Source organism: Cibotium barometz, chromosome 40 (genome assembly GCF_041138505.1).
Source record: "Cibotium barometz isolate CiBa-2024 chromosome 40, ASM4113850v1, whole genome shotgun sequence".
Lineage (NCBI taxonomy): Eukaryota > Viridiplantae > Streptophyta > Polypodiopsida > Cyatheales > Cibotiaceae > Cibotium > Cibotium barometz.
Window position 1 is genome coordinate 9833013 of NC_141085.1, and position 60948 is coordinate 9893960.

Consider the following 60948-nt stretch of genomic DNA (forward strand, 5'->3'; position numbering starts at 1 on the left):
AATCTTTCATGTCTTGGTAGCTCTTATCCATTTTTTTGTAAAGAAATCATTCGTATATAATAAAGATTGCCAAGAAAGGCTAGACAAAGGCATAGACATGTGAAAAGCAACAAAAAAAAAACTTGGATCTTGAAATTTCTTCAGAACACAATGAAGGGCTTGTCAAGAAACAATGTAGATTACATATTTCCTATGCAGATTGGTAAAGAAGTGTGCAGATTGATACTGAAGTGTGCAGAGTTCAAAACTTGCTATAGAAATGTAAACTTGTACAATTCTTGGTATAGTTTTAAACAAATCCTAGTGCAAAGTGCAGATTAGTGAAATCTTGATGTAGATTTATAAAGTTTACAAAGAAAAGTGTGCAAAAGTGAAGATATTGGTGCTATGAGTAAGATTCATCATAGATTTATACAAGCCTACAACAACGGACTTCTATGCTTTACAAAAGATTAACATTCAATTGATTCACAGCCTTGCTTGAAGTCGAGCCGAGTCTTTCGATGTGCTCCCCAATACTATAAGACTCTTACCTACATACAGAAGTCAGTAACAAGCTTATTGATGAATGAAAACAAAACTTGAAAGAGATTCACAACATTCATCAGATGACAAGAACTATTACAGGTTTACTACAACAAGTAGGAACAAATACAACATCATTTCTCATGTACAATGGAGGCTGTCAAACTAACAACAAGCACTTAGAATAGGCTACTGGAGATGACAAAGATTTTTGACTTTCAACATCTACATATTTGCATCCATGGATGGTGTAGAGATGCCACTACTTACATTAGGACTGATTGTTTCGCTCACTCTTGGGCACCAAGTTCAAAATTGAAGATAATGGTGCGGAATCCGAGCAATCGAAGGGCTGAGCCTAAAAATCCCCATCTCCGGAAAGTAAAAATAACACTTCAAGCTTTTACTAAGAGACTAGAAGACACACTCCAAGCATATGAGGAAGAGCCTAAACCTGCTTTATTGTTTACCTTCTGATGAGAGGTAGGCTCTAAATAGAAGCAAACCTGACTTGGCGAAACTTTCCCTGAAAAAATGGCCATTGTTGCATACATTGGCAATTTCAAGGGATTAATTATATGTGGACCGATTGCTTAAGCAAAATGCTGATGTGAATGCATTAGACAAGGATGGATATAGTGAACTATAAAGGGTAGTGCTGGCTAGAAAAGAGACAATTGTGAATCAACTTATTAGAGCACAAGTAGATTTCATTATCTGTGACAATGGAGGGCATGGTCACCATGAAACTCATTTCGGTGGCCTTGAAACTCGTTTCACGTTTCGGTGTTGAAATGTTTCATACGCATCACTATAACCATTTCATTTCATGTGGAACAAAAAGTCATGAATTTTTCTATGGTTTAGCCTCTCTATATTTTTAAGCCTCTCACTTCCCTTCTTTTATGTCTCTTTTGCTCTCCATTCTTCAATATATTTTCATATTGTCACGCATATATCGTTTCGATCTACCGTTTCATTGTGCACCTATCCACATTTGAAATGTTTCATTCCAAAATATATCGTTTCGACAAAGAAACATTTCAGCAATGAAATGTTTCGTGGTGACCTTGATGGAGGGGCAATATTATTTCATTACAGTGTTCAAATGGGATCTATGAACTTGGTGAGATCATTCTTGTGATAATGGAGGGGAGAACATTATAACATTACAGTGTTCAAAGGAGATCTATGAACTTTGTGGGGTTGCTAGGGAGGGAAGCCCTTCTTCCTCATCATCTGTGTCCTCATCATTTGTCCCCCATCAGCTATGTAGCAAGCCCTTCTTCCTCATCAACACAGTTAGCTGTGTATAGAAAACACAATGGCTAAGACAACCTATAGTGCAGATCAGAGCCTTCCTATTATGTAGCTCAGAGCCTTCCTGTTCTGGTAATATCATAGCAGTGTTGGCCATGGCATTGTACTCATGCAAGCAAGCCTTGGCAGTGCATCACAAGCTCAACAAGCAAACATAGAAAAAAAAATGTTTCCTTCGTTTCCCAGAGCTCTTCTCTCTAAGCTAACCACCCTTATCACCTAGCCATCACAAAGCTTTTTGAACCTCTAAGCTCAACAATAAAAGGGGTATTCACGATCATTGAGCTCAAGGAGCTCTTAGGGGAAGATTGGTCATCTCGCCACAGCATCGTCGGAAGGAGAAGAAGAAGGAGAAAAAAAATGCTTTAGTAAAAGGGTGCATTCTTTCATTAGATTATAGGGTTTATTTTGACCTTTTCACACTTCTCTTTAGCCCTAACCTAGTTTAGTAAAAGGGGTGCATTCTTTCATTAGATTATAGGGTTTATTTTGACCTTTATACACTTCTCTTTAGCCCTAACCTACTGGCCTTTCACACTTTACTTGACCATGAGGGTTGCTCACATGTTTTAGAACATTACGGTGTTGTTCACATGCTTTGGGTGTTTTATGAGGTGTGTTTTCACACTATGTTTTGTGGTGATTTTTACTTGGGTTTGGCACACTCTCTTGTACATATGCCTGATTACTTCGGAATACATGTCACATGCACAAGAACCTCAATGGGCTAGCTTAGAATTACATTTTACAAGTTTCACAAATGAAATGGGAGGTACTCTCCACCTCTATCTCTTTTTGCAAATCATCTCCTAGTGTCTCTAGGGTTTGATTAGCCAAACATTGTCCAAGATATATGGATCAATTTTGGAGTCTCAAATCAAAATCTTCAATACGTCACACTAGCTAGCAACCCAGTTGATATTATTATTCCATACATTTACTTAGATGTTACTTTTATCATATCAATCTTTACCATACAATCAGGCACTCACACTTGCTATAGAAAGGGGGTATGCGACTATTGCACACATTGAGATAGTGTTTCCAGGCACGTTTTCCAAGAAACCAGTACCAAGAGACTGCTTCAATTTCTCCTATGGAGAAATTGAAGTCTGTGAGACTATTTCAATTTCTCCATTTCCTATGGAAAAATTGAAGTCCTTGAGACTACTCATGGAGCAAGGAAACTAGGCTTGGTACTCTCACATTTCCCAATTCTTATCCTCATAGGGCCTCTATGCTAAAGTCAAGACGACCAACAAAAATATATTTATGCCTTTATATTTTAGAGATGTGTTGTTGCACAATATAGAAATCTTTGTGTTCGCTTGTGGGGACTGAGAGAAGAAGCAACATGGCCTGATTTGGACTTTGACCACAAATTTCCTTATTCTTCAAATAACAAGATGATAGATAGGCACACACATTCTAGACGGAATTAAAGGGACCATGAATGGCTAGGTATCGATTCCGGGTCAAACAAAAGACCAAAATGCCAAAAGATGAGCCATGCCAAAGACGCAAGATCCCCAGGATCAAATGGAAAGGATAATGCAATGCGGTCAAGAATGAAGTTAACCATGCTCACACCTAAGATCAAAGGGAAATCCGATCCATGCAAACTCCCATGCAATGGCTCTCCAAACACCTAAATCAAATGGTAGATATCGGGAACCAATGTCGATGATGAAGCTAGTTGTATATATCTTCTAGGATCAAATGGAAAGACATGGTATACATCATGGACCCCTAAAATCAATATACTAGTAGCTCTTGTGTTGAAAGGAAAGCTTGCAAGCCCATCCTCGCAACTATATTTACAATCCGATAGCATCCAAGGTATCCCATAACTCTTAAGTAGCTCTTGGGTCAAAGGGAAAGTTTGCAAGCCCGTCAACGCAACCATAGTGTGAATCTAGCAGCATCCAAGGTATCCAATAACCCGTGGCTGGAATGTTAGGTAGTCTTAGAAAACGAAAGGATCACCATATGGGCCAAAACCAAGATGTGCATTTGCAAGATAAGTCACATAATCAAGTACCATACATCCCAAGTGGCATATAATACATCCAAAGATAAATTTCTCAACTCCAAAGAACATAGGGGATCCTGTTGACGTCCATGGGAGCCAAAAGAACATGACTCATATTAAGAATTATCATGCAAGAACCAATGTGAACTAATGTCGTCGGCCCATGTAACATCACTTGCCCCATCCAAGATATGGTCACTCTATTAATACATGGTCCTATACCCTCTCAAGGTCTCTAAGGTCATCCCCATAGGCATAGTCTATATCCTTCAATAGTGCCCCTATATGACCTATATCCCATGATAAATCAATCTCCATCAACACTGAATCTAATAAGGTTCCTAGCTCAAATACAATCTCTCAAGATCAACATCATATGATCTAATAAGAATATGATCCATGTGCATAATCTCACCTGTCCTACGAGGCCTCACCTCAAGAAAGTCATCACTACACTCACGTACTATGCTTGACTGCTCAAACATATGAACTATATCCTATGATGATCCAATATGTGAAGTATCATCAACCCCATGTGTAACAATGGATGCATCACTAGCTCTCAATCCTCAAGTAGACCCTCATGAACATCTAATGCATCTGAATGAAGATGAGATGAAGACCCTCATGATCCATTAACACTAAATCTAAGACGATGCCTAGCTCAAATATAAATCTCTCAAGGTCAACATCATATGATCTAATAAGAATATGATCCATGTGCATAATATCGCCTGACCTTTGAGGCCTCACCTCACGAAAGTCATCACTACACTCACATACTATGCCTGACTACTCAAACATTTGAACTATATCCACATAAACGCTCCCAAAAAGTCTGTGATTGAGAACTAGGAGTAGTGGTCAAATCAAGAATGCCTCCACATGTGAAAACTCTAGAGGAGTAGCCTAACACATCTAACATAAGAAACTCAAGCCTATGCTCCTCCTCATGGTCCATCGTATGCTCATAGGTATCCCATGATCCAATATGTAAAGTATCATAACCTCGTGTAACAATGGATGCATCACTAGCTCTGAATCCTCTAATAGACCCTCATGAACGTCTAATGCATTTGAATGAAGACCCGCATGATAGTCTAATGTATTCAAGCCCTCATGATCATCTAATGCATCCCAATGATCCCTAGGAAGGTAGGTAGGCATAATGCTCGATGTCAGTATCATCACCCACAATGCTTGATGCTATGACGCGACCGTCAAGATCCACATGATCTAGAGCACACATGTCAATATCACATACGTCACCATGATGTGTATCATGTTTCAATATCATCACCATGTGATATCATCATGTGCACGTGTATCAATATCATGTGTGTATGATGATAGATACATCATCATCATCTACATCATAATACAATGAATGAATCGGTCTAGGTTAATGGGAAGCAATAGGTGGCTAGATGTCATAGACGAGTCATAGAAGCTATCGAGATCCATGCGACACTATTGCGATAGCAACATGTGTAAGCATGCTTAACACATGTCCTCCAAGGATCCAATCCTATCACACCATGACTCATTGAATGCTCCAATCATGATCATCATCTACCATGTAGCCATATGTACCAACAACACCAAAATCATGACTGTGTTATCCATCCCAAAACTCATGATAGGTTATGCCCGTGGTGAATTAGTCACCCACATCCTGAGACAACTCCACGGTGCCCCAAAATCTTGGGTCTAGGTCAAATATCTCAGCACACTATTGAAATCTCTAATAATGGGAATTGATGCCAACAATGCCTCCATGTCCACATGCATGGGCGCCATGGTTATTCTCAGTCACTCTGAGGAAATGGTTATGCTGAATAATGAAGTGATTGTAGAAGGGAGCATCTTCGATTCCATCCATGTATTGTGGGTATATATCTTCCAAATGTCTCCTATCTGTTGCATTCTCAATATGTGTGTGACAAATTGAATGAGGCATCTCTATGAAGGGGATAAGGTAAATTTTTTGCTAGAGTGATTTGGTGTGGGATCAATGTTTAAAGCATGTGAGTCATGAGAGGATCGTGACTTGCAATCTCTCTTCTCTCTTCAATGTATTTCCTTGAAGTTTTAGGAAGCAACTCACTTTTAAAGAATAGACAACTATATTAATGAAGGCTTATCCAAATTCAACTAGAAGAGAGGAAGAGGCTAAATTAGGAAAGGGGTATGGATCCCTTACACAATTAAATATAGAGTTTTTCCACACCCATTTTTAAGATTCACAAATAAATATTTATCCATTTCCTTATAGTTCTTAGAAGCATAAGGGCTGGCTAAAGTATCAAGATCCAGGTCCATATAAGGTAAAACACATCACCAACTTGGTCAAAGTGGAATTATAAACTATTAACAATCAGTAATCATTTAGGGTATAAGGGTTGAGAATAAATGTTTAAGGATGTTATCAACAAGGAAAAATTGTTGGTAAGCTTTGTATAAATGCATGAGCCTTTATGGTGATGTAGCTTATGCTTGTTTTATGTTGTGAAAGGAAATCTAATGCGACCCTACTATTATTGAGTGTAGATAATTGTTTATTACTTTTTACAATATGATTATCTCCATATCTTGATGTATTCTAAATGAATACTTGAATTTAGGTTTGTCCCCTTGGATCTATTTCCTATTATGGTATTAGATCCCCTTTCCATATGAATTCATATGTTCATCCCTTTGGTCAATTTCTTCGGTCAATTTCTTATCATGGTATTAGAGCCCCTTTCCACATAAAGTCTAGTTTATTCTTCCCCTTGGGTCAATTTCTTATCATAGTATTAGAGCCCCTTTTCCATATGAAATCTAGTATGCTGGAAATTATTAACACTTAGCATCTTACAGATAGCCAACAGCCTTTGAGCGGACAAGTATTAACTATGTGAATAAACCACATGTGCCTTGATCATATGGAGTGTGCCACGTGGTGGGTGGCTGAGGTTGTAGTTGAAGTGTCACATTCTGGATAATTCTCCTAGCAAAATCACTTACTTGAGAGCTCACATTTGTGAGAAAATCTACAATAAAAATTAGTTTTTTTTGTTTAAATCCTTCAAAATCTCTTTGTAATTTGAAACTATATCCTTGGTACCTAGAAAATTAAGTAAGTATCAAAGTTGGGTTTGTAGGTTGGCTAACTACTATCTCTAGCTTAGAAAGAAATTAGAGAGGAGCATAAACACACTAACATAACGAGTCATTCTAATTGTGCACCATGTATAGGCCTTAAATCAACATAAGCATAAGGGTCATGTGCAAGCTTAACTTCATTGCAACTAGCACCAAATGCATGTGTATAAATAGGTCATTATTCAATTAACTTCAAGGCTAGGAATGAATGTATGTTAGTGCAATGGTTAGGACGACAGACTTTAGTGAAAGAGGTACAAGGTTCGAAACCCATCACAATGGTCCACTATGATATGCCGCCAATGTGCACTTGCCCATTAGCCACTCCACCAATAATTAGGAACATCCAAATTAGATCAATACAATAATGTAGCATCTTTGGTATTTACTTTGAATTAATGGGGTGATCATGATGTACTCATGAGAAAATTTATTTAGATCAGCAAAGATGAAAGCAAGATTAATTAATTGGACATAGTGACTTGAGATTGGATTGATTTGATTGGTGTGCTTATCAGTGTTGGCGATGGTGTGCTTATCGTTGATTTGATTTGTAGGTAGTGTGCTTATCATTTTTTGAACACTTTGCACATCTAACTCTCAAAAACCAAAATAGGAAATCTTCACCTTAAAGTTTGAACATCTAACGAAATCTTCACAATTGTATAGCATAAAAAAGCAAGATTTGGTTGTTGATGCAATCTCATCTCAAGGATATGAACACGGCACATGGCTCATTCTTATAACAAGGATTTCACATTGATTCTCTGCTCCCCACATAAAAATGGCATGGTTAACTTCAAGATGGATTTATGCTTTCATGGTGTGACATTCATACCTGAACACTCTAAGAAGACATGGATGTACTTTCAACAAGAAAAGTGTGAATTGTTTGAACATTTCAAGGAATTTGAGGCCATGGTGGAGACGCGCAGACACATAAAGATTCCAAGATTTAATAGGGGTGGTGAATTTATATCAAAGAAGGTTAATGACTTTTTGGAGTTGTATAGCATGCTGAGAGAAAAAAATAGGATCATTGTAGAGGGTGCAAGGACAGTGATGAATGTAAAATGCATGACTCCCTTCAATTGGACAAAGTAAAGTGTGCATGCATGGCAGGAGTTCTAAGCAAGTAATTAGTGGGCAAAAGTCACACCTCATCCAAAGATTTTTGTCTATATTTATCATGTACACAATAAGGACAAAACAAATGAGTGCATTTTTTGCTTGGATACTCTAATGAAAGCTGCAAGGGCTCCATATGCTACAATCCATCTAACAAGCAAACAAGGATGTAGTGTTTGATGAGCTCAACACTTGGTACATGCTAATGGCAGTGTGATGTGAATATCAAATCACACGTACATGTATGGTCAAAGATGCTACAATTAGTCGAACGACTAGCCAAATGATAGTTGAAAGACAGCTACTAGCTCTAGCTCATCTAAGGAGGTCTGAGAGACTTAGATACCCTATAGGAAGGCTCACATACGATGACTAAATGGTGGAAAATAATGTATACATGGCCCAACATTGGGAAACACACGAGCTAGCCTCAAGACACGCTTGTTATGGGATAAACAATAGGAAATGATTGTGCTCCTAAAATTGACACTTTTTTGCCGTCAAACTACAAAAGTATAACAAAGGGTGGTTAGTAAAATAGGAAGACTAAAATCGGGTTGTCAATGGTGATGATGAACATTTCCCAACATTAAAGTAAACTAAAAAAATCACTAAACTACGGATGATAAACGAGGGGAGATGAATCTGTTTCAAATATTTGAAAAAAAAAAACAATGCTAGCAACATGGGTTAGGAGAAATGGTTAGTTGAAAGCTTAAATGCTAGGTCCTATGTTTAAGTCTTAGCTCATGCACTCTTTTTGTCAAAAAGAGTGTTCGACAAGAAGCGTGTCAGCTCACTTTTTGTCAAAGAGTTACCAAAATGTCATATGCTCTCTCTCTCTCTCTCTCTCTCAAACCCTATACACCGGGGGTGAGGTGGCATGCTATTCCTCTCAAAGATTCCCCTTATATCATGTGTTTGTCATGCTCTTCTATAATTCATCAATCATGAGTCATGTTGTGGTGTATCATGTGTCATGTAACTTCTGATATCATATAATTTCTCCCTCTCTATGAGTTTTGCCTTTAAGTCCTATTATGTGGTTGTCATCCGTCTATGTCATTCCTATGAGGCATGCATCACATCAGTGTGAGTTCACCTTTGAGTGATTTATCCCTCAAAAGGAATTTCACAAATGTTTCGATGAAGTTTCAATACTACTACAGCCCTGTCAAGATTGGACATGGGAGAAGAGGTGAGTGTCTGGTGACCAGAGAGATGCTTTTAATTACAAGCTTATTTTTGGCTCCTCAAAAGAAATACCCAGAGATTTCTGAAGTGACCAGAATTTAGCAAGATATCGACAACAGATATCATCCACAATTAGCAAGGGCTAAAACAACCATTCAAATTGAAGCAAAGGCAGATCTCCTCGCTCCATTCCTGACTTGCAAAAAGCAACATTGAGGCTAGCTCTGTAGCCTTTCTCAGAAAAGTTTATTTGAAATTATTGAGCTTAGTACTTTTTCAATAATCCATTATTATGAGCTGGTTTGCAGAGTTACAATTGAAAAATGTCCCCTCAAATGCTCTGATGAAAAAAACACTGGAAACTTTTGTGAGGTGAGTAGGTGGGTAAGTAGGAACATTAAGAAAACTTGTAGATGGGCAGTTCTAAGAAGACACTTATCAGTCATAGACAAAATTGTGTGCCACTTACCTTCCCCATGTTCTTTGATGCAAACGGTTTGTTTAGAATAATGAATTGTTAAGCATGTGTCTCAAGGAATTCGGAGAGACTGAATTCACTTCCTCGTCCTCTTCCATGCTCACAATCTATTTAGACCCGGGTGTCTTTCCATTCCTCAAGCTTCTGTAGCAGAAGCAACGACTGACTTTCTACATCTGAGCTGCTGGAGGATCCCTTGACAAGGGACTTGAGTAAAACTTCTGCCCCTGTTGCGTGCAATGCCTCCAATGCCACATCTTTTGCATGGAGTCAACAGAAGAAAGTCAGTTGTAAGAGCCATAAAAGCCTCCACTTATAATGAATACATGTTTGTGGTGTCAAAAGAAGAAGAGAAAAAGGCATACCACATTGACACAGTGACACAAGGGCTTTGACAGCTTCAAAGCGAGTTTTGTCGTCAGGGGCAAATTCTAGCATCTTTGCAAGCTCTGTGACTCCCCCTGCTTCCACAAAACTCTTTCTTCTCCTGTCTGTTAAAATAATAGTCTAGAAATTAAAAATTGAGAAAGGAGCTCAAAACTAATCATAAACAAGATGGTATAACGACAGGAAACAACCATTAGTTGCAATCAAAGATATCCTTGAAGCACCACTTCGTTTCATGAAGGGGTCTTCCAGTCGCACTAAGGCAACAGACTGCCAAATCAAGCTATCACCTGCAAACCAAGGGTTTTAACAAGACTCCCACATCCACAGGGCCGGCAGCCTACAAACTTCTCAATTATTGAAAACTAAAAATGAGAATTTTATTTGAAACAACATGCATCAAAAAAGCAGACCTCAGATCTCAGCAGCATTCATTGGAAAGGTTTCCTACCCTACCCATGATGGGAAACATGTTAAAGCTGACATAAGTTATTGTCACTGCTGCCAATAGCTTGACCAACCAGCCGACCTTTTTCACCACTTCCGACTCATCTGGCATGTTTTCTGCAGCTTCCAAAATCAATGAATCTCTGTTAAAACAATAATAATGCATTTTTTGAAGCAGTAGCTACCAAAAGAACGATTTGCTGCACAAACAAACGATTTGCTGCTTTTCTATGTGGAAGTGATGGCATGACCATTTTATTATAATCTTGGGGATCCAACCTGCATCCACAAATCAACACAAGTACGCGTATGCACACAGAAACGCACGAACACACGTACACACATGAGCACTAAACAATATACATAAATAGATATACTTATGGAAAGTTACTCACAATGCTTCAAATCATCAGCTCCATCATGCATAGCATAGAATACTTGCTATGGCATCCCCACTCACGCCATCAACTCCCAAGAGTACTTCATGTTAGTAATACATGGTAGATTAGGTCTCTCTCTCGCGACCGTGTATTGAGCATGAAGAGGAAGTAGTTTGTGCATGGGTTTAAGTCTTTGATTAGGCACTAATCACAATCAACGCTTCCAAAAAGTGGTCAAATAGGAAGTGAACTCCATGAAATGATCTTCACATCTCCTAACAAAGACTGAAAAGCAATCCTAATACTGACTCCAAAGCTCAATCGCTTCGAGAACTGCTAAATGATCTTGGTCTTTCCATCACCATAGATCGGTTGTGATAACTAGTCATACATTGCATTGGCAAAGATCGCAAAAAACCTGGTGGATCGCTAGAGGGAATAAGCAGGTAAAGAAAATCTAGAGGAAATAACCGACCAGGCAATTTCTTTTAGCTAATTCACCAAGTGCAAGCATTTTTGGAACCACTAGACAATTTAATCCTTACGAAGGGGATTCGTGCAGCAGCTACAATAAACTGTAAGGATTAAGTAGCACCATTTTTTAAGATATTGCAACCATTCAAAGTTAAAACCATGGATAAAACCTTCTATGGTTGTAGTAACTCGCTTCTGTGGCTCACTTACAGATTGGACACCTGCTAAACGAGAAGCTTATTTTTAATCCAGTAGTCTGAATGCCTGGCCTTGAAATCAGATTATGCTGTCAATATTACGTGTGCATGGTAAACTCCATTATGTAACAGAGTGTGTGATTCTCTCTCTAGCTCTCCCTTCTGCCCCAAGGGCTGAATTGCATACGATATATAATCGAAGGCAATTACCTGATACTGTTGGAGAACAAAAATTAGATATCTGTCCTATGATCAATAACTTCTTGCCCGCTCTTCATAAGCATTCGATTCTAAAGAGACAAAGCTAGTCTTTTACAATAAGGAGAAGAAAAATGCTGATTTTTTAGCAGGGGGAAGAAGTTAAAACACTATGAACATGTTTAGAAAACATGTGAACAAGTATTAAATGCAAGAAATACAAGACCAATTATCCATCTGAAGTAAGTCTTTGGAGGAGAAAAACTACTCTACATAATAGATTAAGTTATGAGTACAAAACATGCTGAATGCACTTCCAAACCTCAAGCTGTAACAAAAACTCACCATCCTTGGCTGTTGAACCTGCAGAATGCAGCCTTTGCATGGCAAACATTTGACTTTTTCCATGACAAACCTGCAGAAATTTACCGATTATAAACTTTTTTTCTGATGGTACTCACAAACATTAACCTATTTTGCGATGCTTAATTTCCTTGCTAAGTAAAACAAGACTGCCTTTCTTGGGGGGAGAGAGAAAGAAAGAAAGATATGTTAAAGTTTCCAAAAGACCCATACGGTCTATGAGACCAAAAAGGTAGTAGTACAATGTATCGACAATGAATACTGAACCATGGAAAAGAAAGAACTGTAAGAAACTACATAAGCTTAAGTATCCATGTGACGCTACATGATAAAAATGTGTGGTCACCACGTGATACCATCCTTCTCCGCAGTAGAACACAAAGCAGCCATAGCATCTCCCCTGAGTGATGGGAGCTCGCCATGTAGTTGAAGGTTATCCTGAATCTGCAGCTGTCGGGTCGAGGGATGAGGCCTCTCAAATCTTGGGCATTTGTCTCTCCGAGGGGATCGTGCATGCTCACTACTGACACTCCATGTACATGTGACGATATCACACATCTGTGTAGGCTGTCAGGGGGCTGTCAGGGACCTGGCTGGTCCTGCTGTTGCTCCTGTCAGGCCACTATAGTCGAAGACTGACCCAAAGAAATCTGTGATGCAGGTCTTCAAGGCACCATGCTAGCTCCGTCTCTCAGAGTGCTGCCTAAGCATGACCTCTCTCTCAAGCTACGATAAATACATGCCTGAACAGATTGGCAGTGCATAGAGCGTCCTCAAATCATGATATTATCACTGATGATACACAGCAAGCCATCTGTTCCCCACTAGATCCAGATCATCCAGGGAGAGATTGCTGCAGCTCCTATGATGATGGAGGCCTTGTTCTAGGCAATCACTTGTATACATAGGGTGAGGGAGATGGATCCACTTCAACTCCCCTGACTTGCACTATAGTCATCACAGCAGATAGCAGCCAGAGGAGAGCATTCTGGCGGTCATAAGGACATCAAGGTAGTTTTATTGGCCCAAAATGAGGGGAGACATGTTCACTCATGTGCAGCACTGTTTGGTTTGTCAAAAAGTGAAACCTCCTCACGAGAAGAAGACAAGGTTGTTACAACCTTTACCTATTCCCGAAGAGACTTTTCAAGATATCTCGATGGATTTTGTGATGAACCTATGTCCCAATCCAGGTAAGTGTAATATGCAATGTTTGACGATTGTTAATCATTTTAGCAAGTTTGTTCTGCTTATTCCTTGCAAGGCTAAGGTTAGTGCTGGAGATGTTGCTAGGTTATTTATCAAGCATTGGTACCCCATAGATGGCATACCTAGGACCATAGAGTCAGATTGAGATGCCAAGTTTACCGGTCATTTCTCGAGATAAGTGGATAAGATAAGTGTGCCATGTGGCATCCACTTATTAGAAGTGACATTTGTATGGGTGAAAAGATAAGGCTACAAGCCTACAAAAGCATTGTACTTGGTGAGTATCAAACACATCTATCAATCAATCTAATCATCATTGAGTAGGACTTATAGTCATAAACATCATGAGAACTTATACTAACTCTTTCTAAGCGGGAATTATGACGAGGCTTGGCGTAGGATCCGGGAACGATGTTTACCCACCCTCATCACAAACCCACACATCAAGCACTCATGCACACACATTATACCACATACCCCACCAATCCTAGCTCCCACATCCACCTCACGCACGTCCCACCACATCCACCTTCAGAGGATACATGGTGATGAAGGTTATACGTAGACTTGAGAACAGCCGATCACGGGATCACGAGGGGCTTATGGCTGAGCACCTCTCTTATGCACGCGACACCGTGGCACCCCTCCTAGCCCATATGTTCAATAGGGCCCTCTCTGAGGGCTTTCCCCCTACCTAGCCATCGCGCATGACTGCGCCTGTCCATAAGGCGCGAGACCAATTCGCTTCGAATGTTTTCGTCAGATTTTGTGCAGATCATGGCATCAAGAGGGAACTGGCCAATACATGATCGGCTTCAGAGAATGGAGTTGTAGAACGCAGAAACAGGACTGTGGTGGAGATGGCGAGGACCATGCTGGAGCATCATGATCTTCCTCATCCACTTTAGGGAGAGGCTGTGGCAACGGCTGTCCATACCCTCAACCAGTCTCCAACGACTTCAGTACCTAATATGACTCCGCTTGAGGCATACTTTGGCAGGAAACCTGATGTCTCCCACTTCCGTGTTTTTGGGAGCAATGCGTATATACATATTCCGAAGAAGCAGAGGGGGAAGCTTGACTCCAAATCCCGTAAGCTTATATTTGTGGGGTATAATTCTCTTTCCAAGGGATACAGATTGTATGATCCAGAGGGGAATGAGATTGTTCTCAGCCGAGATGTGGTCTTTGATGAGCATGTTCCAGTATCCACTGTCGAGGAGCCACCACTTCTTGGAGATCCATAGGAGTCTGATGATGATTCCCAGACCATTGTTCCAGTTGGTCAACCACAATCAATACACGAGGTTTAGCCCGCAGCTGGAGTAGAGCCCCCGCAAGAGCAGGAGGCTCCACGATCTGCTCGAGTACCCAGGTGGTTGATGGACACCCTTCGGGAGTCAGATGTCACGGAGCTACCCTCCGAGTGGACCACAGAGGACGGCCCTCAAAGATCGCACAGAGTCCGCAACAAAAGCAATACAGCGGAGCTTCTTCAGGTAAACTATGCTTTGATGTCTCCTATTATGCAGGAGAAGGAGCCCACTTCCGTTAAGGAAGCCCTTTCACAGGATACTTGGAGGAAAGCCATGCAGGTGGAACTTGATGCCATCGAGAAGAACAACACATGGGAGTTGGTACCCAGGCCATCGAAACGGTCAGTCATTGTGGTGTCAAATGGGTCTTTAAGACCAAATATGCATCAGATGGGTCGGTGGACAAACACAAAGCCAAACTCGTGGCTAAAGGTTATGCTCAGCAGCCAGGCATCGACTACGAGGATACCTTTGCACCGACAGCAAGGATGACCACGATTCGGACCGTTCTTCCCCTTGCTTCTTCTCAGAGGTGGCCTGGGTATCAAATGGATGTAAAATCTGCGTTCCTTAATGGTGACCTGTAGGAGGAGGTGTATGTTGAGCAGCCTCCACGCTTTGTTGTTCCAAGATCAGAAGGAATGGTTTACAGGTTACGTAAGGCCTTGTATGGTGTTAAACAGGCTCCCAGGGCTTGGAATCAGAAGATTGATTCCTTCTTTGTCCGGACTGGTTTTCAGAGATCGGTTGCAGATCCCAACCTATATCTCTTTCGGGAACGCGGCATGGTTACGATTATCATCCTTTATGTGGATGATCTCATCCTCACCGGCAGTCATGTGGAGCACATTGGTGTGAAGAAGGCTGCCTTGTCAAAGGAGTTTGAGATGACCCACCTAGGCTTACTCCACTTCTTTTTGGGATTGGAGATCTGGCTCTATTTTCTGCAATCTACTTGCTCTTGTGGTCTCAGATTTGGTTATCATCTCCGCTGCATATTTTGACACAGGCGTTATCTTGTGAAGTTTAAGAACTATCTTCCCATTGATGCTAAATGGGTAGATTAAGAGTTCTTTAGAGATTGCCCGCATGTGCTTCAGACATATTTGGATGCTTTTAAGGTGCGGACTACTGGTTAGAAGCCGGGGGGGATGTCACCATTTGGCCACCCAATTGGTCCACCCGTGCTTTCTTATCATGTATGTACATTGGATCGGTGTCCATGGCAGTTGTTTATGCGGCGGATTGATGCCGATACTCTGGACTTGGCTTTCCGTTGGGACTTGTGCCTTTGTGTACATGCCCGAAAATGCTTGGTGGATTGGTGTTCCATTGGGTTTGGTACCTTGTGTACTTGTCTGGAGCACGTCTATTTTGGTATAGTCTCATGAACAGGGATTATCCATACCAATGCTGCATTGCATAGCATCTTTATGTGCTCGCTTGCAATTGAAATTGCATGCTATTTTCATGCTTGCTTGACCAATGTGTAGTTCCGGGTAAGGGGACGCCCGCCCGCGAACCGTGCATGTGAAACTGTTTGCTAACATGGTTATGTGGCATGTGACAGGTGGTAAGTATTGGTCATAAACCTAGCCTTGGGAGTTAGCACTAATTTATAAGTGAGTGTGTACACACTTCATTAAGTTTTGGACGACCAAAACTCACTTATAAATTATGACCAGCCCGGTGTTCACACACACTGATGTCCCGAGGTGGACATAACCCAATGTCCACCGCCCAGACCTTATCCCCTTTGTACAAAGGGAGTAACCAGCCATGTGTCCATTCTAGCTTGCTCCACAAAGCACCTGCCTACCACCTACACTGGACAACTCACCACCTCACTCCTCTCTCTAAAGATTGGCGTCTCCTTCATGAGGGCTGTTGGGCTGCATTTTTTGCACTTTCTCCTTCCCAACTCCATTTCCAAGCTTGCTAAGGTGTTTCTCCAGCTTCCGAGAGTGTTTCTGAATGCTAATCACTCTCCTACACACTCCCAATGACTGAAATTCAGCAAAACAACTCTCTTTATTGCTGTAATTTCTGGTCTTTTTGCTGAAAACCCTAATTTCAGCCCTCCTTTCTCAAGTTGAACCATAGGGGAAGCTTTCCCAAGGTTCCCTTCATCCTCTTGAAGATTTTTGTCGCGAAGAAATGCGACAAATCGAAGATCTCATCACTCCAAGGACTTCCATCGCGAAGAGCGGATCTAGACTTATGGTATCTTCTTGAACATGGTTAGCTCCAATGCCCGGATTATGAATATATTGGATTTTAGACTTGAGCCCAACTCTTCCTCTGCAGTAAGGGAAGGATATTCAACTACGAGAGTAACTCGTAGAGTCGCCCACTTCATGGAAATTGGGAAACGATTATGGATCTATGGAGACTCTCCTAGTCTCACCCATTTATTTCGGGTCGGCCTTATTGATGTAAGGGCAATTTTACTCAATTGCAGTCAACTGTTTATAAGAAGGGGGAATGTCACCATTTGGTCATCTCTTCAGTTGGAGAACAACGTTTGTAGACATCAGAGGGGAGAGATGAGAACGGGGGATTTCCAAGAATCACAAGGTGATGAACACCTATAAAAAGCCAAGATTTGATAAAGTACTGCCAGAGGAGTACTCAGAAAGTTTCTGCGTGAGATTTGGACACCGGATGTGTGTTGCGGGACTTTTTCTCTTATGAATAATTTATAAGGCTATCTTTTCACACTTATTTAAGTGGGTGGACATTTTATGGGCTTTGTAATTGAGAGCATACATATTGGGTGGACCAGAATTTTAATCCTTATGGACACACAAAAAAAGGCACCCATATGTCATGGACTATTTATGCTTTTATATATATTCATGGCGGCTGTCCTTGCTCTTCACATTTGGGGAATCGTGAGCATAAAAAAAAGGGGTGCTTTTGATATTTATGCCTCAACCCTATGCTATACATAGAGGAGTAGGCCTCTTATGGACTGGTTTCATGCACAAGTGATGGGATCTATCTCTCTCTCATATGCTCGTTAATCTGCAGAAAACAGGACGGTTCTCTCTCTCTCTCTCTCTCTCTCTCTCTCTCTCTCTCTCTCTCAGTCAGCAGGTCAATGCTACTGTTCTGGTTTGCTTTAGCTGGTCGCCCTCAGGCTGGCCGACAGCTATTGTAGAGTCTCCTCCTTTTGGTTGCACCAGAGCTGGCCGTACTGCTGCTGTGCAGTTCTGTCCCTATTGGCTAACAGCAGTGATTGTCTTTTTCTTCCGCACCTAGTTGGTGCAGAGAACAGGCCGTACAGCAGCACAACAGTTGTAGATTCTTTACTCTTGCTCGTCTAGCTGCTGCAGAAGCTGGCCGTACAACAGCACCCTTGCAAAGGACTGGCCGTACAGCAGCTATTTCTCTCTCTATCGCTTGCTCGACTGGTTGCTGCAGAGGTGTATGCTGTACAGCCGGCTGTATATGGAGTTCCTGGCTCTACAAGCTTGTGATGGTCTTGGAAATCTGGTGTTGAAAAACATCCTCATCGCTCATATTTGTAACTCTCTGAAATGAAATATTGTTCCGAAAGAGGGGTCAGCCCGTTCTGGCCTCAGTGCAGTGTAGTGTTTATTCATCTCCTTCTGTTCGGTGTTTGCTCTGCTGTGGATTTAAAAATGTGTTTTGGAGTGCCGGATCGGTTACAGCTGAGCAAATACCCAAAGAGGACAGGACATGTGGACTCTGTCAAACGGAAGTTAAGTCAAAGGAGCACTATGTTTGCCAATGCCAAGTCTGTTAGAAGTTCATCTCCTGTCTTAATCAGACACCAGGGCCTCTGTTGTGGGTGTGCCCGCCCTGTATAGGTGTTTTATCGTTTTTCCTCACTCCCCGTATTTTTTCCCCATTTTTCCTTGGTGTGGGTGGATGCCACAAGCTGGCAGGAGCCTCTGATGCTGGCCGACTACACTCGTGTTCCTGAAGACTGGCCGACTTGATCAGAGGAGGTCGTGGTGTTTTTCTGCTGGCCGACTGGCTTTGGCCAGTCGTAGAGGGCTGGTGGCACTTCATGCGCTGGCCGACTACATCCATGGGGCCATATAAATAGGCCCCATGATCCCCACTTTGTATTCATTCAGTTTTTCTCGGGATCTTGTGTATAGAGAAGAGTTTACACCCCTATCTCTCTGTCTTTCTTGTGCTGTCTATTTTCTGCACTCTACTTGCTCTTGTGGTCTCAAGTTTGGTTATCATTTCCGCTGCGTATTTTGACATGGTATCATAGCCCTAGGCTCTTGATAGATCTTGGGAGTTTTCTGAGCAAGAAGGGGATAATTGAGTTGCTGATTGGTGGACTGTTTTGGACTGTTTGGGAAGAGAAGTTGCAAGAGGAAGGCGGGCTAAGGTGCTGGACAGCCACTTGCAGGCTTAGGGTTTTTTTCCCCACGCACCCACCCTTTTCAGTTACATCGCCGGGATGGCAGATTTGTTAGAGATGGCTGAGAAGCACGTGAAGATCTCAACTCTCCCCACGTTCCTTGTGGACCGTCAGTTGGGCGGGAACAATTACGGCATCCGCAAGGTTATGATGGAGTCTGTGCTGGAGTCACATGACCTTGCTGATTTCATCGTCATTGGGGTTCCACTGCCGGAAGTAGAGAAAGGGGAGTTACTATCGATGAAGAAGGACCGAGAGGCACAGGCACAGATGTGGGATCGTGTCAACGCTAGGGTCCGGTCATTTATTTTCCTCAATATCAATCACGTAAAGCACATGACGCTGGCCAAAGGCATATGGCAGCACTTGGCTTCTCGTTATAACAGGGTATCACCCATGAAGAGGATCTCCTTGGAAGTGCAGATGCGGGTTATGAACCCTGCAAAGTCATCGACGATGCGGGAGCACATTAACAAGCTGCACGCCCTTCAGCAGGAAGTCCTCCAGGCTAGGAAGGTGATATCATCAGAAGATATGGCCATTACTTTGCTGTCCCACTTGCCTGCTCAGTATTCCGCTTTCTACTCCTCTTATTACCTGGGAGGAGCTTGCGCCCATGGTCTTGGACCAGGAGGAACGTTTCACGAACCCTCCTCACAGCGGAGGTTCGGAGGCCTTAACTGGCCAACAGTCGAAAGGCTAGAATAACAACAAGGGCAAAGGGAAGGCTTCACCGGAAAAGTCTTATGAGAAGAAGCCTGACACAGATCGAGAGAAACTGAAGGCCGAACGATCCTGCAATGATTGTGGCGAGAAAGGCCACTATTGGAGGAAGTGTCCTAAGCGGACTGGGAAGAGTGCTGATTCTTTAGCCTCAGCTGCAAAGACTCCTGCATTTGTGCACTTAGAGATGATGGACTCCGATGCTTCATCGTCTTCGAGCGAGAAGGCAGTTGGCTTCACCGCAAAGGATACCCGGGAATGGATTCTTGACAGTGGTGCTTCCAGGCTCATGACTCCGTCCCGTGATTTCTTTTTGGATCTGGAACGGCAGTCAGGTCGCATTTTTATTGGCGACAACTCCACTATTCCGATACACACTGAGAGCCGGATGGAGATTATTCCCGATGACAAGGGGGACAAGCATGCTTCCCGTGTTCTTTATGTCCTTGCTCTGGGCTTTCATCTTCTGTCAGTGCATGAAGTATGCAAGACTGGCTTTCGAGTGGAATTTGAGGAGCATTCAGTTGCTCTACGGGACCGTGAGACTGGCCAGGTTGTTTGGGAAGGCGGTGTGGAGAATGGTATCTACAAGCTCTCTGTACTCTCCTTATTGACAGGTTCTCAGGTCGGAGACCTGTGGCACTTCAGTTTTGGCCACTTAAATGTGGATGCACTGCGGCGAGCTTTTCGGGACCAGATGGTGGTTGGCTTGCCAGATGTTGGCAACAGGCAAGGACGTTGCAGTTCTTGCATACGTGATAAGCAGCACAGGGAATCTTTCCGAAGCAGGCTTCCACGCGGGCTTCAAAACCATTGGAGTTGTATCACACTGACTTGTGTGGACCTCAGCAAACACCATCATTGGGAGGATCTCTCTATTTTATGCTGCTTGTTGATGACTGTACCAGATTCACGTGGGTCTACTTTCTTTCACAGAAGGACCAAGCTTTTGCACGGTTCAAGGATTGGCACGTGAGGGTGGAGAAAGAGTCTGGGTTACAGGTAAAGACTCTCGGGGCTGACAAAGAGGGTGAATTCTCCTCAACCATGGCATCAAGAGGGAACTAGCCAATACCGGATCGCCTTCAGAGAATGGAGTTGTAGAACGCAAAAACAGGACTGTGGTGGAGATGGCGAGAACCATGCTAGAGCATCGTGATCTTCCTCGTCCACTTTGGGGGGAGGCTATGGCAACGGCTGTCCATACCCTCAACCGATCTCCAACGACTTCAGTACCTAATATGACTCCGTTTGAGGCATACTTTGGCAGGAAACCTGATGTCTCGCACTTCCGTGTTTTTGGGAGTGATGCGTATGTTCATATTCCAAAGAAGCAGAGGGGGAAGCTTGACTCCAAGTCCCGCAAGCTTATATTTGTGGGGTATAATTCTCTTTCCAAGGGATACAGATTGTATGATCCAGACAGGAATGAGATTGTTGTCAGCCGGGATGTGGTCTTTGATGAGCATGTTCCACTATCCACTGTCGAGGAGCTGCCACTTCTTGGAGATCCAGAGGAGTCTGATGATGATTCCCAGACCATTGCTCCAATTGATCACCCTCAGTCAACACAGGAGGTTGAGCCCGCAGCTGCAGTACAGCCCCCGCAACAGCAGGAGGCTCCACGATCTGTTCGAGTACCCAGGTGGTTGTTGGACACCCTTCGGGAGTCAGGTGTCACGGAGTTACCCTCCGAGTGGACCACAGAGGACGGCCCTCGAAGATCACACAGAGTCCGAGACAAAAGCAATACAGGGGAGCTTCTTCAAGTAAACTATGCTCTGATGTCTCGTATTATGCGAGACAAGGAGCCCACTTCCGTCAAGGAAGCCCTTTCAGAGGATACTTGGAGGAAAGCCATGCAGGTGAAACTTGATGCCATCGAGAAGAACAACACATGGGAGTTGCTACCGAGGCCGTCGAAACGGTCAGTCATTGGTGTCAAATGGGTCTTTAAGACCAAATATGCCTCTGATGGGTCCAAACTCGTGGCTAAAGGTTATGCTCAGCGGCCAGGCATCAACTACGAGAATACCTTTGCACCGACAGCACGGATGTCCACGATTCGGACCGTTCTCGCCCTTGCTTCTTCTCAGAGGTGGCCCGTGTATCAAATGGATGTCAAATCTGCGTTCCTTAAATGGTGACCTGCAAGCACGAGGAGGTGTATGTTGAGCAGCCTCCAGGCATTGTTGTTCCAGGATCAGAAGGGAAGGTTTACAAGTTACGTAAGGCCTTGTATGGTCTTAAGCAAGCTCCCAGGGCTTGGAATCAGAAGATTGATTCCTTCTTTGTTCGGACTGGATTTCAGAGATCGGTTGCAGATCCTAACCTGTATCTCTTTCGGGAACGCGGCATGGTTACGATTATCATCCTTTATGTGGATGATCTCATTCTCACCGACGGTCATGTGGAGCACATTGGTGTGACGAAGGCTGCCTTGTCAAAGGAGTTTGAGATGACCGACTTAGGCTTGTTCCACTTCTTTTTGGGATTGGAGATCTGGCAGACCCAGAGGGGGTTTTTTGTCTCTCCGCAACGGTATGTTCATGAGTTGCTTGAGGCCTTTGGGATGGAGAACTGCAAGCCTATTACTTTGCCAATGGACCCAAACACAAAGTTAACTGTTAATGATCCTTGTGTGCCAGTCGATGCCTCGCAATACCAGAAGTTGGTTGGTTCATTGATCTGGTTGTTGAACACCAGATTGGACTGGAGCGTCTCCGTGGGGCTGTTGAGCTCTTTTATGCAGATACCATTGAAGTCTCATTGGGACGCAGGATTGCGGATCTTGCGGTATCTGCAATCGAAGGATCTAGGAGTCTTTTACGCAGGACGGGATGGAGTCACACTCCAAGGTTGGAGTGACTCAGATTGGGGAGGAGATCCAGACACGAGGAGATCTACTTCAGGATACAGTTTTACCCTTGGCTCAGGAGCAGTTTCTTGGAGCAATAAGCGGCAGCCAACTATTGCCCTATCTTCGACAGAGGCAAAGTACCGGGCTACTTGCGGTGCTGCTTGCGAGGTTGTGTGGTTGCGGAGGCTGCTAGGCGAGATTGGGTTTCCACAGAAGGAGCCCACAGTCATCCAGTGCGATAACCAGAGTTGTATAGCTATTGCTCGGAACCCGGTCTTCCATGCCCGGACCAAGCACATAGAGATACAGTATCACTTTGTAGGTGAGAAGATCTTGGCTGGTGACATCTTGCTCCTTTATTGTTCGACGGAGGACAATGCGGCGGACCTCTTCACGAAGTCTCTACCTTAGGCTACGCTCAGGCGGCACTCCAGCTCCCTTGGGTTGATTTCAAGGCCAGGAGCTGAGAGGGGGTGTTAGAAGTCATCTCCTGTCTTAATCAGACACCAGGGCCTCTGTTGTGGGTGTGCCCGCCTTGTATAGGTGTTTTATCATTTTTCCTCACTCCCCGTATTTTTTCCCCATTTTTCCTTGGTGTGGGTGGATGCCACAAGCTGGCAAGAGCCTCTGATGCTGGCCAACTGCACTCATGTGTTCCTGAAGACTGGCCGACTTGATCAGAGGAGGTCGTGGTGTTTTTCTGCTGGCCGACTGGCTTTGCCCAGTCGTGGAGGGCTGGTGGCACTTCATGCGCTGGCAGACTGCATCCATGGGGCCATATAAATAGGCCCCATGATCCCCACTTTGTATTCATTCAGTTTTTCTCGGGATCTTGTGTATAGAGAAGAGTTTACACGGCTATCTCTCTGTCTTTCTTGTGCTGTCTATTTTCTGCACTCTACTTGCTCTTGTGGTTTCAAGTTTGGTTATCATTTCCGTTGCGTATTTTGACAGATCAAAGGGAGATTTCACCATCTATTCAGAGGGGGATTTGGACCCTTATCCTGGATCATAGAGTACCCAGATCAAGGGTGCCTTAGACTCTTCTTGCTAGAGCTCAAGCGACACAAAGAGTCACAACTCAGAGATCCTCACCCCAATAGCCCTCTTCTCAACTTACCATCACCAGTTTTTACCAACCTAGAGTGGTGGATAGGGAGGCACAAGAGCCCATCACAATGGATAGAGAAGCCTATACCATAGTGCCCCCTCACAACAGGCCCATGGGAGTCAGATCACATCAGGCATGCACACTCCAGAGAGCTAGATGCCATCGTCCCATCGGACCCCAACAGCCTCGTCCTCACAGCAGACTATCGACATCTCTAGCCTTCTTGTATCACCCATGATGGACATCCTCGATGGGCCCTTGCCTGGCATACGAGGTTGATTGATTGTTTTATTCAGCTCTTCCATATTCCATCACTTATTGTACCCTATACCTAGCATAGTAGGATCTAGATTTTTCATCTTGTATAATCTCTGAGATCTTAGCTTTCAGTTTTCAGTTTTAGTTATTGTTGCTTTTTCTTATTTCATCCATGACGAGATTTCATGGACACACACACACACACATATATATATATATACCATGGATCTTTTTGATCCACCATAGCTTAGGCTTGTACCTGCATAACCCTAAATCTACAGTCCAAACATAGCAGCCGAGGCCACTACCCTCGAGCACCACGCACCCGGGGAGTCACTAGAGAGACAAGGGTATACATTTTAGTCAAGTTTTCCTTCTTGAAAGAGACCCACCCTCCTTAGTCAAGTTTATCTTCTAAGAAATGTACAGATCCTCTATAAAAAAGCAATATCAATAGGATTTGAATCCTAGATCTCTTTACTAAGGGCCATGGGCTCTACCACTAAGCTACACAAGCTAGTACATTGTTGCATATTACAAAATATAACCTTTTTTAGCGTTCTCTTGTTTCCTTTAATAGGCAGCCTTTCTTTGATGTAAGTGGCTTTAATAGTGTGGATAGCTTTTTGATAAAACCCCATAAATGTAATTCTTGATTCTAATTTTTGAGTGGACAAATAAATTGTGGTATCACACATAATAATGGAAGTGGTGGTATACACCCTTATATTGAAAAAGCTAGGAAAGAAGTATACCTAAGAAATAGATTACAAACACCATTGGTTGTGGTTGTTGGGTTAGAAAGTTTAAAAATCCAAACACACCATACTCATTAACCACGACGACATTATTGGAAAACTGATATCGGTATTAAAAGATATTTATCTAAGGTGCAATGTAGAATGGAAAGAAACACACCTGAGTTGTGCAACGGAGATGGTGTGGTTGGGTGCATAGTAAATAGTGGCTGGTGATGCTTCGACACAAACGGGGGCATTGATTGCCCGCTTCTGCTAGTGCTGTGATGTGGTAGTAGTGCTGCTGCCAGTGCTTCTTGGTGTGGTTGGTAGCCAAAAGACGGCTCACAACCCGCCTCATCATCTCCTCACAATGTCGTTAGGTCAGAAATAGTGGACCTGTTAAAACCTTTAAAACTTTCTTTTAAAATTGGATCAATATCAAACATAGTCACAAGTAACGTTTCAAGGTCCTCATTTTGAGGTTTTTGAAGTTTTGCCAAGAAACATTTCATCCCAAAATAGAAAAACCAATAGGTTTCAAAAAAATTAATATTTTTTAAATTTAATTAGACCATTTAGAGATCACGCTGAAAAATGCAAATTGCACAAAGATAACAAGAAAATGTAATGATTCATGAATTTGAAAGCTTGAAACATAGAAACTTCAATGCATAAACTTCACGAATTTGGAGAGATGGGAGATTGTAGCAGGAGAGAAGTAGAAATTCGAAGGAAGAGAGGAAAGGGGGAAATCCGAGGAGCAAACTTCAAAGGGAATCGAGGATGAGCAAAAGGGAATGCACCCTCTCCAAGGAAGAGCAACGAACTCCAACGGGCAACAAAAACACGCTCAAAAACATGCAAGAAGAGGTGAAGTAGAAGGCAACCAAAACAGGCACCCAAAAAAAAACGTAAATTGTCAACCTCTGTGTGGCATAATCCGCAAACCCTCTGGTCTCTACGAGACCAAAAGTAATACATGTGATTTGTGGGTAACTGTATGCCAACAAACATGAAAGAAAAAAAACTAGCCACCCAAAGAACAGGATCAACATACTACGTTAGTTCTACCTGTACAATGTGATCAAGCCAACCAGCTATGTGATATCTTTATCCAATAATAGTACCATCCTCCTCCATGACAGAGTGTAGAGCTGTGATGAAGTCCACCTCCTATAGTCCATGCCTCGGAAGTCTTAGCATTAATGCCCAGGAGAGCCAGACAGAGAGAGCTTACAAGCAGCTACACAGACAGACTAACAACAGATTAACACTTCATCAAGATTAATGAGGGATTAAGGGATTAGGGGTTAAACAAAGAGATTACTGGGGGGTTAATCAGTCATGGACAAAGCATATTTTTTATTAAGTGGATTACCCCTTTTAAACATAAGTTTAGCCTTGGACCCATATAGAAAGTTTCTACACATAAGCCAAATGTAAAGCTAGATGACATGTGTTATGCTAGGTGTCCTAGTAGGTGTCACTTAGTAATAAGTGCTCTCAATCTAAGTTTATGTTTCTATGCACTTTATTTAATGCTCGCCTCCTAAACACATTTCCAGTACCAAAGTGAACATTTCCAACAATCCTCCCTATAGTGGTAATGTGTGTATGTACAAAGATTTATCTTTAACTGTGAATGCTTGATCACCACCATGAGTGTTAGACATATTAACTCCAATCTACTCCTCTTGTAATAATAATCCCACCATCTCATCAAAGTTAATAGGATTAGCCCCTCCTCTCATAGAGAGGCTCAGAGAGGTGTGAAAACCAAGAACAAAGAGAGGCAATGAGTTCAAAGTGGTGGTAACGAGTTGCTTGTCTGGAATTACCTCATCAATGTTTAGTAGTTGCTCCCTTAAGTCTTTTACCTTTATAAGGTGCTCGGTCATAGAGTTGCCCTCATCCGTAGATAGAATATCTAATTGTCTCTTTAAATAAGCAACTAAAGCTCATTCCAAGTCAAAACATAGACTCCAAGGTTTCCCAAGCCTGCTTGGCTGTCCTACAAGACCGAATGTGGAGAATAATATTACTCCTTCGCACTCAAAGTGCTATAAGTGACATAGCTTGTGCATCTCTGGAATCCCATCTTTGTTGTTCTGGAGTAGGGGCAGAAGGAGGAACAAGTGTTGCACGATCTCTTCCAGCTACCACTTGAGCTGCTGTAGCTTGACCTCGAGGAGGAGTGGCAAGTTGGAGAATGGGTGGCCTAGTGTCATCACATGGTACATTGTCCCACAATCCTTTTGCTATAAGCAAGTTCCTAATCATGAAACTCCACAATGAATAGTTGGAGCCATCCAACTTATCCTCATAAGACAAGATCCCAAACACATCTCGAGTTGCTTGTGCCATAATTCCCCCGCCACCAACCTTAACTGCAAATACTAAGTGCTTTAAACAAAAAGAATCCCCCCTGTTGAGAGATTGCAGCACCCAAACTGAATATGCAGATAAGAAAATACTGAAAAATGTATGCTGAAATGAGCTAATGCTTCTAAATGCACTAAGGGATGGAAGTGCACTAAGATGCTTCAGAATCCACCAAAAAATCCCCAAAATTTTTTACGAGAAGCCCTTTAACTGAAATCCCCAAAAATAGGTTGTATGCAAAAAGCCCTAAAATTCCCTTTATTTTCTAAGAGACAGAAGCCCTAAAAACCCTAAATGGCTAATTGAACAAAAGCTTTTGACAAAATCCCCAAATTGACTGAATTCCTAGCTAATTGACCCAATTGACAAGCACAAAATCTCCTAACTTCTGCAAATCACTAAAAGCCCCAATTTTTTGCTACTTAAAATGCCCAATTTTGCAAAAAATTCAAAAAAGCCCTAATTTTTTTTTGTGCACGGGAGGACTTGAATTTCTGCAAATTTATCTACTTTCAAAAAAACCCCAAAATTATGCTTACTGAACACCCTGATTTGCAGATCTCTTTGACATTGGTTGAGCAGCAAACGGGGACTAGGCACTTGACGGAATCTGATGGATGTCAAACGGACAAACAGCAAGGGCAATGGATTGTGATGAAATGGACGCATGGATGAAGCAACAAACAAGTACAGAACATTCGGATGTGCAGGTATATGGGTAAGCGCCAGAGTGTATCAAGTGGTCCTATAGGGGTTTTACAGTTGGTAACATTGCTGCCTGTGTAGTGTTGCCCACAGCAAGTGCGGATTGTGCAGCAGGACAGCAGGGCGGCGCAAAGGAAGGGCAGGGGCACGTTGGTGTTTTTTCTACTTATAAAACCATGGGATTGGGAGTCTTCTACTCATCTTCCCTTTTCCGGACATGACAAAATCTTGGAGACAGTCTATTGCGAGGCTTCACAATACGGTTTCCAACTCTCGTGCATCGAGTATCGGTTAGTGGGTAGTTGTGTGTATTTTCTCATCTTTTCTTGCGTGAAAATTTCCTCTTTAATTTCTGGATTCAGAATCGGTACACAGTTTTCGTGCAGCACCACCTTTTTTATCCTCCAGGACCTATCGGATCATGAGGATAACCCTCAACCCGGTGGGGAGCCTATTGAGGTGGTGCAGGAGGAGAAGGTTGAAGGGGTCGAAAAGTCTTACTTTGAGGAGAAAATGCCCAAACTCCGGGCTGACTTACAGACTGATATGCAGCAGTTGAGGGATCAGGTGTCACTCTTACAGAGGGCAGTTCTTGGATCAGTCCTAACTCTAGGTCCGGTTGCATACTCAGGAAAAAGAGTTGTATGCGGTGATACACGCATTGAAAATTTGGAGACATTATTTTTATGGATCCAAATTTGTTGTCTTGACTGACCATGAGTCGATCAAGTACATCTATGATAGACCTGAGTTGAGAGGGAGGAAGGCACGGTGGGCAGAGCTTATGCAAGACTTTGATATGGAGATTCGGTATTGGAAGGGTAGCTTGAACTGCCTCAAGTCGGATTAAGAAGGAAAATCTTTTGAGTTTCACCGAGATTAGTGCTGACTTGTATGATTCCCCAAGAGGGCTATGTCGGACCAATGGGCATTTCAGTCGATATCTGCAGCAGGTTCAGGCAAGGAGCTCCACAGTTTTAGACCAAGACTCAAGGGTCATACCACCTATTAGGGTGGCTGGTAGTCAATACTTGATCCAGAACGAATTATTGTTCCGGGATGATGAGTCTGTGTACCGGATTGTGCTCAGATTAGGAGGAACATTCTTTACGAATGTCACGCCTCTCCTACAGCACGTCATCCAGGTGTACAGGACTTATGATTTAGTAAAACGGATGTTCACTGGCCTCAAATGAAGGGGTAGATCCAAGAGTATGTGGTGAAGTGTCATCAATGTCACATGAATAAGGCCAAGCTTCTTAGAGCGAGAGGGTTGTTACATCCTCTATGGATCCCTTTTGGGAAGTGGGAAAGTATCTCCATGGATTTTATTGTCAGGTTACCGCACACCAACAGAGGGCATGATGCTATCTAGGTGGTGGTCGCATAGTTACAACGAAACGCGTTTAATTCAGTTTGAATGAAACGTTTCACGTGTTTCATTCATGTCCACCTGGGAACTGTACAATTAAAGCATTTTTTACCTTATTCTTTAGTTTTAACTTGTAAACATGTTTTAACATATAAATGATGCATGTTTAATATTGTTTTGCAAGGAGCGCAACATATTTTTTACATATTATAAACTTATATATAAATTTTGAGGCATGTACCCCTCCCCCCCCTTTTGTATGAAACGTTTTTGAAATGTCTGGGATTTGAAAGAAATGTTTATGAAATGTCTTTGAAACGCATTTCATGAAACGCCTGGCAACTATGGGTGGTCGATAGGCTGACAAAGATGGAAAGATTTTTATCTACAAGGTCAACCGTGAGAGCTAAATAGTTTGTTGAGCAGTTGTTCAAATTATATGGGTTGCCTTGTAACATAATGAGTGATAGGGACTCCAAGTTTTTTCGACACTTCTGGCAGCTAGTTTTCCAGAATTGGAGACTATGCTGTGCATGAGTTCCTATGATCAACCTCAATCTGACGGCTAGACGGAGAGGGTGAATCGGGTTCTAGAGGATATGCTTCGTTCATACGGTGTCACTTACTAATAAGTCCTCTAAGACCCATCTTAGAGTGTGTTTCTATGCACTTTATTTAATCCTAACCTCCTAAACATAATTCCACTACCAGAGTGTTGTTGGGTATTCAGAGAGTCTGTGTATGTATCCGCGTATACATGTACACCTATTTGTGTACCCGCTTGTGTCCGTGTGTGAAAAGCCCTTGTATGTGTGTAAATATACTCACTTATGTGAGTAAGTGAGTAAGTGAGTAAGTGTGTGTAAACCACCTCTTGTAGCCGTTTATGTGTGTATGTGATGAGCAATGATGTTATGGGCACTTGCCATGTGTCATTGCCCCAGTGTGTGTTGTATCAAAAGATAAGGCTCTAAAAGCCTATGAAAGCATTGTACTCTTTGAAGCTTTTAACAACATTCATTAGAGTCATGTAATCGTTGTGCCTCAATTTGTTACATCTCTCACTCTCTCTTTACTACACTCATCACCATGTACATGTTTAAGCCTCCATGGCTGCTGGTCTACTAACCCTAAACTACACACAAAGCCATGCCCTCTCAACGCTACCACCATTTTCGCTGCCAAAATCGAGCAGCACTAGTGTTGGGCGACGGTGGGATGCACCACCACCACCCGTTTTGCTAGTGGCACTAGTGCCAAGTGCTCCACCACCGCCGGCTGTTCAACCGCAAATACCACACACTAATAGGTGTGTGCCACATGGCACACTTACCCTATCCACTCATAAGATTGGTTTCACACACTTATCTTATTCAGACATAAGAGATTTACACCTATGCAGGTGTTCACACACTCATACATATGAATAAGGTCACACACACACACACACACACACACACAGAGGGTGGACACACATATACTTAGCCATTTTAGAGGCTGTACACACAAACACACATAGGTACACAAACACGGGTATACACGCACATCGTGAACACACACGTGAAGCTCCGCAATACCCAACAAACCCCCCTTTGAAGCGAAGGTGATGCCTTATGAAGTGACCTTCATACTTATGATGATTTGGGCTCACTTGCACCACGTGATGGAAAAGATCACAATGGCCATACTTGGCGTGAACAACAATCATAGCCAAGCCCGCAAATGGAGCTTGACCATACATACGATTCCCAAGCCCTTCCAGACTACCCCCGACTCAAATTAGGGTTAACGAGGAAATTACAAAGCCTTTTATAACACAAGGCGGTACAAACATTTAGGCAGGAAAACATAACACACAAACAACATTAATTTCAGATTTTGGGAGACATCCCGAGTAGAGAACCCATGACACTCACACATAGAAACATATAGGAAAGTTCCCCCAATTTGGGAAATGCTCCCCACACAGCTGTTGCACACATGTGACCACACTCTTGCTCTTCACTGATATTATCAATGAAGCTCTTGGCAAGAATGCCCCAAAGAAGATAGTGTCGATGTATCCCATGGGAGCAACTGCTTAGGGCATTAGCCCATGACTCTCAAATGTCGGTGCGAGGCTTCGATTAATTAGTTTTGACCAAAAATATTAAGGCTTCAATGCGTCAATTTGGCCAAAAATCAAAAAGGCTCAATGATTAAGCTTACTAGCACCTTTAATTAGACAATTTTGGATAAAAAGGTGAAAAGCCCCAAATTGTATTGATTCCCAACTACTCACTATGGAGCTTCATGATGAAGATTTTTTTGATAGCCAGGTGCTTATGGGGCAAGAGCCTCGTCAAGCAACAGTAGCAACCACTACCTCTTCCGCAACATCAACCACAGCACGAAGAGGGACCCAAACTACTGTCAAAATACGCAACGGAGATGATAACCAAATCTGAGACCACAAGAGCAAGTATAGTGCAGAAAATAGACAGCACAAGAGAAGGAGAGAGATAGGCATGTAACTCTTCCCTATACACAAGATCCGAATATGAAAACAAAGATACAATGATGTGGGGGCAATGGGGCCATTTTATATGGCCCCATATATCCAGTCGGCCAGTGGAAAACAGGCCGCCAACCTCACGACTGGGTCTCCTCCAATCGGCCAGCCAAAAAAAAACTCCACGACCTCAACAGACTGGTTGGCCAGCTCCATATGCACAAGAGTGCAGTCGGCCAGCTTCTGGGTCATCCTGCCAGCATAGGGCAGCCACCCACACCATGGAAAAATAGGGAAAAATGGGGACAGAAATACGGGGAGTGAGGAAAAACGAGAAAACACCTATACAGGCCGGGCACACCCACAACAGAGGCCCTGGTGTCTGATAAAAACAGGAGATGACTTCTACCACCCCCTCTCAGCTCCTGGCTGTGAAATCAATCCTAGGGAGCTGGAGTGCCGCCTGAGCGTAGCCTAAGGTAGAGACTTCGTGAAGAGGTCCGCCGCATTGTCCTCCGTCGAACAATAAAGAAGCAAGACGTCACCAGCCAACATCTTCTCACGTACAAAGTGATACTGTATCTCTATGTGCTTGGTCCGGGCATGGAAGACCGGGTTCCAAGCAATAGCTATACAACTCTGGTTATCACACTGGATGACTGTGGGCTCCTTCTGTGGAAACCCAATCTCGCCTAGCAGCCTCCCTGTATTGGCCAGTTCCCTCTTGATGCCATGATCTGCATTAAATCTGAGAAATACATTCGAGGAGAATTCACCCCCTTTGTCAGCCCTGAGAGTCTTTACCTGCAATCCAGACTCTTTTTCCACCATCACGTGCCAATCCTTGAACCGTGCAAAAGCTTGGTCCTTCTGTGAAAGAAAGTAGACCCACGTGAATCTGGTACAGTCATCAACAAGCAGCATAAAATAGATAGATCCTCCCAATGATGGTGTCTCCTGAGGTCCACACAAGTCAGTGTGAATCAACTCCAATGGTTTTGAAGCCTGCCTGGAAGCCTGCTTCGGAAAGATTCCCTGTGCTGCTTACCACGTATGCAAGAACTGCAACGTCGTTGCCTGCTGCCAACATCTGGCAAGCCAACCACCATCTGGTCCCGAAAGCTCACCGCAGTGCATCCACATTTAAGTGGCCAAAACTGAAGTGCCACAAATCTCCGACCTGAGAACCTGTCAATAAGGAGAGTGCAGAGAGCTTGTAGATACCATTCTCCACACCGCCTTCCCAAACAACCTGGCCAGTCTCACGGTCCCATAGAGCAACTGAATGCTCCTCAAATTCCACCCGAAAGCCAGTCTTGCATACTTCATGCAGTGACAGAAGATAAAAACCAAGAGCAGGGACGTAAAGAACACGGGAGGCATGCTTGCCCCCCTTGCCGTCGAAAATAATCTCCATCCGTCCCTCATTGTGTATCGGAACGGTGGAGTTGTCGCCAATGAAAATGCGACCTGACTGCCGTTTCAGATCCAAAAAGGAGTCACAGAACGGAGTCATGTGCCTGGAAGCACCACTGTCAAGAATCCATTCCCGGTATCCTTTGCGGTGAAGCAACCTGCCTCCTCGCTCGAAGACGATGAAGCATCGGAGTCCATCATCTCTAAGTGAACAAATGCAGGAGTCTTTGCAGCTGAGGCTGAAGAATCAGCTCCTTCCCAGTCCGCTTAGGACACTTCCTCCAATAGTGGCCTTTCTCGCCACAATCATTGCAGGACTGCTCGGCCTTCAGTTTCTCTCGTTCTGTGTCAGGCTTCTTCTCAAAAGACTTCTCCGGTGAAGCCTTCCCTTTGCCCTTATTGCTATTCCGGCCTTTCAGCCGTTGGCTAGTTAAGGCCTCCGAACCTCCGCTGTGAGGAGGGTTCGTGAATCGTTCCCCCTGGTCCAAGACCATGGGCACAAGCTCCTCCCAGCAGGTAATGGTGTTGAGCTTGCCATTAGTAAGCAAAGAGGAGTAGAAAGTGGAATACTGAGCAGGCAAGTGGGACAACAAAGTAATGGCCATATCTTCTGATGATATCTCCTTCCCAACCTAGAGGACTTCCTGCTGAAGGGCCTGCAGCTTGTTAATGTGCTCCCGCATCATCGACGACTTTGCAGGGTTTATAACCCGCATCTGCACTTCCAAGGAAATCCTCTTCATGGGCGATACCCTGTTATAAAGAGAAGCCAAATGCTGCCATATGCCTCTGGCTAGCGTCATATGCTTTACGTGATTGATTACTTGCGGTGTGTAGTTGAGGAAGATAAATGACCGGACCCTGGCGTTAACACGATCCCACATCTGTGCCTATGCCTCGCGGTCCTTCGTCATTGACAGTAACTCCCCTTCCTTTGCTTCCAGCAGTGGAAGCCCGATAACGATGAAATCAGCAAGGTCATATGACTCCAGCCACAGACTCCATCATAACCTTCCAGATGTCGTAATTGTTCCCGTCCAACTGACGGTCCACTGGGAACGTGGGGAGAGTTGGGATCTTCACATGCTTCTCCGCCAGCTCTAACAAATCTGCCATCGCGCGGGGATGTAACTGAAAAAGGTGGGTGGGTGGGAAAATAAACTTTAAACCTGCAAGTGGCTGTCCAGCAACTCAGCCCGCCTTCCTTTTGCTTCTTCTCTTCCCGAACAGTCCCTAACAGTCCACCAATCAGCAACGCAACAATCCCCCTCTTGCTCAGAAAACTCCCAAGATCTTTCAAGAGCCTAGGGCTCTGATACCATGTCAAAATACGCAACGGATCTGATAACCAAATCTAAGACCACAAGAGCAAGTATAGTGCAGAAAATAGACAGCACAAGAGAAGGAGAGAGATATGCATGTAACTCTTCTCTATACACAAGATCCGAATATGAAAACAAAGATACAATGATGTGGGGGCAATGGGGCCATTTTATATGGCCCCATAAATCCAGTCGGCCAGTGGAAAACAGGCCTCCAGCCTCACGACTGGGTCTCCTCCAGTCGGCCAGCTCCATATGCACAAGAGTGCAGTCAGCCAGCTTCTGGGTCATCTTGCCAGCATAGGGCAGCACCCACACCATGGAAAAATAGGGAAAAATGGGGAAAGAAATACGGGGAGTGAGGAAAAATGAGAAAACACCTATAGAGGGCGGGCATACCCACAACAGAGGCCCTGGTGTCTGATAAAGACAGGAGATGACTTCTAACAACTACAGCTAAGGTAGTGGCAGGTACTCCAGCACAACCAAGCCTCCACTCACTGAAGATCAAAGACGGCGGGATGTTTGTGATGCCCAAGCAATGGCCACGATCGCTCTTTCAATCAAGCGATCGATTATTCCTCACATCCGATCCTGCAGCTTTGCAAGGGCTACCTAGGTGGTCCTCGAGACCATGTTCCAGTCCCGTAATGAAGCACAAGTCATGTGCTTAATATGGGAGCTGGACAGCCTAGGTGATCATGAATAAGGGTGGTTCCATCACATATCACCTTACCAAGGTAATAGACCTAAAAGAACAGCTGTTGAATATAGATGAGGGAGTTGATAGCAAGAAATTGGTCACCACCATTTTTAATTCCTTACCTGAGTCCTATCAAAGTTCTCACACTTCCCTTGAGCTCTCTATGAGAGGAGAAGGCAATCCTATATGTTTTGAGAAGCTAGTCGGATTACTTCTCCATAAGGAGCAAACAAGGAAAAACGAATCCAAGGGTGATGTAAGAAGAGGGGACCAAGCCTTCTTCTCCAGGGACAAAGGCAAAGTGGACTCATCACAGGGTGACACCAAGAAGAAGAAAGGAAAGTGTCATACTACCACAAGCTAGGGCGAAGAGTGTCAGAAGCGACACTTGCAAAGTTGAAAGCTGATGAAACTCTGCAAACTCTACTACTTCTACCTCTGACGACAAGAAGCAACAGCCAGATGAAAAAGCAAACCTAGTCTCCAAGATAACCAATCTTTGTGTATGTGAAACAAGGGATTCCTGAGACTGAAACAAAAGAAGGGCAATGGAAGGCCAAAGGCACATGGCCAGCCCATTTGGGCACCCTAAAAAGGGGCCCATGGGAAGGGGGCATGAAAAGCATATTGATGATTTTCCTTGTCCTCATGTCCAAGTCGGCTGGCCCTACACCTCTGTGGGATGAAGTCAGCCAGCCCCTAACACTATATAGGCATGTCTTTTGTTCATTCTGATCATCTCAAATCCATACAATCAAGCAATTTATTGGCAACCAAGCAAGGGCTTCCTGGTGAGTAAAAACACAAGGCAAAGGGAGGTCATCAAATCAGTCTTTTCCTCCTGTGGAGAGAAACATAAGGTTCAGTCTGGAACCGTCTACTCCAGGCAGCTACTTCATTTCAATTTGCAGCAATATAAGCAAATACACCAGCAAGCGGTTGATTGAAGCCAAGTACTGTGAACTGAGCATACTCCCATTCCCTTCTCTTTCTCTTCCATTCTCTCTTCCCAAATCAGTAAGTTAACACACTCCTTAATCATCATTAAAAGCTTCCGCTACGCCTCATGTAACACAATAGTAGACAAGAGGGTAGAACGACTAGCACTGTAGCCTCGATCTAGGTTGTACCTGAAGTGATCATGGTAGTGACCTATGTGACCATAGCAATGGGACCCAGTAAGATAGTCACCTACACTGTGGCAGACAAATAGGTAATCCCGTTAAATACCACTGTGTCTTTGCGTCCCAACCTCAAGCAAGTCGTGTGGTTTCATCTTCCATGCCCAAGAATTTTAGAAGAATTTAGCCTTTGATTTTTCTCAATCCACACCACTACAAGGATTTAGCCCAAGAATTTTAGAAGGATTTAGCCTTTCATTTTTCTCGATCCATACTTATCAAGAGTAGCCTATATCACATGTGCTTGGCTGCAACACCTTGCCATGTACAAGCATATTACTACAGAAACAATATAAGGTGCCAATGGCCTTCAGGTCCCATCTGCATGGTTCCAGACTGAACCTTATGTTTCTCGAGCAGTATGGAAACTCGAGATACATGTGAGGAGACACAAAAACTTATCACACTCATCTGCATGGTCAAGTACTCATTTTATTCCACATTGCACAATGCTTAACTAACAGTAGAAGTGCCTCAATTTGCCAAATCAATACTCAACCAAAGTTCCTGGATATAGTGCAGGAAAAGATACAAAATGAGAGAGAATATTAAAAAACTGAGCATTCCTCTTGACTCGGCATCTCTAACATGATAAAATAACACGGGCACGCACACTCACACAGAGAGCAATGTACGCTACGAGTGCGGTTGAAGGGGATGTGTACCTGGTAGATTTGACTCCCTCTCCGCTTCTTCGCTGGATCCGCCACTGCAAACTTTGTGCTGGAAGGAGCAAAAAAACGCGGCGTTGTCCTCCTCCTCCTGCTGTCCTCCTTTTATTGATTTCAGAGAAAGAGAGGAGATTTTCACCTCCCGCGAAGGAAAAAATAATAATCAAACTTAGCCTTAGTGCAACAAAAGAGGGGCAATGGGAAAGGGGGATGAAAATTAAAAAAGGCCCAAGTTGAAGGTGGTAGAACAAGAGATAGGCGAGAGTCACGAGTTGATATCATTGCATGCTAAGTAGGAGTGGGAACGTGGCCGGCCTTTTCAATCGCGTAGGAGTAGTGGGGTGCGTGGGCGATGTACGTCATGTATGCAAGCACGTCGTAGGTAGACGTGGAGGCAGAATGGATGCAAGACGACTTGGAGCTGGGGGAGCAAGGGGCCCAAAGCTGGGCCGACTGGGATGCAGAAGATAACGAAGAGATGAAACAGGCTCGTGATGAAGATGATGAGACTCAAGAGAAGAAAAGGGCTCATCCAAATTGGGTAGCAAGCAGACTACGCCCTAGTACCTCTTCTCTGCATTTGTCTATATCCAAGGTATGTACTAAGGTCTCTCTTCGGACCATGGCATCAAAAGACAGAGAGATAGGTGTGTAAACTCTTCTCTATACACAAGATCCCGAGAAAAACTGAATGAATACAAAGTGGGGATCATGGGGCCTATTTATATGGCCCCATGGATGCAGTCGGCCAGCGCATGAAGTGCCACCAGCCCTCCACGACCGGGCAAAGCCAGTCGGCCAGCTGAAAAACACCACGACCTCCTCTAATCAAGTCGGCCAGTCTTCAGGAACACAAGAGTGCAGTCGGCCAGCATCAGAGGCTCCTGCCAGCTTGTGGCATCCACCCACACCAAGGAAAAATGGGGAAAAATGGGAAAAAAATACGGGGAGTGAGGAAAAATGATAAAACACCTATACAGGGCGGGCACACCCACAAAACAGAGGCCCTGGTGTCTGATTAAGACAGGAGATGACTTCTAACAGACTTGGCATTGGCAAACATAGTGCTCCTTTGACTTAACTTCCGTCTAACAGAGTCCACATGTCCTGTCCTCTTTGGGTATTTGCTCAGCTGTAACCGATCTGGCACTCCAAAACACATTTTTAAATCAGATGAGAGATGAGGATGAGGATGTTTTTCAACACCAGATTTCCATGACCATCACAAGCTTGTAGAGCCAAGGAACTCCATATACAGCCAGCTGTACAGCATACACCTCTGCAGCAACCAGTCGAGCAAGCAATAGAGAGAGAGAAATAGCTGCTGTATGGCCAGTCCTTTGCAAGGGTGCTGTTGTACGGCCAGCTTCTGCAGCAGCTAGACGAGCAAGAGTAAAGAATCTACAACTGTTGTGCTGCTGTACAACCTGTCCTCTGCACCAACTAGGTGCGGAAGAAAAAGACAATCACACTGCTGTTGGCCAATAGGGACAGAACTGCACAGCAGCAGTACGGCCAGCTGTGGTGCAACCAGAAGGAGGAGACTCTACAATAGCTGTCGGCCAGCCTGAGGGCGACCAGCTAAAGCAAACCAGAACAGTAGCATTGACCTGCTGAGAGAGAGAGAGAGAGAGAGAGAGAGAGAGAGAGAGAGAACCGGCCTGTTTTCTGCAGATTAATGAGCATATGAGAGAGAGAGAGATCCCATCACTTGTGCATGAAACCAGTCCATAAGAGGCCTACTCCTCTATGTATAGCATAGGATTGAGGCATAAATATCAAAAGCACCCCTTTTTTTATGCTCACGATTCCCCAAATGTGGAGAGCAAGCCTGCAAGGACAGCCACCATGAATATATATAAAAGCATAAATAGTCCATGAGATATGGGTGCCTTTTTTTGTGTGTCCATAAGGATTAAAATTCTGGTCCACCCAATGTGTATGCTCTCAATTACAAAGCCCATAAAATGTCCACCCACTTAAATAAGTGTGAACAGATAGCCTTATAAATTATTCATAAGAGAAAAAGTCCTGCAACACACATCCGGTGTCTGAATCTCACGCAGAAACTTTCTGAGTACTCCTTTGGCAGTACTTTATCAAATCCTGGCTTTTTATAGGTGTTCATCACCTTGTGATTCTTGGAAATCCCCCGTTCTCATCTCTCCCCTCTGATGTCTGCAAACGTTGTTCTCCAACTGAAGAGATGACCAAATGGTGACATTCCCCCTTCTTATAAACAGTTGACTGCAATTGAGTAAAATTGCTCTTACATCAATAAGGCCGACCCGAAATAAATGGGTGAGACTAGGCGAGTCTCCATAGATCCATAATCGTTTCCCAATTTCCATGAAGTGGGCGACTCTACCAGTTACTCTCGTAGTTGGATATCCTTCCCTTACTGTAGAGGAAGAGTTGGGCTCAAGTCCAAAATCCAATATATTCATAATCCGGGCATTGAAGCTAACCATGTTCAAGAAGATACCATAAGTCTAGATCCGCGATTCGAAGTTAGATACGGGCACAAGAGCCAACCGTATCGAGAAACAAAATTTTGGCCAGCTAGTAACAGCCAGACACAGGCACAAGAGTCAACTATGTCCCAAATATCCATAAATTCATAAGTAGGTATGAGTACCTGCAAAAAGAATATATACAAAATACATAGCCACAAAACATCTTGCCATGCCATTGGACTGCAGAAGGGCATGACCCCTATGATCCATATGCATGCCCAAGCGTAACATGCTCCACATGTCCATCTCTTCACAGGTACCTTCACCTTGCACAAGTTGGGCCATAAATATCAAAGGCATCCTTTTTTTTAATGCCCATAATTCCCCAAACGTGGAGAGCAAGGACAGCCACCATAAATATCAAAGGCACCCTTTTTTTTAAATGCTCACAATTCCCCAAACATGGAGAGCAAGGACAGCCGCCATGAATATATATAAAAGCCAACGGCCGACGATGAGGTGTATGGTCCCGTAGGGTTTTCCCCAGCATGTAGAGGCTGGAAGGCCGAATTCTAGATCATCGGCAGTATAAAGAAAAAGAATAAGAGACCCGGTTTGGCTTGATGGAATTGATTCATGTATAAACTTTTTTTGTAAATCTTATCTTTGGCATTATTGTACTGTGAAAAAAAGGCTGCTTTAACAAACCTTGTGAAAAGGGCCTAAATTAAGGAACATGTTTATTTATGTCAAACAGTGTGGTAGGATTAATTAGAAAACAAATTGACGCGTGAGTAGGGTGGAAAGTGGGAGGATGGAATGCCCCGATGGCACCATCCTACGGACGTGTCACGTGCATCCTGCACTTGGATGCCACGTAGACATTTCTGTACAGAAGGTGCAGGACCTCGGATGGTGAACTGGTCCCATGTGAGCCCAGTCCGGGACGAGTCAGCCAGGGATCCATCTCAATCGTCCAAGGTCAGCAGGTGTGCACTGTCCTGCACATGAAGCAGTGCCAGTCCGCGCTGTGAGTCTCCCTCTGGAATGATGTCAGATGTTCTGTGTATCTGGTTTGCAACTGGATGCCAGGCCTCTGTAGGCATGTAGGTTTGCATGTAGAGATGGGGCCAGCCCATAGGGCTACCCCAGTGCGAAGATTTGCACTTGCACTCTTAGTGTGGGCATGGGGGAGGTGTAGAACCACCCCCAAGGGGCCAGGAGGGCCCAGGCTGTGCCCACCAGCCAAGGCATGGGCTGGAAGGGCTGTCGGCCAGCCCTAGGGCTGCTGGACAGGCAGCCTGGACAGGCAGCCGACTGGGTTTGAAACCCTACCCAGCAGGTCAGGCCAGGTGTAGGGGCAGTCCCACACCCATGTGCAGGGGTGCCCAGCCGCCTGATGCTGTCCCAGAAGGCTGCGCAGATTGGCCAGCATTTATTATAGTGTGAATTCAGTTTATTGGAAAATACCCAGTCGTGGAGCTTTCTGAAGCTGGCCGACTGGATGCAAGAGGGAGTATAAATACTCCAGCCTAGAATCCATGAATCCATCTCATAATTCACCAAGTGCTCCAAGCAAACAAGGGCCAGGACAGCCAAGAAGTTGCTAACGCAAAGGGGTGAAGGACTGAAGGTCAAGGGCAGGATTTCCAGCCAAGAAAAGGTCAAGTTTCTGTATTTGTTTTCAGATTTACATCATTCTAATAAAGCAAATACACCATCCGTGGTGGGGGCCCTACATAGGGTAATTGGGACCCAATACTGTGTCCTCTCCATCTCCCCCTTCTCTCTCTATTTTCTGCACATCGTCTTTCAGTTTGTGCGTTAATTCCGTCGCGAAAAGAGTGCTGATTTCTGAGTTTTGAAGTACCGATCCTTCTCCAAAGCTTCCGCATATTACAGTGGTATCAGAGCTCACTTCAAGGACAAAGATTCAGCAAAGAAAACCAGAATTTTTTTTTTTCGCTCGTGTGGTTGGTTTTTAGACACCGGTGGACTACCCCTTTCGGAGTGACTCCTGTCCCTCGAAGGACGGTTGGTTTTTAGCCTCCAGAAGCCTCCGGAAGTCTCCCACACAGATAGTGGATGGTCAGATTGCGTTCCGGAAAGGAATTGCATTTTCCCGCTATGGCGAGTTACAGCGACGAGAGAGAACCAGAACCATGGGACCAGAGTGCACCAGGCAGCCCGGCTAGGGCACCCGGCTTGAGTGTAACAGACATGTTCCAGCAGATGATGCGAGCCATCGCAGACCAGACAACCAAGTTGGATGAGCAGAAGGCGCGGATTTTGGCTCTGGAGGAGCGTTCTCGCTCTCCAGCGTCGCGTTTTTCATCTCCTCCTCCCTCTCCCTCCGTATCCCAGATACCAGATCCTCGTCACAGGGACCCTCTCGCGGGGTCACAGCCGCAGCCAAGCTCCTTGCTTGAGATGCAGATGCGTGCATTGGAGATTCGACAACGAGAAGACGACGCCATGCGACGAGTGGAACACGAGCGTTACCTCAGAGCTTTGGACGCCAGATTGACACCGGCGGCGCCCTCGAATCATTTTCCCGAGAAAATGAATTTCAGTAAGTATAATGGTAAACTCGATCCCACTACTCTTTATTCATGGTTACATCAATTTGAAGCTTACTTTGCCGCAGTTAGGAAAACAGATATTGACAAAGTGATCTTAGCTAATTGGTACTTGGAAGGTGAGGCCATTCCTTGGTGGACTCAGTGGGCTCATGCCCACACCAGAGCAGGTATGGCAGCTTATGTGTGGGACGAGTTCGTCCGCGACCTTAAGCAGCAGTTTCTACCGCCCCACTACCTTGAGCGACTCGAAGACGAGTTCAGGGGAGCGCGTCAGAACGCGCAACCAGTCCTTCAGTTTGCCAATAAAATTTCGACCTTGTGTCTGCAATTAGGCTTATCTGATTCGGACAAGAAAGGGCAGTTTTTGTATGAATGGAGCTAAGGTGTTCTCCAAACTAGATTTAAAGAGCGGGTACCACCAGGTTCGGATTGTTGAGGGAGACATCCCCAAGACAGCTTTCCGTACAGAACGGGCCCACTATGAATTTGTGGTTATGCCATTTGGATTGACGAACGCCCCAGCTACATTTAACCGCATGATGATGCGTATTTTCCGGGAGTTGATTGGAGTGTGTGTGTTCATATTTCTGGACGACATACTCATATTTTCAGCTACAGTTGAGCAGCATGACATTGATGTGGAGAAAGTCCTTAAGTTGCTGGAAAGCAACGTCAATGAAAAGAAGTCAAAATTTTATCTGTTCCAGGTACATTACTTGGGATATATAATCAGTGCTGAAGGCATTCGACTTGATCCGGCTAAAGTGGCCGAGATTGTTAACTGGGAAGTACCTCAGACCGCTTATGACATTAGATCATTTGTGGGTATATGCCAGGCATATTCCACCCACATTGACAAGTTTTCTGATCTCTCGGCAGATCTCACCGATCTGCTAAAGGGAGTGAAAACAAGAAGGCAAAAGATTCGAATGACTCCACGAGCGTTGGAGGCATTCCAGAACCTCAAGGTGGCTTTGTCAGAAGCGCCTTGTTTAGCCCTTGCCTCGTGGGACGAACCATTTCAAGTGATCACCGATGCGAGTAACATCGCAATTGGAGGTGTATTGCAACAGAATGGTCATCCAGTAGCTTACATGTCTCGTAAGTTACTGCCCGCCGAAAAGAACTACTTAGTCTACGATCGTGAACTCCTAGTAGTTATTCGGGCCTTGAAACATTGGAAACATTTCCTGTATGGCCGTGACTTCGAGGTCCGCACTGACCATCAGGCATTGCGCTGGATTCAAACGATGCCAAGTGCACAGTGGAGTGATCGACAACACCGCTGGAGTCAGATATTCCAGCAGTTCGGTGGCATGATTGAGTACCTTCCAGGAAAGGCCAATCCAGTGGTGGCCGATGCTTTAAGCAGGAAGGGACAAGTATCTGCGATTCAGACCACTAGACTTGACCTTGTTGGTACAGGACTAGAAGACATGAAGCACACGTACGCGGATTCCGAGGAATTCGGTACACAGTGGGAACAGGCACTGGATGCCACAGGACCATGCCATTTTCTGATACGCGATGGTTGGCTTTTCTACAAAGGCCGACTATGTGTCATGAAATCATTCCGGGCAGCTCTTCTCCATGATGCCCATGATGCCATTACAGGTGGTCATAGGGGCATGAATTCGACTCTGGAGAAATTAGAACGGCAATACTATTGGCCAAAGATGAGGCGTGATGTGTTTACATATGTACAACGCTGTGACATTTGTCAAAAGGTGAAAGCTCCTCGTGGAAAGAAGATAGGGTTGTTACAGCCTTTGCCGATTCCTGAGGGTCCTTTCCAGGATATTTCGATGGACTTTGTCACAAATCTGCCTCCCAGTCCGAGTAAGCGTAATACACAGTGTTTAACTATTGTTGACAGGTTCAGCAAATTTGTTATGCTTATTCCTTGCAGGGCCAATGTGACCGCCGAGGATGTTGCCCAGCTATTCATTCGGCATTGGTACCCGATTGGCGGGATTCCTAGGACCATAGTGTCAGACCGAGATGCCAAGTTTACCAGTCATTTTTGGAGGGCATTGTTTGATAATTTTGGTACTAAGTTGAATTTTTCCAGTGCATTCCACCCACAGACAGATGGCCAGACAGAGATTTACAACCAGTTGGCCTTTGATGTGCTGAAGTGTTATGTCCACGATCAGCAAGGTAAGTGGGAATCGTTTTTGCCTTTAGTTCAAGCTGTTTTGAATGACTCTTTTTCTTCAGCTATTGGCAGGACTCCATATGAGGCAGCGTTTGGAAGGCCTTTCCAGTCGTTGTTAACCAGGACTTCGTCTTCAGTACCGGAGGCGAACAGAGTGACGGAGTCTTACCAGGAGATCCTAGAGTCCGTTAAAGACAGATTGGCTAAAGCGCAAGAGGCCTACACCCGACAGGCCAATAAAGACCGAAGGGACATGAAGTTTTCGGAAGGGGATTGGATGTATCTTCGGATTATGAAGCAAAGATTGAAGCAGGTGGGCAAGCAATGCCCAAAGTTGTCTTTCAGGAGCTTCGGACCATTTCCCATCCGGAAAAAGATTAATGAGGTGTCTATGCAGTTAAAGCTACCTCCGAGTTGGACTATGCACGATGTATTTCATGTCAGTTGGTTAAAGCCATATGCAGGTCCACCCCCTTCAGAGGTCAAAGACGAAGCGGAACCAGACATTATTGATGAAGCAGAAGTAATGGTTCCAGAACAGATCCTTCTGCACCGTTTCAAGCATGGCTCAGGCCGAAGACTACGACAGTTCCTTACGAAGTTTCAAGACCGAGGAACTCATGAAGCGGTATGGCTCGACAAAGAATTTTTCGACGACTATCCGGCATTATTGACGGATTATTTGGAGGCTATGCAGCTTCTGTCAAGTTAAGCAGAAGGGGATGTCACGTGCATCCCGCACTTGGATGCCACGTAGACATTTCTGTACAGAAGGTGCAGGACCTGGGATGGTGAACTGGTCCCATGTGAGCCCAGTCCGGGATGAGTCAGCCAGGGATCCATCTCAATCGTCCAAGGTCAGGTGTGCACTGTCCTGCACATGAAGCAGTGCCAGTCCGCGCTGTGAGTCTCCCTCTGGAATGATGTCAAATGTTCTGTGTATCTGGTTTGCAACTGGAGATGGGGCCAGCCCATAGGGCTACCCCAGTGCGAAGATTTGCACTTGCACTCTTAGTGTGGGCATGGGGGAGGTGTAGAACCACCCCCAAGGGGCCAGGAGGGCCCAAGCTGTGCCCACCAGCCAAGGCATGGGCTGGAAGGGCTGTAGGCCAGTCCTAGGGCTGCTGGACAGGCAGCCGACTGGGTACCCAGCAGGTCAGGCCAGGTGTAGGGGCAGTCCCACACCCATGTGCAGGGGTGCCCAGCCGCCTGATGCTGTCCCAGAAGGCTGCGCAGATTGGCCAGCATTTATTATAGTGTGAATTCAGTTTATTGGAAAACACCCAGTCGTGGAGCTTTCTGAAGCTGGCCGACTGGATGCAAGAGGGAGTATAAATACTCCAGCCTAGAATCCATGAATCCATCTCATAATTCACCAAGTGCTCCAAGCAAACAAGGGCCAGGACAGCCAAGAAGTTGCTAACGCAAAGGGGTGAAGGACTGAAGGTCAAGGGCAGGATTTCCAGCCAAGAAAAGGTCAAGTTTCTGTATTTGTTTTCAGATTTACATCATTCTAATAAAGCAAATACACCATCCGTGGTGGGGGCCCTACAGAGGGTAATTGGGACCCAATACTGTGTCCTCTCCATCTCCCCCTTCTCTCTCTATTTTCTGCACATCGTCTTTCAGTTTGTGCGTTAATTCCGTCGCGAAAAGAGTGCTGATTTCTGAGTTTTGAAGTACCGATCCTTCTCCAAAGCTTCCGCATATTACAGGACGGGTGGACCCGATTAGTCGGGTAGCTTTCCAACATATTAAGTGAAAGCCCTACGCTAGATAAATAGGTTCTCAGCAATTCTATTCTAGAAGACTAGGCCAACGGCTGTGCCTTGCATGGATGAGGAAAAAAGCGTTGTCTCTAGGAATCAAGACTAGTAGTTGTCCAAATTATGATCAATTACCCTATGGGTGATTTGATTTTTAGAAGACCATGCTGCCCCTGTGGAATAGAACTAGGTCTTATCTATGAATCATATCCTTGAATCTCTGCATGGTGAAGGTGTCGATGAGTAGGAAATTTTCTCCAAGATAAGACTTAGTGGACTATCTTAAGTGTTTCCCCTATTTTGGAAGGGGAGAACCTTACAATTGGTATCAGAGCCGATCTTAGTTCCTAGGAATTATTTTTCAATGGTTAACTATCAAGGGATTAAAACAAGTGATTGTTTATCATATGAGGATGAATCAATCATCTTTACTGGCCATAGAAGTGATTTGAATATCCTCACATGTTAGCTCTCAATTACAAAGCCCATAAAATGTCCACCCACTTAAATAAGTGTGAACAGATAGCCTTATAAATTGGTCCTGCAACACACACATCCGGTGTCTAAATCTCACACAGGAAACCTTTGAGTAATCCTCTAGCAGTCCTTTAGGTGTTTATCACCCTGTGATTCTTGGAAATCCCCCGTTCTCATCTCTCCACTCTGATGTCCGGTGTCCACCAGACGGTGGTCTACAACTAAAGAGGACCAAATGGTGACGTTAGCTTTGCGAGTCTCTATTCTCAGTCATGGGATGATACCCTAAGCTAGCCAATGGCTATCCTCGTAGCATGGGACATGAAGGCATCAAGATAACTTGGTCTCTGTATGAAACCATCTGTTGTGAATCTCAAGAAATGATCTTTGTAGTACTGCATCTTGGTAGGCAATGGGCCGATTGGTGTGATCCATGTGTTACGTGTGTATAGCCCTAGCAGATCGTACCGGATCCACGGTTCTTGTCCTCATATGTAAGCCTGATTTATGGGGAATCTGGACCATACTAAAATGGAGGGAGCCGGTCCATTTGTAATCCATGTGCTTGAAACCAAGTGAGTATTGTGCCATACCAAGATGAATGCTCTCCTTCGTGCTGTTGTGATGACTGTTGTGCAAGTCGGGGGAGTGGCAGTGGATCCATCTCTCACCCTGTGTATATAAGTGATTGTGGAACAGGGTCCCCATCAACATAGGAGCCGCAACAAACTTTGCCTGGATGATGGCTTGTTGCATATCATCCGTCATGGCATCATGATTTGAGGACACTCTATGCGCTGCCCATATGTCGGGGATAAATCTGGTGCCCAAAAGGGAACAATTGCATACATAAGTGCCGGGGTGACTACGTAGTACGTCAAAAAGCCAATGTCACATGCACTCTGCACTCAGTGCATGGTGACAAGATGGCTCATCATCAGAAGTCTAGCAGTTGTACAATTTTAGAACCCAATAGGATGATAATTGTCGTACGCCCGTGACCCCATTGTACATCCTCAATCCAGGATAAGTCAGGCACGATCTACGTAGGTCATTCCTCAGCCTTAGTGGGTCAGTCAGTCAGTCAAGTCCCTTAACCCACTTGGAGAGAATCATTCATGCATGTAGAGTCAGTAGAAGCCTTAGGGTTTGCATCAGATCGCACTCTGCATCCTGCATAATATGCATTCATATGCCTGTGCATCATTTAGAACATCCCAGAAGTCTTAGGGAATTTACTAGGATTTATCTGGTATTTTTTCCATATTTAATAGTATTTATTTAGCATTATTTGCATTATTGGGCATTTATAAATATAAACTTTATTAAATGACCAACCTCCAGTTAGTATAAATAGGCTTGCATAGGGCCTATTTTCTCATTCAGTCTTCATTGTGCTAAGAGCTCTCCTCCTCAGCCCTAGGAGCATCCTCGCCTTCAGCCCTAGACTAATCCAGCCCTTGGAGCTCATAAGCTTGCTTCTCCAGCCCCTTGAGAACCCCTTGCTTCAGTCAACCCTAGGGGCCTGCTATCAGCCTCAAATCAGCCTTGATTCAGTCCACTACAGTCTCTAATTCAGCATACTGTCAAGCCTCAGTTCAACGCCAGCAATCAGCCTGCAGCCAACCTGTGTTTTCTGTCCAGCAGCAGTACATTCATGCGTTTCAGTCCAGCAGCAGAGTACCTCTACGTTTCTGTCCAGCAGCCTCAGAACCTCTGCGTTTCAGTTCATCAGCATCCCTACAGGTCTGCGTTTCTGTCCACAGCAATTCTCAGCCCTGAATCATCAGTTTACATCAGTATCCAGCCTTCTGTGCATCATCCATACATGCAGCAGCCATATCTGGTGAAGGTAACACAGCATTCATAAGTGTTTTCAGCATTCTAACATACTGTAGAACAGTCCACCTTCTTCTTCTCTCAGCCTCACGTGTGCAGCCCTTCCTCATGCCCTTGGGAAGAGTGCATAGGCTCGAGATCAGGTCATCGAGGTGTTTCTGCAGCATTGTACAGATCGGCCACTCTCCGATCCTCTGAGATCTTGCGTTTGGCTTATCTACACTCCACAGTCATTCTCTCTAAAGAAATAAAGCAAATACTATCTCGTTATCGGGATAGGGGGCCCTTCAGTGGGTAATTCGGGACCCAATCTGGTGTACAGTTCTCATATCTCTCTCTCTCAACTCTTTAAAGTTTGAAGTATTAAAGTGGATTGCTAAACTCACGAAACTCAGGATACAGAAGACGGTGTGAGCATTTGTGTGACAGGATCTTCCAATACAAAGACTTCCGATGCATATCACATTGGTATCAGATTCAGATTGTCCACACACACTGTATCCTAGCGTGGGGGCATCCTTGGATGGTTAGATTGCATTCCGGCACGACCACCGACTTCAGCATCATGTCTACAGGAGAGAGTACTCATCAGCCGGAAGACGTCTCCCCCGAAGGAGACCTTGTTCTTCCGCCTACAGCAGACACCATAGCTCTTCTTAGAGCTCAGAACCAGCTACTCATGGAGCGTCTCCAACTCTTGGAGGCAGCAGTAGCACGTCCTTCTACACCTCCAGGAGCACCCGACTACATCTCCCTCTTCTTTCAGATGGAACAACAAAGGAGAGAGGACGAGCCCCGAAGGAGAAGAGAAAAAGAAGAAAGACGGGACTATGAGGAAGCCCAACGCAGGATCGACGAAGACCGGCGTCAGGCTGAACTCGCCGCTCGGGAACACGAACGTGAGCTTGATCGAGAACGTATGTTACTCGAACACCAACGGGAAAAGGAGGCCATACACTTGAGGTATCAGCAGCTCTCCTCAGTCTCCCCAGTCATAGGTGTCACCAGCCAGCAGCCCGCAGCAGCATCAACCACCATCATTCGCAGTCAACCAAATTTCAGTAAGTATGATGGTAAGTGTGATCATTCATCAGTTAATCAATTTGTTCATCAGTTTAATGCTCATTTTCCATTAGCTAGGATCACAGACCCACAAGACAAAGTCCACTTAGCGGCTCCCCATCTCACTGGTGAGGCAGTTACTTGGTGGCAGCATTGGTCTATTATTCATACAGACCAGGCCACAGGTGTCACAGCCTTTGACTGGGACATCTTTGTCCATGACCTGAAGACCAGATTTCTCCCGCCCCAGTACATGACTGGTCTGAAAGACGAGTTCTATGGACTCAGACAGAACGGATCCGCAGTGCTTCAGTTTTCCGGTAAGGTTATTACTTTAGCACATCAGTTAGGGTTATCTGAGCAGGCTAAGATGGAGCAATTCATTCGTGGATTGGACTCTACCATTCGGTTCACAGTTCGTAACTTTGAACCAAGTACATATGACCGGGCTCTGACTCTCACTCAGAATGAAGAAATGAAGATGAACGGAGGCAAGCCCAAGCAGTCATCTCAGTCCAATACCAAACCCCAACAGGGGAAGGGTAATTCGTCTTCTAAAGACACTAAGAGAGACAACAGTCCTAGCTCTAGTTCAGGGGGTAAGGAATCCAAGCCTAAGAAGACCCCTGAGGAAAAGGCTCAAGCAGGCATCACTGGAGGCTATCTTCCTCCCGAGGAGCAAAGACAGTATCAGTCAGAAAATAGATGTTTTTTCTGTCATACCATTGGGCATGGTAAGGAGGATTGTCCAAAAAGACAAGCGGAGCAAGCCTCCAAAGAGCCTTCTGCCACAGTTGCCGCAGTATCCCCCGCTCCTCCAGACCTGCCTGCCACCACCAATGTGGTTCAGATCTTACCTTCTACGCCATCTCTCCCCAGTTGGCTACCAACATGAGCTGTACCTTAGTGCCCTATCATTTGGAGGTAGACGGGTTTACACCTGGTCTCCGCACCCACATCTCTCAGAAGGCACAACAGTTTTCTTTTCAAGTTCAAAAGGCCTCATTCCAGCGAGATTTCATTCTCTCCTCTTTTGGGGTGTGACATGATCTTAGGAATCCAGTGGTTTCGTCAGTATGAATCTATACCCAATTGGGGGCAGGACACCTTTATCATCTCTAAAGGTTTTCCTGAGCCTGTCATGATTCGGGGGGATAGGAGCATTCTTGGCGTTCCTATGATTTGTCATCTCCAGGCCCTACGAGCTATGCGCAAGGGAGCAGTAGAAGGAGCATTGATTTATGCTCAGATAGCTTCTATCTCATCGATAACCACTGTCTCATCTTCTAAAGTCCCTCAGTTAGCAGATCTCCTTTCTCATTCAGACATTTTTAAGGATGATCTCCTACCCAGTATCCCACAGTTAGCAGAACCTCCTAGCAAGTTTCCCTCTTGTCTTTCCAAGATTTTCAAGGGCAAGCTAGAACAGCAGTCAGTTCTCAAACATTTGAAACATGTTCCTTATGGACACATTTTCACAGTCACCACAGACCACCAAGCACTTAAGTGGCTCCCGACGATGCCAAGTGCCCAGTGGAGTGCTCAGCACACTAGACAGGGTCAGCTCTTCCAACAAGCTGGAGGAATGATTAAGTACATCCCTGGTCAGCAGATGTTCTTAGTAGAAAGACCAGCATCCCGACCAGTCATCAGGAGTCTACCATTCTCAACATTTCTGGAAAAGACTTAGAAGATCAGTATGTCGATTCCGCAGAGTTTGGTACTCAACCCAGTTTGGCCCTCAATTTTGAGCCTGGCCATCATTCAGTTCACAGACAAGCATGTAAGTTTAGACGAGATATCCACTTCAAGGAAGGGGATTGGGTCTCTCGGTGCATCATGAAACAAAGATTGAAACAAGTGGGCAAACGTTGTCCCAAGCTTTCATTCCGTAGTTTTGGCCCTTTTCCAATAGTTAAGAAGTTAAGTGATGTCTCCATGAAATTAAAGTTGCCTGCCAGTTGGACAATGCATGATGTTTTCCATGTTTCTTGGCTAAAACCATATGTTGGTCCAGAAGTGTTTGATGTTTCAGATGAACAGCAGCCAGACGTGGTAGACGAGACAGAAGTGATTGAGCCTGAGCAGATCCTTCTTCATCGATGGAAGCATGGTTCCGGTCGACGGATTCGTCAGTTCTATACGAAATTCCGAGATCGAGGCACCCACGAAGCCGTATGGCTCGACGAGGAGTTCTTCCAGGAGTACCCCCAGTTATTGGCGGACTACTTGGAAGCCATGAACCTGCTGCCAAGCTAATCAGGAGGGAATGTCACATGCACTCTGCACTCAGTGCATGGTGACAAGATGGCTCATCATCAAAAGTGCAGCAGTTGTACTGTTTTAGAACCCAATAGGATGATAATTGTCGTACGCCGTGACCCCATTGTACATCCTCAGTCCAGGATAAGTCAGGCACGAGCTACGTAGGTCATTCCTCAGCCTTAGTGGGTCAGTCAGTCAGTCAAGTCCCTTAACCCACTTGGAGAGAATCATTCATGCATGTAGAGTCAGTAGAAGCCTTAGGGTTTGCATCAGAAAGCACTATACATCCTGCATAATATGCATTTATATGCCTGTGCACCCAGAAGTCTTAGGGAATTTACTAGGATTTATCTGGTATTTTTTCCATATTTAATAGTATTTATTTAGCATTATTTGCATTATTGGGCATTTATAAATATAAACTTTATTAAATGACCAACCTCCAGTTAGTATAAATAGGCTTGCATAGGGCCTATTTTCTCATTCAGTCTTCATTGTGCTAAGAGCTCTCCTCCTCAGCCCTAGGAGCATCCTTGCCTTCAGCCCTAGACTAATCCAGCCCTTGGAGCTCATAAGCTTGCTTCTCCAGCCCCTTGAGAACCCCTTGCTTCAGTCAACCCTAGGCGCCTGCTATCAGCCTCAAATCAGCCTTGATTCAGTCCACTACAGTCTCTAATTCAGCATACTGTCAAGCCTCAGTTCAACGCCAGCAATCAGCCTGCAGCCAACCTGTGTTTTCTGTCCAGCAGCAGTACATTCATGCGTTTCAGTCCAGCAGCAGAGTACCTCTACGTTTCTGTCCAACAGCCTCAGAACCTCTGCGTTTCAGTTCATCAGCATCCCTACAGGTCTGCGTTTCTGTCCACAGCAATTCTCAGCCCTGAATCATCAGTTTACATCAGTATCCAGCCTTCTGTGCATCATCCATACATGCAGCAGCCATATCTGGTGAAGGTAACACAGCATTCATAAGTGTTTTCAGCATTCTAACATACTGTAGAACAGTCCACCTTCTTCTTCTCTCAGCCTCACGTGTGCAGCCCTTCCTCATGCCCTTGGGAAGAGTGCATAGGCTCGAGATCAGGTCATCGAGGTGTTTCTACAGCAGTGTACAGATCGGCCACTCTCCGATCCTCTGAGATCTTGCGTTTGGCTTATCTACACTCCACAGTCATTCTCTCTAAAGAAATAAAGCAAATACTATCTCGTTATCGGGATAGGGGGCCCTTCAGTGGGTAATTCGGGACCCAATCTGGTGTACAGTTCTCATATCTCTCTCTCTCAACTCTTTAAAGTTTGAAGTATTAAAGTGGATTGCTAAACTCACGAAACTCAAGATACAGAAGACGGTGTGAGCATTTGTGTGCCAGGATCTTCCAATACAAAGACTTTCGCTACACATCACAGCCAAGCCTTCATCCTCGGCTCTTGAAAATGCACCTGGAAACACTGTGTCACCATTTGGCCGCGCAAGTGGTCTTCCCCTATTTTGTGCTAAAGTATGGGAGGCCAAGGAGCTTCGTGTCACCGGTATTGAGGCCAGGACTCGCGTCACCTACGGGAGGCTAGGCCTCATGTCACCCGTAGTGTAGCCAGGACGTGGAATCCATTGTCAGTTTAGACTTCCCATTCAGCCAGTTCCGTGCTCTGGAAGACCTACTATTTATAGGTTCCAAGAATGGGATATATATCCATTGCATAATGCACGTGCACGCATTTCTGCTTGCTTGAAATTGATTTTGCGTGACTTGTTTTTGTGTGACTGCCTGCTATGACGTGCCCATTTCACGGGTAGGAACAACCGTGCGAATGCCCCGTCTTCTGATTGAGTTTGTGGCATGTGAACAGGTGGTAAGTATCATTTCTAATCTTATTTATATTTGCAAAGGTTTTATGACCTTACGAGTTCACACTCACTTTAAATACCCTCACCTCCTTTCTCATCCACATGAGGCCATTTAATGGCTTGGGCAGTGCCCACCCTATACTTAAGGGCACTGCCACGTGGCAAGATGGGATTGGACCCCTTCCACCTCCTCGACAGCAACTTTACTCCATGACTCTCTCTCTCTCTCTCTCTCTCTCTCTCTCTCTCTCTCTCTCTCTCTCACACACACACACACACATTTTTTATCAGACATTTTGGGGGCTAGCGAATATCTCCCTGGCTCTCTACCTGAAAATCGATTAGCTTGAGTGTGTCCGCCTACTGTACCTGCTGTCTGTGGGCACCCACTGCACCTACTGTCCCTGCTGTGTACATATTGTAGCTGCCTTTTGTACCTTCTATGCCTTGTGTTCTTGTTGCTGTGGGCACCTACTGTACCTGCTGTAGCTGCCTTCTGCACCTATTGTACCTGCTGTGGGCACCTTCTATACCTAATGTACTTGTTGTACCTGACTGTACTTGCAAGCACAAGCTGAATCTCTAACTGTACCTACAAGTACAAGCTGAAATCCTAACTATACTTGCAAGTACATGTTGAAACCTTAACTGTACCGGCAAGTAACTGTACGTGCAAGTACAAATTGAAACCATAATTATAACTGAAAGTACAAGCTGAAAACCCTACTGTACCTGCAAGTACATACTGAATACCATCCTACATCTTCTATACCAGATATACGTGCTGTGAATCGGCACCAAGTGTACCTGTTTGAGTAGCTATTGACACCGTGTACCAGTAGGTGTTTGTATACTCGTACCAGGGAAGCTTGAACCACAGTCTCTATGAGGGTGTGAGCCAGGCTCTAGTACGAGAGCGCATGTTTGTGCGTGGTCTCGGAACTACAGTCTTGCGTTCACTTCGCTCTAGGTGTATGAGACTAGTGGCCAAGCTATTTAGACTCATTTGACGAGTTCGTCATCCACAAACTATTCCAATACACTGCTATTTGGGTAACTTGTCTCCATACTTGCATTGCATTGGATTATTGGGCTGGCAAGCCCTTGGTAGTTTGTACAGATTTAAATACTCCAATAATGTACTTCAGTATTGAGGGGAGTGTTGGCCCGTTCGTGGCCCCACCAGTGATGTACTGTGCAGTGCTCGTCTCTTTTGAAAATTATCTTGTGCAATGATATATCATTCAATTGTTACGTGCAATGTGGCTTTTACATATTAAGTGTGACGTGTGTATTGTTCACGACATGGTGCCCAAGACGTTCACACCTAGCCGGTATAGTTTCAGTGGTATTAGAGCACGGATATTTCCTTCTTCTCAGTGGGAAAATAGTTGATTAGGCATTGGGCTCCGTGTGGACAGCCGTCGAACACTATGGACAGCCATGCACAAAGTGGTCAAGGGGCTAGTTCACATGGCCAAGCAAGTGGTACTCATGCTTCTAAAGCTTTGTGCAATAAGCATATGCATGCACGTTATATAGAGGAGCAAATACATGTGAGGCAGCCTTCTCAGGTAAAGAAAAGATACAAGAGGATGACCCAAATGTATTGTAAGCAGAGATTGAGCATGTCAAATGGTAGTTGTATGCCAAGGAGGAAGAAGAGCTCAAGATGCTCTATGATAACCCGCAAGTTCACAAGCTTATAAGGCCGAGTCTATGATGGCACACAATATGGATTCTATGGTGAAGGAATTGGGTATGAATCCCCGAGAGGTAGCCCTCCACTACTGTAACTTGGTTGAACACAATGCTAATCAATACACTTAAATACACTAAGATTTGATGGACACTCGCTCAACTACAAGAAGTAAATTTGCTGAATTGACAAGAGACACACAATGAGCCGGAACGGCTGACCCCTCCCTCAAATAAAGTATATTCTCAATCCACACCACTACAAGGATTTAGCCCAAGAATTTTAGAAGGATTTAGCCTTTCGTTTTTCTCGATCCATACTTATCAAGAGTAGCCTATATCACATGTGCTTGGCTGCAACACCTTGCCATGTACAAGCATATTACTACAGAAACAATATAAGGTGCCAATGGCCTTCAAGGCCCATCTGCATGGTTCCAGACTGAACCTTGTGTTTCTCGAGCAGTATGGAAACTCAAAATACATGTGAGAAGACACAAAAACTTATCACACTCATCTGCATGGTCAAGTACTCATTTTATTCCACATTGCACAATGCTTAACTAACAGTAGAAGTGCCTCAATTTGCCAAATCAATACTCAACCAAAGTTCCTGGATATAGTGCAGGAAAAGATACAAAATGAGAGAGAATATTAAAAAACTGAGCATTACTCGGCATCTCTAACATGATAAAATAACACGGGCACGCACACGCACACAGAGAGCAATGTACGCTACGAGTGCGGTTGAAGGGGATGTGTACCTGGTAGATTTGACTCCCTCTCCGCTTCTTCGCTGGATCCGCCACTGCAAACTTTGTGTTGGAAGGAGCAAACAAACGCAGCGTTGTCGTCCTCCGCTGTCCTCCTTTTATTGATTTCAGAGAAAGAGAGGAGATTTTCACCTCCCGCAAGGGAAAAATAATAATCAAACTTAGCCTTAGTGCCACAAAAGAGGGGCAATGGGAAAGGGGGATGAAAATTAAAAAAGGCCCAAGTTGAAGGTGGTAGAACAAGAGATAGGCGAGAGTCACGAGTTGATATCATTGCATGCTAAGTAGGAGTGGGAACGTGGCCGGCCTTTTCACTCGCGTAGGAGTAGTGGGGTGCGTGGGCGATGTACGTCGTAGGTAGACATGGAAGCAGAATGGATGCAAGACGACTGGGAGCTGGGGGAGCAAGGGGCCCAAAGCTGGGCCGACTGGAATGCAGAAGATAACGAAGAGATGAAACAGGCTTGTGATGAAGATGATGAGACTCAAGAGAAGAAAAGGGCTCATCCAAATTGGGTAGCAAGTAGACTACGCCCTAGTACCTCTTATGTGCATTTGTCTATATCCAAGGTATGTACTAAGGTCTCTCTGCGGACCTGGTAAGGAAGCAAGTGAATTTGTTCTCATTCTGTAGCATTATAATGTTCTGCTCTGGTAGACCCCCCTCTAAGGCTAAACTCGACAGATGGCTTCAAGAAGAAGTTTTGTATGAAAAGTTGGTTCTCCAAAGTTTTTATCTTGGGAAAGGGTTTTTTAATGTCCTTTTCTCTAAAGGACAAGCTGTCTCTTACTTGTTCTCCAAAGCTCCTATGTTCATGGGCCGTAAATTAGTGCATGTTGTACCATTTGATCCTCTCTTTAATGTAAACAAAAGCCTGAAAGAGGCATGTCTTGTGTGAGTCGAGTTGGTAGGCCTTCCTCAATGGCTTCAACCAACTCTTGGTGATTTGGCGAAATCATAAGGACCACCTCTATTCATTCCTAAAGAAGGCGATTCTAGCCGACAAGCGAATAATGTTTGCGTATACTAGAATACTAGGATTAAAACCCCGATATCCATGAAGATGGACCTTGGGGATTTGGGGATATTTGAATTAGCCTTAAAAGTTTGGCCCTTTCCCTGATCTTGGTCATATAGCCAGATTCTGTGGTAACCAACCCTAAGGAAAATTGAGTGAAGAGAGAAAGGAAGCCATGGACTCAGGGGGGGAGAAGAAATTAGATAGCTCAGAGGTTGTAGTCAATAAGGGCAAAGAAGATAAGGGAAGTGTTCTTGTATATAAGGGGGTTGGACTAAGGTTACAAAAAAAACCATAGGTAATTCTAGCGTAAGGGCTGCCAAGGATGAAGGTAGAAAGCCACAGATTAAACTCCCTGATAAGGGGAAGGACCCTATCAATACTGTTGAGAGATGTAATCATGGTGTTGTGTGTATGTGGGAAAGCACCCTAAAGGTGCAAGATATTGTGGCAAAATAAGAATGCCACATGTAATATTGTATGGTGTGTGAGTGTAGTGGAAAAGGGAGTGCCACATGGATGATGATGTGTAAAGTGGGATAAGGCTAGAGAGCCTATATCATTGTATGGTTCATTTGAGATATGCAATAGAACTTGTGTTGAGTGTGCAATCTCTCTCTCTCTCTCTTATGGAGTTTTTAGTGTGGTTTAATCCACCTTAGGTTTTATGCTTAATCTTGTGTCTATCACCATGATCAATCCCATATTAGGATTGTCAACATGGTATCAGAGCTAGGATGGGCTCTTGGTCATGGTTGGTGAATACTTATGTATAGCTTCTTAGTTATGAGTTCTTTGATTAAGCATTATTTTCATTTTATTATTAAAAAAACTTAGCACACTCATTGTCATTAGTATTGCATTTAGAGAGCGATTATCTCATGGAGATTATGGTGCTGCCATGGAAGTGCTGAAAATGGAGATTTCAGCAAAGATAAAGTCTTGGAAGCCGTCTCATCATCAAGGAAGGTGCAAATTGCAATTACAACATTGAAGGTTAGTTTGTGTATTATATTGCCTCAATATTTTGGTGTTTGAGCATGGAAGAATGCTCTATGAAAGGGTTGTTATGTGATGGGATCATGAATCTTATGGTTCTTTACATTGGGCAAAGAGGTTGAAGGTGCACATACTTGTTCAAGTGGTGGACATGTGGTTATGGGCTGATTTGCAGTCCATGTTGGAGCTTGTCAAGAAAATGGCATGGCTCGTAGTTTGCTCAATGAAGGAGAGCGAAGAAGGGGATGGAAACCTTGGCAGTTTTCACATGTTTTGCACCTTGGTTTCATGGTAATGAAATCTTAAAAAGAAGAAGCATCCTTGAAGGCTCAGCATGCAAAGAGGAGAGCATGCAAGGTTATGGAGCTCTTTTAGGAGCTCAAGGTGGCCATGGATTTGGCTAGAAATTCATGTGTTTGGATACCTCAAAGGGAGGCAATGCAACAAAGAGAAAGGCTCTTGTGAAGCCTTATCCATGAAAGGACTAATGAGAATGCAACCAAGTTTTCTTGTGAAGGCAGGTAAAGCGTGGATAAGCTCAATAGAAGAGCTTGTGCCCTTGGAAGGAAGAGAAAGAAGTGCAACCAGGTTCTAGTAGAGCTGTGGTAGCCATTATGAATGGTTTTGGAAACCCAAAGAAGAAGGTCAAGAGCAGCAGTTCATGAGATATTGCTTGGTGGTTGCAGAAGAAGAAGAGGCCGTCGGCTTTAAAGACGGTTCCAAGACCTGAGAAGAAGCCAAAGAGACTGCAGGCTTAAACATGGTGGCCATGGTTGCTTGTTCTAAAGCTATAGCTCTATAGTTACAGGAATGCACGAATGCGTTAGATAGCTGAGGGCTCACATTCGCTCACAGTAAAAGGAATTAAGGAAGCAAATAGTTCACTTCGATCCGTAGCAAGCTCATAATGTAGCTGGAGAAGGTGAAACCATCATGGGAAAATGAATCCGAGAAGGAAAACAAAAGTGTAGCTATAGAAAACACACAGAGAGAGAACAAGAGGAGTGCAGACACATCACATGTGATGATTGGCGAAGGGGGCATGACCTCCTTCTGATGGTGATTGTACAAAATGAGGAGAGAAAGATCAGAAGAGCGAGCAGTAGCTATGGTGAGCACAGAGGTGCTATAGGCCATGGAAGCTGAGCACGAAGGTGAAGCACAGAGGTGCTATAGGCCATGGAAGCTGAGCACGAAGGTGAAGCGTGAAGAGGAAGACCATGGTGTATCTTATAATAAAGGATAGCAGATGGAATCGTTTGTTGAAGACAAAGGAAAGATGGAGTCTTGTCCTTGGATACAAAGTGACACGCAATAGAGCATCTGCCAACAATAGAAAATAAGCCTTGGCGCCGCCCGCCGACGACCAGGAGAGACATATTTTTAGCAACGCATTCAAGGGGTGCAACTTTTAAAAATTATTATGTTAAAAAAAATCATTTCTTGATAAGGTCTTAAGGGTCTATTCACACACCTACTTCACAAGCCTTCAAAAGCATGAAAGTGTTCACACACGCATGGGTCCGTTCCCATATTTGGCCAAAAGGCATTGTATTTTTTTCACCCATGATTATGAGATTGGTAACCGTACCCGAGCTTAAAGCTCAAAACGAGATATGTATTTTTTTGTTCTCACCCATTGGTATGAGGGTTGCCCTACCCGAGCTCACCTAGAAGCTCAAAATGGTTGTTGTGATGTGTGCATGAGCGATGCACGTGTGAGGTGCATGCGCATGGGTTGGTTCCCACCCGAACTTCTATGTTCAAATCGGACTCAGTGGTTCCGCTGTGAGCGAGTTGGCTCAAAATGGACTTGGTGTCTAAGATGGTAGACACGCGCACACATGATTGGTTGATGGACACTCCAATGTATCATTAAGGGGGAGTGTTGAGAGGTAGCGATTACATTTGTGCAATGCTACATTGATATGGGTGATGGATGATGGGTGAGTTGTGGAACACCTCGATTAAGAGGGGGTGTTGAGAGATGTAATCATGGTGTTGTGTGTATATGGGAAAGCACCCTAAAGGTGCAAGATATTGTGGAGAATGCCACATGTAATATTGTATGGTGTGTGAGTGTTGACCAAAAGAGTGGAAAAGGGAGTGCCACATGGATGATGATGTGTAAAGTGGGATAAGGCTAGAAAGCCTATATCATTGTATGGTTCATTTGAGATATGCAATAGAACTTGTGTTGAGTGTAGGATCATAAGCCCTATTAGAGACTTTCTCTGGAGGAATAGAACCAATGGCAAAAGAGTAGTTGTCTGGTTAGCCTGGGACAAATTAAGCCTACCTAAATTAGATGGAGGCTTGGGGATTTTGCATCTTCCTACACATGCATCTGCCAGGATTTCTATCCTTCTTCCCAAACGTTTATCTCAGGAGGAAATATAGGCTAGAATGCTTAGAGAGGTGGTTTAGGACTTAACTGGAGAAACAAGTTATTTTCTTTTGCCCTTCTCAAGATCACAAACTCCCCATTGTGTAGCTTCTTATGTGGCAAATGGAAGGAAGTGTTGATTGTGTCACAATGGGATGCCACTGGCAACTCTTTCCTTAACCTAGGGATATGGCGGTCCCACAATTTAAACCCTCCTCTGGCTCTTTTAAATGTTACTATCGCCAAAAATTGAATAACAAGGGCTTGAGAAGACTTGCAGATTGTTGGGATTGGTTTCAAGCAAGTTGGAAACAGCTTGATCAGTTAGTCACAGAATTTGGGCTACAGTCCAGAGAAAGACTTTTGGTTAATTAGGTGTTGGTAGAAATTCATAAAGTCTGGGTTTCTATTGCATTTGATGATTCTTGTTGGCTTAAAGATTGGAGGTGGTTCAATGGGGTGAAGCTGGACAAAGGGTTAGCCA

General features: G+C 44.4%; 1 protein-coding gene and 1 pseudogene across 8 annotated transcripts; one reads left to right on the forward strand and one right to left on the reverse strand.

Moving 5' to 3' along the window:
* The first annotated feature begins 849 nt into the window (after positions 1-849).
* Positions 850-1669, forward strand: LOC147615173 (ankyrin repeat domain-containing protein, chloroplastic-like; annotated as a pseudogene).
* A 7756-nt stretch (positions 1670-9425) lies between these two features.
* LOC147615174 (uncharacterized) lies at positions 9426-56311 on the reverse strand. 8 transcript variants are annotated; one of them, XR_015262763.1, is made up of 8 exons: positions 25967-32517; positions 25074-25291; positions 12253-12322; positions 10668-10775; positions 10403-10501; positions 10190-10315; positions 9816-10081; positions 9426-9538 (listed from the first exon to the last, which is right to left on the reverse strand). XR_015262763.1 is itself a non-coding variant. In XM_086779195.1 (8 exons), the coding sequence occupies exons 3-8, from the start codon at positions 25254-25256 to the stop codon at positions 9936-9938; spliced, it is 732 nt and encodes a 243-aa protein (XP_086635321.1). In that variant the 5' UTR covers positions 25257-25291; positions 25967-26068; positions 37133-37983; the 3' UTR covers positions 9708-9935. The 8 variants fall into 8 exon arrangements, 6 of the variants coding, with proteins under 6 accessions (XP_086635321.1, XP_086635319.1, XP_086635324.1 ...); XR_015262762.1 differs by lacking the exon at positions 9426-9538 and adding an exon at positions 9559-9701; XM_086779195.1 differs by lacking the exon at positions 9426-9538 and adding an exon at positions 37133-37983 and having other exon boundaries at positions 9708-10081; positions 25967-26068.
* Between the last annotated feature and the right edge of the window lie 4637 nt (positions 56312-60948).

Bases quoted from the DNA above. Each gene is read 5' to 3' on its own strand.
- LOC147615174 (XM_086779198.1), bottom strand. From the start codon at position 25,256: ATGATGAGGCGGGTTGTGAGCCGTCTTTTGGCTACCAACCACACCAAG. The intron at 10,502-10,667 runs GTAGGGTAGGAA...CTTGGTTTGCAG, and splicing joins TAACATGTTTCCCATCATGG to GTGATAGCTTGATTTGGCAG. The intron at 10,316-10,402 runs GTTGTTTCCTGT...TTATTTTAACAG, and splicing joins ATCTTTGATTGCAACTAATG to ACAGGAGAAGAAAGAGTTTT.